Here is a 57,938-nt window from a genome sequence, read left to right as displayed (position 1 = left end):
AGCCCTCAATATCCAAGTGTCAGACTCTGACATAGGTTGGGTCGTTAGTAAAGGCGACAGCTCACTTTTTTCAGGATTTAAAGTCCGCAATGGCTAGCATGCCAACATGCCCAACACAGTGAGCCTGGATGGGCGACAGCCTGACAGACATTCGGATCGCCTGAGTACGCACCCGTGTCTCTCGCTCCTCGTCACAGAGTGAGAGACGCCAAGATAATGCGGCCACCCACCCACCCACCCCCTGCCCCAATCCAAGATCCGTGCCCCTCGTGCCTCTGTTTGGCATGTGCTGCTATTGTAGTGGACTACTGGCTCTGTCGCCGGCCATAGGATCGTGCCCTTGGGTCTGGGGCGGATCTGACAGCTCACATCTCACACGGAGTTGCGAAAGCTCTCCGTAATGGCTCCGGCATTTCCCATCTAGGAGTGTATGTCTGGGTTTGTTGGGCAGTTGGCGTATTGCTTGGTCGTCCCGAGGCCCCGGCAATATAGCAAAGCTGAATTTCTGTGTGCTTTGTGTCACCACCATCTTGACCCGAGCGTGATATGATTTCCTTAGGCCGCCACAAGCCGTCGAGACGTGGCTGGGTGCCGGTCGTGATACCTACCGTACGGAACCTGCCCGGCGCAGGCCATATTATGATATCGTGGAGGCGGGCCGGCGATCACGATGAGCTCTGCAGCCAGTGCGTGTCTACTGAGCCCCAGGAGGCTCGGGGGGGGGGGCGTTATGATGTGCCTCGTCCCCGGACCTCTTGGTCGCTTAACATGCCTAGGAATGTATCTACATGTCTAGCTTACATGTAGAATCCGGGGCCCCAGGATTCTGTCGAGCCCACAATTATCACGGCCAAGGAGCAGGCCAGACCAGACCAAACCTGACTGACTGGCCCGTGGCTCGGGCGCAGGGAATCCCACCGATTTGATAGTCGCATCTTGCTTCTTCTACCCTGGGCCCAGGCACCTGGGGCAATGGTGACTGCAACTGCAACTGCAACCACATCCACGCCCCACCCCAACTCCCTACCAACTCCCGCCTGAGGGCAGGTTTACCCATGCCCCAAGTCTGGTCGAGAAGAAGGGCAAGCCGGGCCATTCCCAAAGCAGAACGACCTGCATACGCCCACCAGGTGGTCCGACACGGCGTCAAATCAGTCAGTCCGCCCTCCCTCCTTTTCGAGGCCCCGGCCCCGGATGTATGCACGACTGTGACGGGAGGCCGGCCACGATGAGATGAACAAGGTGGAGCTGGAGCTGGAGCTGGGTGTACCACAGTAGAGCTCGCGAGCTTTCAAAAAAGGCGACCGACAAATCGAGATTGGCCTGCACGCCCGTGGAGATGCAGCCCGCGGCGGAGTGGGCCAGTCGTCATGGTGATGTTAAAGGCTCGCAGCATTTTCATCCCGCGGGCGAAGCGCAGTGCATTTCGAGCCTTGGGTGCAGACACGTGAGATGCCCCATCGGCACGCGACGATCGTGAAGATTCAAGATTCAAATGTGGTTGTCGATGCGCGTCATCTCTGTGAGCGGCGACATAGGACGCCGATCCCCTTGACTCTTGGGTTCTGAAACGCATGCGAGTGCTCCAGCAGACTACCTGTGTGTCACCAGCAGACCAGCAGCCACCCCAGATGTGATAACCGCCGTGGATACTTTAAGTATCTCTCCGCTTTACATGGTTATGCCTCCTGGGAAAAAGGAGCTTTACGTCCGCGCTTGTCCGCACAAATGTCCGCGTACCCATTCCTGGGGACGGTGACAACACCAGAATAAGACGGTTCATATTTAGTGTCTTCCTTTGCCATCGTACACAGTACATTGCGGTCCCTGTCGACTGCAGGCCGCGCCAGCCGCCCGACCTGTCTGAACAATATGCAAGTTGCTAGGCTACATGTAGGATTTGGATGTACTGTATATGTCCCATGAAGTCACCGGCACCTCGCAGCTCTCTCTCCCTCCCTCTCTCGCCCGTGGTGGACCACGAGCTACCCTTCTATATTGGGAGCCGGGGTCCACTGCTGATCGCACGCCAACCCTTTTACGACATTAGAGTTTGAACCGTCCCTCGATGGGGCTTGTTGTCGAGCCTCTCAAGGGCTTACTGTATAGCACACAAGTGGCAATGAGCAAAGTCGTCCGACTCCCTCCCTCGCGTCGACCACATGCCACCGAAGGGTCGTGGGTTTATTACGAAAGCGATGATGCTTCATGGGATGCACATGTGCCCTCGCACTGCCTATTTGCTCCCCTCACACACACACACACACACACACATATTCTACCACAGTCCATCACACATGAGCATATTTACGACACAAGGGGGCGTGCGTGATGGCCAGCCAGCCCAGGTTGCTGGGGGAAGGCACGTAGGTAGACAAAACGACAACTTTGAAGCCAGCTACACATGCACGCAAACCGTACACACCCCTGTGGACCAACAGTATGCTCTATGATCTATGGTCATGCAGGGCCCGAGATCAACCAAGGAGGGCCGGCGTGCATATGTCTGCAAGAAAGGTGTTCGCAGAGGCGGCCACCACACGTCGCGACTCGAAACGGAGCCTACCCATCTGCATATCTCCATCCTCTGTCTCATCTGAATGTCCTCTCGGCCGGGGTAGATCAAGACATCTCGCCCCTCCCTCCTGACGCGGCCAGCTCGTGATTGATAAGGCAGAGCCACCCTTCTCCCCTCCAAAGGGCACCCGGCTAGCCCGCCACCCGGGACACGCGGGGAGGATGGCTTCCTGGTCCTGCCTCCTCAAGCTGCGCTTGCCCAGGGTACTTGGTAGAATGCGCTGGGCGGCTCGTCGCGTCCCTACACCATCACTGCTTTTTGGCACCCGTCGAACCCTGAAGTTCCAACAGGCGCGAGCAGTAGCAGCTGGTAGAATCCCAGCGTCAGTCACATCCACATGACCGCCGTCGTGATTTGTGGCTGTCAGATCAAAAGGGAACGAACCTATGATCAACGTTGCCTGTTTCGAACGTGAACACACGCAAGGGTCCTCCTAACAACATTGTAGTCCTCCACCCACATCTCCCGTCTCCCCAGAGCACCAGCCGCCGTCGTAATGGTGCTTGCTTCGCCCATACCCCCTCCCATCCTCCTTTCGCCCATCCCCTGCTCAAACGTCCAAGACACGCTTGCCTCCTGCCCCCTCCAAGCCACCCATCCCCCTCACCATCACCAACCCCAAATATCGCCTCCCGGGGCTTGGGGAACCGGCCGAGTGACTTTTGGTCCACGGCGCACCTCAGTTCCTGTGTAGTTCGCGCGTCCTCGCCCCTCCTAGGTGGTTTGACGAGTGTGGGCGGCCGACGTCTCGATGACGCCAGAGATGCCTACCAACGGTATTTTGGCCGTGTAACAGGAGGGTGGTCGCCGCGCAGTGACTGGGTCGCAAGACCGAGGACAGCCGAGCGGCCCGGAGGAGTTAACGGGCGAGGGTGTTGCTGCGGGACACTGCGAGAGTCCGCCTGTCCCATCGCCCCAAGGCTCCTCCTAGTGGGTGAGCATGCTGCCTTGTGGTTTCTGGACGCTCTGCATGGTCTAGGATGCACCCACCAGAAGGGGTGCCTCAGTCTGAACGTTTGGCAATGTACGGTCTGTTCGGTCTGTTGCTTGTGCCGGCCCCAGACAGATAGATCGCTCCCCAGAGGCCGCGCAAGTTGTCCATAGCCTGTCTCTGTGGCTGCTCAATGGCCAGATAGAGAATGATTCCGAGTGCATTTACCTCGCATTGTGGCTTGGCTCGCGAGGGAGGTGGGCCGCTCCAGGCATACATGTGTGGACAGCAATGTCGGGCTCGAGGACCCATTATACTCATTATTATCATGATGAACACCCATCGCGGTAGCTCAAGCACCCACGCGCCTGTAATCCCAATATATGTACATATCTGTATGCTCGTAAACCAAGACAGCGTGCTACCACCCAGGAAACACACAGGATATTGAACCCTTGCCTTGACCGTAAATAAAAATGGCATGCTAAGTCCCTAACACCAAACGCCCATTCTGCTTGATGATGAGACTGACAATTGCCGCTGGTGGCATGTAGCGCATCAGCCCGCAAAGCTATCCTCGATGCCCCAGCGTCCACTCTCATCGACAGCGCACTTCGCCTTGCCCTTCTCGCTTTCGCCACCGTCATCACTGACATACGAAGTGGGGTCTTCTTCCTTCTCGAGCTCGTACTGAGATAAGTCGAACGGCAAACCGTCGGGCTGAAGCAGCATTCCTCTCAGCGCCATGTTCTTCCAGACCACATCTCTTATATGCCTTATCTTCTTATTCGCTGGCAGTCCGTCCAGCTTCTGCAGATGTTTACACGACTGCACACATTTCCGTTCGTATACTCGCCGCTGGATCCGTGTCTCCATATCCAGGCGACGGCAATACCTTGCATCCCGCTCAGGGTCCGCATCAGGAAGCTTGAAGATGTCGGCTGTTTGCGTTTCTCCATCCTGGAGAACTACGCGCATGGGAGGATAAAAGCCCTGTGTGATCACATTGTCACGTAAGTCGACCTCTGTCAGCCAGGGGAACTGGCCCAAGACGCCGAGCAGGGGTTTCACGTTGGCCAGCCGATTGCCTGCAAGCAACAGCCGTTTGAGTCGTGGGATGCTCGAGAGACCACTGACATCAGACAGCCCGTTGAAGCAAAGATTGGCCACACGTAGGTTGGGCATTAGTTGTCCTAGGTTATCAGGTAGACGTTGCAGGCCGCAGTTCGCCAGGTCCAGGAGCTGAAGGTTGAGGAAGTCGCGTGGCGGGTCAAAGAGCCCCAGGTGGTTCCCCGAAAGGAACAGCTTCCGAACCTCGTACGCAGTCTCCAAGAAGGCCAAGTCGAAAGGCTTTGAACCGCCCTGCTCCCTAAGCGATAGACTGTCCAGATGCGGCACTCGAGACAGGCCAGCGACTGTTGTAAGCTTGTTGCGATCCGCATACAGCAGGTGAAGGCGGGGCATCGAGGTGACATCAACCTTTCTCAGCTTGTTGTCGCTGATGATCAAGTGTTTCAGCACGAGTGGCTCGGCGGAGCTGAACTTGACCAGCTGATTCCCTTTCAGGTTGAGATAGGTCAAGGAGGAAAGCTCGTGCAGGTTCTCGATTTCCCGTATCCTGTTGCTCTCCAGATCAAGGCTGGTCAGCCTTTGCAGATTCGTACCGTCGAAATTGAGCTTCTCAATGGAATTTCCCCTGGCTCGCAAGGTCAACAGTGAGTCGTGGAACCTGACCCCGTCCAGATTTGCCAACCCGCAATTGTCTGCGACCAAGCCACGCAGATGGACCAAACCGTTGAACGCTGAGAGACTCTTGATGTCGTTGTTCGAGACGTTAATGTACTGCAAGTTTCCCAGTCGATCCCAAGCAGTCAGCTCACTAAGCAGGTTGTGGGTGATGGTCAGCTCGCGAGTGGTTGATGGGATGCCATCCAAAGCCCTGATCGTATTGTGCGAGGCATCGATTTTGACAAGGCTTCCACAAAACCGGTCTAGCGTGTGCAAACTTCCCAGGTCCTTCTCACGGAGTGCGATCTCTTTCAAGTCCTCCCAATACGGCTCAAATGGTTCAACCTCCGCAAGTTTGCTGACCAGATGACGGACTGTCTGGGACATGCGCTTCCGCGTGGTGTCGCCCGTGACAAGATTCTGGTCCTCGACAAGGTAGCTCACCTCAAAGGCATACGAGCGGTCCTGGTGTGCAGTGAAGTCGGATATGGGACTCAGTGACAGATTGCCGATTTGATGGCTGAGTGTTTCCGCATTGTCTGGTCGAAGTCTTGATTTGGGCCGACCAGGTGTTTTGAACATTATGCTCACACTTGCCTGGCGACTTTGAGGAGGCTTCTCTTCCGTAATGCTCCGGCCCCCGCCCTTGCTCAGTTGTGTTCTATCCGCGAAGCTCTTCTCATCACTCTCCTCCTCGATGACCGATACCGGTCGAGGTACAAATGACGCTCCTTTGACCGACATGTGGCGTGATGGTGCACTTGACGAATTTCGTGGTCGTGGCCCGCTGTGACTGTTGAGAGAGTGATGGGGAGTAGCACGGCGGCTGTGCCTCCCTTTTGACTGGAGTATGTCTGCCACAGATTGTTCGAACATACTGGTGTTGTTTTCTTCGGGGCCGCTTCCGGAAACCACATCTTGTATGATGGATGCAATTGGGGAAGAAAAGCTGATGGTCATTCGTCGCCGAGGTGACGACTCTTCCAGCCGGTCTTCGTGAATTGTGATCTCGTGCTCGACATCCTCATTTTCGGCTTCAGCAAACTTGCTTATAAGTCTACTGGTCGATCGCATGGATCCGTTCTTGCTTGGCTTCTCCGCAAAATCTCTAACAAGAATGGACTTGAGAGACTGGCCTCGCACTGACTGTTCTGGACTCCCCGTGAACTTATCTGGACCAAAGAACTGCTTGCCAGATTCACTTTGCCGAGTCTGTTTATCTTTCAGGTTTTGCAGCTCTCTCGTCGCATCCACAGTCAAATCGGGAATATCGGCAAACGGGTCGTCCTCACTGTTCTCGGAGGCGAGAGTGTTGCTTCTCTTCGTGCGGGTCGCATGTACCTTGTTGCTTTTCACCCAAACGTTTCGCTGTCTATCTAAAATCATGTTGCCGACCTGGTCAGGAATGAGATGTGACACACTTTGTGGTGCGATGGTCCTCCTAGTATCTGAGCCCCGGGAGGAACCAGTTCGTACTGACTGTCCCGTAGAAATGCCGGATTCGGAGCCTGAACTGTGAGAGGGGAGTCGGTCTCGAAATTGCTGTGCCTGTTCAGCTGAAGTAGTATGTTCATAGCGATGAGGATTCTCAGAAATGCGTATGTTGGGTGGGTCGCTGACAATTTCATTATGCCGCAAGACGCTGTGCTCAGATGCCTCCGACATGGAGCTATGTGAGCGGTACTCCAGAGCTTGTACTGCCTGAATATCTTCCTTAGAGACACCGAGTGACCGTAGAGATGAGGCGATGATATCACCCATGTCGCTATGCTCCTCGTACTTCTTCAAATGGTTCACTAGGTCAGGATTTTGTTGTCGATTGATGGCCCTCGGAATGGGCTTTCCGTCACGGCTTGGCGGTCGAGAAAATGGTTCTCGAGTGGACTCTTGAAACGAAGAATCTGGCCAAGCTGGCTCCCGGATGTCCTGCCTAGTGTTCTCCGACTCGGACTCTTCGACGCTTGTGAGGCCACTACGCGTACCATTCTCTCCTCTGATAGCTGCCATGATGCGGTGGGCCTCGTTGATGAAGTCTTCTGTTCTGATGGACGGCTTCCTGCCTCCACCGGCAGGGAATTTGGGTTGATGCTGGGCCTTCTGCATTCCTTTCCGAACACGTCTCGCACCGTCACTGTCGGGAACGTGTAACTGATCGTAAGGGTGCTGTTCTTTTTGGACTGACGACCTCTGGCTTGGACTTGGGGTCGGAGTTCGAACGCGGAGGACCTTGCGAGAAGCTAGAACTTCGGCATTAGCTTTCTGCTGCATTTCGCCAGGGCGAGCGTCCTTACGCTTCCTCCCAATGACCACTTGCATATGTTGGTGCGTGGTCTGTGTTGATTCTAGCATATGCTCGTCTCCAGCCCCGAATGAGATGTCAGACTCGTGCAAAGTTCTTCTGCGCTTGGGTGTCGGGTCTTTGGTAGGTGATGTTCGCGGTCTCTTGTACTCATGGTCGTGGATCTGGTGTTTTGGGGTTGCTGCCAGCAGAGCAGATGCAGCTCGCGAGGCGGCCCCCGAGAGTGTTCTGAAGTTTGCCGAGGAGATGTTTTCCGGTTGCTGCCGTCGTTTTGCAATGGAGATATTGGCGGTTCCTGAAGGCGAGGAGTCCGCTGTGCCATCGAATGTCACCGACCGATGCACAAGAAACTCATCGTCAGAATCATTTGAAAGACGGGAGAAGTCCTCGTCAAATTCAAAGCCATCAAGCTCTCCTGCCCCAAACTGGCTGACAGACCTAGTCTGCCTTTTACGCTGGCCCGAATTCGGTTCTGGATCTTCCTCACTCGATTGCGGTCTGATGTCCGCATCCGTAGTATTCTTCGACGTAGTTCCCAGAGAGGGTTGTTTACCAAGGACTGGAGGCTTTTCTGATGTGGGCGACATGTTTGGGTCTTCGAACTGACTGATTCGCCTCACCAAGATTTGGTTTGTGAAGGTATCGTACGGCCCAAAAAGTTTCAGGGGACTGGCACCATTGGCCTGCGCACGAAGTTGCTTCTTTTCCGGGCTCGGAAACGGCGGAGCGGGCACAATCGGCGTCCCAGATGACATATCCTGCAAGTCTGGCTTGTTGCCGCGTAGGCTCGGAAATTGTTTAGGAGTGCTTGCTTGGAGAGATTCCTCCGGGAGCATATCTGACGTGTTACCCAATGCTGGTGTCAAGACGCGATGCTGAAAGGAGCCTTCAGCCGACTGACCACCCCTACGGATGTTGACATAGCTGCCAAGTCGCTGAACACCATCTGTGGCTGCTGTTCCTTGGGACCTGCCTCCTGCGGTGGATGAGTGACCGTGCTCAGAGCCGCTTGTGCGGGCCCGGTCCTTCTGGAGCCTCTCAAGACGCTCATACAGGACTGAAGGTGATAGATCCAGCGCAGAAAAGTCATTCTTGCCATCTTCGGCCCCCCGCCTACCGATGAAGATGGGACTGAAGTCCTCATGGCGTGCCGCACTTTGACTGCTGGTTTTCCGCGACTCGGCACCGGCAGTGGCTGGGGCCAGGAATTGTGCTGAGGACCGGCTGCTATCTGCTTGTGCGTTTATATGTGGCACGTGTCGTCGAACCGACATGTCGCTGAGCTCGCTCGCGTCGGATTCCGCCTCGTCGGCTAGCTTATACCTGACCGAGCGGCCCTTGGACTGGGTTGCTCCAATGGGCTCGGGCAATTCCTGTTCCGAGTATCGATCAGAGAAGACCTCGTAGTTGGAATAGTTCCCTGCGATTTCTGGTGGACTAGAAGGTAATGTTGTGTTGTTCCTCTGCAAGTTACTGCGGTCTTCATCTGCAAGGCCAGAAGCCGACTTTACGGGGACCGGGGGCTTGAACATGCCCTCGAGTCCGGTCCCAGCGGAAGTGAACAGGTCAAGTTTCTCACCATATGCACATTCGCCGTAAATCAGTCTTCGCTTCCATTCTGGAGTGTCGTATTTCCTCTTGTCGGGCGATGAGCTGAGTGACTGGCGGTGAACGGTGTTGTGGACAACAGATCCTGCTGGAGAGCAAGATATGCCAGATATGGACCTGCTCGCCGTGCGGCCTCGAGGGAGATGAGACCTGACCTCGTGAGAGAGTTTCGATGGAGTCCGCTTGGACAGCTGTGCGGGAACGTTAATGTCGCTGGGGCTCCGCTCGTTGAGCGCAGCGCTGCTGTTCCGATTAGGTGTAGCCGACAACCTTCTACTAGCGCTATGGCCACTGGATGGGCGTGGAATCTTGGTTCCGCTGGCCCTGATACTCGATTTCGTTGTGCCGTTCCTGGTTGGGGGCTTGGAGTTGGCGGGAGAGTCTGGCTCCGAGGGCCAGTCCTCGGATAGAGAGTCAAGCCAGGCATGCGACGACATGGTTTCGGCTGGCTCCCACAGCTGGGCTGATTGTCGCGTCAAGATCAGCTCGCACCCATGAAGTCCGTATGGCCGTCGCGATCAATCAGAGAGGCACGGTCAGATAGTGGCGGAGAGATGCAGCCAACGTTGGTCGCTGCCTCGCGATGTGTGCGATTGAAGATGTGCACAGGGTGACAGGGTGGTGACGCGCTGAGAATGGGCCAGCCTCGGACTGCGGATACCTTGCTGGGTATCTGTTCTGCGATCAAGCGGGTCATGCAGTCGCTTGCAGGGTGTGTTGGCACTGTATACAGTACGGTGGTGGTGGAGTCGCCTGCGATTGACAGAAACAACAAATTGGCGATGCGGCCCTGGCAATTGATACTGTAAAGGAAGTTGATGGTCAGATGGCTGCAGGCTGCGCAGTCCTGTTCTTTGTATGTTGGAGGAATAATTTCGACCCGTCCGTCAGGGAGATCCCGCGTTGTGGTTTAGAGAGGGTGGAGCTCTGACTGCCCAAGCAAGTTTGTATCTCATTGCCCGAAGCAAAGCATTTTGGGTTGCAAGCCGCACTTCTGCAAAACACAAACCTCGCTGGAGACGTGATTGGGTTGCGGGCCGGTTGTTGTCACGGCAACCCGCTCTTTGGCGCCCTGCCCCTCTGTGTGAGGGCGTGGCCTCGAAACGGGCCGTGTTGTCACCGGCCATGCGGCCGTACCTTCAGTTCCTCAGACTACTATAGGTCAGCCATGCCCAGCTTCTTTCGTTGCAGATCTGCGATTAGATCATATGCAGGCCTGGCGTCTTTCCTCGTTGGACAAAGGACTTCGCTTGTTCGAGGATACCTGGGCAGGTACCTAGGTACTTTTGGAGGTGGCAGGGTTCTGGAGTGCTCGCATGGCCAAGTTGTGGTCAGTGCACCAGTAGCGCGTGTTTTTCGCGTAAAGTGGCTTAGGGAAAGCGCGTGTTGCTCTTTGCAACCGCGCCTGTCTCCATTTGAGCTCCGCCGGGCCTGAGCTTTCCGCCTCTGCCTGATTTGTGCTGTTCTCCCTCTTGTCCGCCATTCTCGCCACCATGAGAGCTCTCCCCTCCTCTCCCTACTATTGACAAACAGGACAGCACCGATGCCGTCGCGGATTGTGCCCCACTGTAGCCGGACATTTGGGGAATACCGTCGTCAACATGCCGCCGGTGCCCTTTCATCAGCTCAGCGATGAGCCCCTTTACTGTGAAGCTGTGCACGACAAGGACGAAGATGGCTTCTACTCAGGCTCCGAAGACGACCACTACGAGGGCCCCCTGCATCGACGCCTGCATATCGAGAAGAAGGCTATCGACTTCTTGTCTGGAAATGTGCCGATCTTGATATCTGCAGCCCTTCGCGGCCCCTTCGACAGGAAGCACTGGAACAACCCATGGAGGTCAACGCGAGCCGATCCATGCAAGGATCAGCCCACACATCCGAGACAGACTGCTGTCTCCGAAGAGGACCTCCCTGATACCCAGGGCACGAGTCTATATCCCTTGCCAAGCCCTGAGACCACGAATCCACCATCGGCAAAGAAGAACCCGTACATGGACGAACAAGACTACAGTCGTGTCAAGAATTGGAGAGCAGCAGTTAAGAGCACATCTGCCTCAAAGGATCCATTCTGGCAGTCACATGAGGACGACAAGGATGAAAAGTTTACTGCGAGGAAGAGGTCTGCAGATTCGACTTGGTTGCACAAACGAGATCGGAAGAAGCCAAGGTCTGCCAACAATCGAACTTCTAGTCCGGATGACTTTCCAAGTCGTGGCGTATCCCGACCCAAAGGTCTCCAGACTCGTCAGCGACATGCCTCTCAGATGGTCGCTCAATTCCTGCGGAATTCATCTCCGCCGGACGACGAGCTTGCAGCAGATGACCATACAAGGCCATCTAGTTCAAATACTCCACCAATGGCAAAGAAGCCCATGGCAATGACGCCCCATGGGGCGAAATGGCTCTTTTATGCCTATGATAACTCTGACGACGAGTTGTCTCTGCCGGCCACTACGCCTACTTCCACAGCTAGATACACTTCTGCCATGGTCTCGGCATCCCGGATGAGGAATCGGTCGCCCACTCGGCGGATCAAGGCCACCATGAGCAAATCTCGACCGATGAAAAAGCGCAGCACTTCGTCAAGTGCGCGAGCGAAGCCCAGGAAGCTACAGGCAGCTCAGTCATCGCCCAGTCGAGGTTCGGATCATGATGGGAGCGGAGCAGGTTCTCATGTTGCAGCATTCGATAGCATGGATGTAAGCCCCCGAAACTGGGCCACCAAGCAGTCAGAGTCACCACTGGATCAGCCTCTTCCAAATACGTCGACCGTGGAATCGATGTTCTTACCCCAAAACTTGGCCGCTCAATCTTCGGCCCAACAGGACAGCAGCTTTCTTTTTCACAAGAGAGCCAGAATACCCACAGGTGCAAATGAGCATGGGATATCAATCAGCGTTTCCAAGGGGAAGGCTGCGCTGAATCAATCTGCACTACAGCTCAATTCAACCAAGATGGATGAGCAACAAGATCAGTCCGCCCCTGGTGACGACCAGGCTGCGCCCATTGGTTTCGGTCCAACAATTGTGACGGGAAAGAACTCTCAAGTGAATCAAATTTTCTCAACCGAGCTCTCGAGAATGTGCAGAGATCCAGCTTTGTCACCAGCCGTGGACCAAGGCAGCGCGTCAAGTCAAAACCAGCCAGATCAGCAGAACCAACCTACGGACGAGCACAAGGTGAATGATGAGGCAAAGATGGCGGTTGAATCCATCGCGAAGGTTGAGCCTGATGCTGGAACTGATTCGGCAAAAGTGGTGCAGCTCGCAATTGCGAGTGAGCCCTGGGGACTTGAACAACCTCGGTCCTTTCCGCAGGGGGATGGCTGTTCCCAGTCGGACTCGGAATGGTCGACCTATCTCGACACTGAAGACCGGATTCCAGTCTCTGCCTCGGAACAAGATACCATGAAGAAGTCGGATAGTATGTTGATTGTAGAATATGGCGTGGACGGCTCATCCGATCCGGAATGGTCAACTTCTGTCAACACACAAGACATAACAGCTGTCATTGCGAACCTGGAAGCAGCCGTCGGCCCCGAAGAAGCGGCACATCAGCAGATAGGTTCTGACAGGTCAGCACTTACCAATGCAAAGTGTCTGCCACCTGTCACTCTCGACGCAGCTGGCACGCCCTACCAAAAGGTCAAAAGCACGCCCGTCGGCATGTGCTCTACAGGCCTCGTTGGTCACACCAACGAACCTCCCGAAGATTCAGCTACAAGAAGTTTTCCCGAAGATCAAATGCACACCCAAGCTAGTGTGGGATCCATCATTGATGCATATGCTGAGTTCGGCGTCCTGTCGCACAGTTCCGAGCCGACGACTACGGAGAATCCTGCTGAGCAGCTGGAAACAGAAGCAGAGGTGTCCGCCTTCCCCTGCCCCCTGTCAAATCAAATCACCACCGTCTCGGCGGATGGATTTGAAGTGCATAATGAGATTTTAGCCAGCGAAGAACCGCAACAGCTTCAAGCAGCACTCGAGAAGTCGGACGACGCAAAGTGCTCGTTGGGTTTGATTTGCGGTCCGACCAAGTCTGATGAAAATCCCATTTTTGAGGATACACGTTATGTTGAGAACCTCTCAGTCCCTATCCTGCAGACCTTGAGCGCAGCAAAAGAACCTGCAAGCAGAAGCGATGGCTCTAGCTCTCTGGACGAGCCGACCATCGCCCCTGAAGAACTGCAAATTCAAGATCCATGGGGACAGGTAGCAACAAGCCCTTTGCGGGTGGCACCCCCGGCTCCAAGCAACGAGACAAGACCAGGTTTTCATTCTGATGGCCTGGGCGAGGCAGCAGCAGATATTCAAAGCCCATGGAATGACAAGGCTGACTTAGCCTCGCCATTGTTTGTCCCACTAACGACCTTAACCAACACCGCCGGAAGCACACCCGATTTGAGCATACTCGCGGGTAAAGCACTGGCAATATCTCAGCAACCACAGAGTCCTTGGGAGCCGAAGACACCTGCAGCACCAAATCCTCCAGCTCAGGACTTTGGCATGTCCATCAGAGCGTTTTCGGATTTTATGTCGCCTTCGCCGGTGAAAAAGCGAGCGGCATTCAACACAAAATTCTCCGGGCCTTCGAGTGTAAAGCCCGGCATACTCTTCAAAACACCTGGGCAGCCCAAAGCAGATCGCCGAGTGCACTTCGCGCCGCTTCCTGGCGAACAAGAGATGTGCTTCACTGATTTTGAACTGGATGAAAGTATCGCTATCTATGATGAACAGGAAGTCTCCTATTTCGACCCATCAGGCAACAAGACTGGCACGATGCGGATGCCGAAGCTGACGACGAGGGCGACTTCTCCACCTCCTATGGAGATGATTTCCGTGGAAGCTGGGGGACTCCCTGATTACGACCAGAAATTCGCGAAACACTTCGAGGCGATGTCAAAGCGCAAGAACCCAAGCCGGAGATCTTTGAGGCTGCTTCCTTTGGAGTCTCAACCAACAGTGACTGCCAGCCCGGAAGTTGGTGCTATGGCAGAGGCTTTTATTCAAGCCTCACAGACCAGGAAGAGAGGCTTGGAGCTTGCTGCTGAGAAGGGAAACAAGGCCGAATGCAGACCTGAATTTGTGGGAAAGAACCCTGTCCCCGCGGCGATGGTCATGCTCGAGGACCAGGAGAATGTGGAGCCGGTGGACGACGTGAGCTTGGTGCTTGATAACCTGGACAAGTTCCTCGACAACACATGGGGCATTGATATGGGCACTGGAGAGAACCCTGCAGACGACGCCTGCAGCAAGCAGGAGAAGGAGACTGCTCTGAATCAGGGCGCAGCACGGAAGGTCGAAGACCCGATGTTTGATTTGGAGGCAAATGTCTGGGCCGATTGAGCCCAAATATTCAGGCTGGATTGCTCTGATTGTGTGTTCTACAGGGCCCATAGGTCAGTGAACTGGCGTCTGTATTGACCGATATGAGTGAGCGTTGATGGTCTCGTGGGATCATACAGATTTTGAGCGTGCACTCTTGTTTGCTATTAGCTGGAACGGAAGGGCGGATGCCCATAGAGCACGGCAAGGTTATTGGAGTTTTTTTGGTATGGTCGCTCACATGGCAGCGCACGGAGTTGATTTTACAGAGATATCCCATCGCGCGTGCTTATCAAAGTAGTGTACCTCGTCGCCTGTCACGGCAGATGTACGAAGAAATAGAACAGAAAGGCTTCTGGCCGCCAGGGGTTCCTCAGGCTTCCTTCCCTACATGCGACCACGACCGTGTTTCTTCCGTTCCGTTGGGGCAAATTCTGTGCCAACTGGCAGGTAGACGGTATACCCGACCACGATAATTCATCATCAAAGAGGGGCAAACAACCTCTACACACGCCCAACTTGCTCCATCTTGGCCGAGCCCGCTCCCCTCAACCCAGGCTGGACGGATATTCTCTCGGGCATGGCCTCGGAGAATAGCCACAAGCTGGGAAGCGCATTGGCTGGAACACATATCACTGTGATTCATCCTGCATCTAGTTTTCATTTGTTCTCGCAGAGCAAATTACCCAAAGCATACAGAAGCCACTGGCCGCCAGCACATGGTTTTGCTCAGGTCTCACCGCCGTGGTCTCATTCCTCAACTGGGATGGGTTTTTGGCGCCGTCCATTCAGAAGGCCACCGACGCACAGGGGCGTTTGTATGCTACAGCAGAATTTTTATTATGAGTTGTCTACACCAGTCAAACTTTCGGTTGAGTTGTGAGTAGAGGAAGAACATGCTGCGAGCAGTGAGGCTGCAGATGGTCTTAGAGAGACAAACTGGACTGCAAGAGGTATAATTTTAACTTTGAACGCCAGCAACGCAAGAGGAAGCAAGAAGATATCAATGGCAAATCTACGAGATGTTTTACCAGGCCTTGGAAGCCGGGGGGCCTCATGCATTCCTAGATCATACATGCACACGGTGAAGGCTCTGAATCGGTAGAATTCAAATTGCACCCAGGACGAGGCAATGCAGTCATCAAACTGCTGTCCTCGTCCGGGTAAGTAACTATCTGAATAGTGCCCCCAAGGGCAAACCGGCAGAGCCATCTTAAGCCGGCAACCCGACCACGAGCTGCTGTAAAAACCAGTACGAGCCAAGATACGAACTTTGGCACCCTGAGATCAGGCTCGGTAAAACAGGGGCTTTGCGAGACATGATGAAGGAGCACTGGCTGAGAACTGCATGGCGAGCCATAGGAGCTTTTCCTCCCACCACTACGTATCAATCCCGGATCAACGTGGCCTGACTCCGGCCGCTGCACACATTCTTCCATCCGTGCGGTAAAAGACTGCCAGAACTAGGATGAGACATGACGTGGGAGGTTCCGGGTCACCACCTCCGACGGCGTTCACAAATAATAGACTAAGATGAACAGGGTGGACCGAGACTGTCCATATGGTTGAAAAGTGGGCTTTCCCATGATGTAGTTCGAACAGCTGCGGGTGGCCTGGACAAAGGACCGATATCAAACTTACGCTGTGACAGAAGTATGACACCTACAAGACACTTTCGAGCCATGGAGCGGATCGAAGCCGTGAGGCACAAGAGCTGGCTGAACTATTCCTGTGATGCAGAACAAGAACAATCTGGAAGCCGGGGCGGATTCCGCGACGGCCCTGCCCTTGCATACACCCAACACTTTTCACCATTCGCTTGGACTCCAAGAGTCTCGACTGGACCAAGAAGGGAAGAGTTCCCCGGGCAGGATACGCTTTTCCTGGTCGTGTTTGTCTCGACAAATAAGGAAAAGGGCGGTGACGACGAAAGAGGCACAGGGGCCCGGGGACTCTCCCGTCCACCGAAGAGCATCGGTGCGTGGTAGGCCAAAACAAGGCAGAGAAGGTGGACCTGGGCGGGCATTCATTCTCCTGGCAGTCTGACCAGACTGATCGGATCCCGGAGGTTGGGGCCTGGGGTTGAGACTGAAGCAGGAAGGAAGCTTCGGGCAGTGGCATTGACTCGAGTTGATTGATGACACTATGCGGAGGAATAGGAAGCGATACAGAGAGCACGTTGTTGGATGATTGGTGAGAGAGCTGTCTCGGACTCTTGAAAGCATGGACACTCTTGATTGGGCCGTTCGCCCTTGGCGAAAGTCAACGTTCAGCCTCCGTTGAAGACGGCACAGTCGGTCTTTGTAAAATAGCAAATGGATTATGCACGGCCAGGAGTTGCGGGAAAAAGCAGCACGCAACAGAAGACACAAGCGGTACAGCGCAAGTGACACATCAAAAAGGCAAGGATGATTGGGTTAGTTTGTGTGAGCGATATTTGCTGTCCCAAGCGGCTGTGGGTGTAGATGATAAGAGGCCGCGCCGGCCCGTTGGAACGGTGCAAGGAGGTTCTGGCCGCAAGGGAAAGGTGACATGCAGATTGGCGAATAGAGGGGCAAGACCGGCCCCCCTTCTGCGGACGAGGTAGATACTTAAGTATGTAGCCGGGATAGTATCTGGGGTACCAGGGCCGGGCCACCCTCACCGGTCTGGCAGTCTGGCTAGGGCGACGAGGGTGACGGCCTTGACGGGGGTGCTGGTAGAAGGACAGATATGTAGACTACTGTCAGCCGGGGCATACCACAGTAAATTCATGAGAATGGCATTGGAAAGACAGTGTGCTGGGCCGCCGGTGCGACTCGAGCCTGTCAAAGGCGGTAATGGCAGAACGTGACATGGGAACGAGGGTGATGACGATGATGGGCCTTGGTGTCCGTCGTCGTTCGCGTAACAGCGCCTGAGCCAGCCAATGCGGTGAGACAAAAACCTTGCGAGACGGCCCAGGATCGGGCAAGGACAGACGACCGTCCAACGCAGTGACATTGGCTGTGGCCCACAAACAAGCCAGTCTGCCAGTCCAGATGACACCACCATATACACGTGTACTGGACTGTGGAAGGAGCAGAGGAAGATGGTGGAAAGTTACCTACTGAGAGCATGTGCAAGTGCAAGTGCAAGTGCAAGTACATGCCGGTCGGCCGAGGGCAAGGGGAGTCGAGAGGGCCCCATCACCCCGGCCCAGTGCCGCCCAGGATCATGACAACAATAAGGCTGACTTTACCCAGGTATGGAACCGGGAAACCCACCAGTGACGCCCACGTGGTACGTACAGTAAGTCTACAGTACCATTCATTGACTTGGCCCCGTCGTCCACTTGCTGCTTGCCCCATCCAGGACGAGCCGTTCCCTCGAGCAGGTGAGCAGATGCGCTGGTCTTACTGGCAGGCTGGGCGCAACTCACTCGGGCACACACTGACGGGCCAACTGTCGTGCAGGGGGTTCGGCACATATGGGTGGTTGTTTTTCTGGGTTTGACATGGTCGTGTCCTTTGATACTTACTAGTCCCCCGAGGAATGTTCCTGGGCTGTCTAGCGTCAGGCACGTATACCACCACCTGCTCCATACTTACCTAGGTACCTACTTAGTAGGTACTCCGTACTTGGCCATCGGTGCCCGACTGTCGGAGTGGCCTGCGAGCTGCGCACATGTACCTCTGTATCTGTGGGCCTATTACGGCACAGCCCAGCCCAGCCCAGCCAGCCAGCCACAGGGGCCAACGTCTCTTGCGTGAACCAGTGCCTCCCACCCCTGGCGCTGCCTGCTAGGGGCGACCAGGCCTTATCTCCCGTGGGCGGATTAGCGAAACACTTCCTTCGCCCCCCCTCCATTTCTTTCCCACACACCTACTCTCCAACCCGACTCTCCCAAAGGACGTCAATCCTGCCACAAATCACGCCTCCCGTCCAATTGCTTGCCCGCAGCCACACACAGGGCCCCAGAGCCGACGAAGCGGGAGCACATGGTTCGTGCCGTCACCCAGTGTCACGACAGTAGCATCAGGGACAAGAGGCACGAGCTGCGCAGGGTTTGCCGTTCTCCCAACTCCGTCGCCTTCATCTCCTCCCTGGCCCTAGCCCTGGCCGGCCTCACCACCACCACCACCTCCTCCTCCTCCTCCCGCGCAACCGTCGCCTATCAACCCTCCCACACCCACACCTCTCCCCGTCCACAGCCAATGTCCACCACATGTCGCCGTCAACTACCTTTGGAGCTGTACCGGTGAGCCCCCACAGCGGTGAACCTGCACCTGCACCCGCACCCGCACCCGTACATCTGCCCGTGCCCGTGCCCGTGCCCGTGCCTGAGCCTGAGCCTGAGCCTGAGTCTGCACCGGTACAGCCACTCCCACTCCCACAACAAGAAGATCAGGAACAAATACAAGGACAAGGGCAGGGACAAGACCAGGGACAAGACCAGCTGCGCGGCCGTCGCCCTGCCGGCACACCCACCTCCGTCCCCGCCGCTTCCCAACCCCCTGGCACCTCGAGTTCTCTGGCAGCTGGGGAGGATGGCCGAGCAGGAACAGCAACATCCCAGAATACCCGTGTACCTAGTTTCGAGAACAATGCTGTTGCACCAGACCTGATAGATAAAAGGCCAAGGGGACCTCCATCTGTCCCTTCCGCCGCCGCTTCTTCTGCTGCCTCTGCCTCCACTGTTCCCAAACGGCCTCAGGGGCCCTCTCTGCTGACACAGCAACTCGCAGAAGCTCGTGGTATATCTCTTGCTGTCGCTAGCCAGTCCCTCGATGCTCCTTGTCCCAGCCCTCGTTTGCAAAACCACACGTACGACCCTGCCAACGTTAGTCGCCCCAAAGAAGACCGCCCTTCGGACGGGCTCCCATCCACACACTCCCATCACCAAGATCACCCTCAGGACACTTCCTATGATAGCGATGGAGGCTCCGTGACTCCCAGAGCCTCACCAAGGGCCGTCGCCGCTGCCATGGCTCGCACTGGTACCGTCGAAACCCTTACTCTTACTCCCCGGACCAGCGAATCCGTCCTGTCCCACGCACTGGACTCGTTGGAACCAAGAAGTGTGGACTCGAGGCCCAAGGACCACTGGGACCTCCTCAGATCCAGTGAGAGAGGCACATCCTTGGAGAGGACAGACAGGGAGAAGAGACTGAAGGACGTGGCCTTCTCTCCTCGCACCTACTCTGAGACCTCCACTGCACCATATTTCGCCTCAGCGCTGGACCGCGATTCGGAGACGTCGAACGGGAGGCTGGACCAGGCTGTCACACCAAGCCAACGCTCCCCGGCCAGGCCTCGCAAACCCGACCATCGAGTATCGATGGGACCTGAGAAGGCGTGGTCAATTGGTTCTGACGATCTCAAGAACGGCCAGGATGGCCAGGTTGAAAAGTCTATTGCAGAGGTGCTGGCAGGAGTAGAGCCGAATGCTAGAAGCCGGAAAGCAAGCCACAGCTTGCGCTTCTTCAAGGAAGGCTTGCCGGAGGAAACCATGAAGAGGCGAGAATCTCGACACGGTCCCAGCCCCAAGGAGAGACTGCTGCCGTCCGCGGACGATGCCGATCCTGAGAGGCACCGGCTGGCTATCCGGGGTGATGATCACTTTAAGAGCCTGCAGCCCACCCCTGGCCCTGCAGAAGATGCCCCAGGACGTCTATCGCGCACCAGAACTTTCCCACTATCGATAAGTGCACAGAAGTATAGCGAAGAACCCCAGGATTACTTCCACGTGCGTCGCGAGCACAAGACGGTCGCTGACCCACGCACACCTCTGGATGAAGCGAATGTGTACGAGGAAGACTCGCCCAAAGTCTCTGGCGGACTTCGGATGGATCGTGAAGTGCGAACAGGGCCAAGTGACACAGCTGACGCTGTAGAGGACGGTGAAATTTCTGGAGAGGAGAAAATATCGTCCGCCGTTTTCCTGCCGCACAAAGGCCCCCATGCTGCCCCCGATAGTCCATGTGATGTTGAGGAAGATATCGATGCGACTAGTGACCCCGGCGTGACACACCAGCGGAACGCTGATGGCTCAGCTTGGCTGGTCAAGGCCGACGAGCCTGAGGTCGACGAGCCGAAATCGCCCCAAGGTCCGATCGAAGAAAAGACACGAGATGCTCCTCCCATCAGACCCCATGATCCCGGACTACGCTCTCCTGGTTTGAAGCCTCCCGAGAAAGCTGCGCCTGTGGCGTCTCCTTCCCCAGAGATTGATCGTGCGGTACAAGAACAGTCTGTGCCTGCTCAGTTGGGTCCTCAAGACTATGAAGACCACGTCCATGATCATCAATTAGGTGCCCAACAACCACTTGATGCCATAGAGCTTGTTCCTTACTCGCATCAGGTGGGTGGGCACACGACCCTGTGGAAGTTTTCGAAGAGAGCGGTCTGCAAGCAGCTCAATAACCGCGAAAACGAGTTTTACGAGGATATTGAAAGATACCACAGGGACCTACTTCCTTTCCTGCCTAGGTACGCATCAATCTCTGTGCATTCACTTGGGTTGGAGAAGAAAGCGGTCAGGCGAGTGACTAACATCAAATGCAGGTACATCGGCGTGCTCAATGTAACATACTCAAAGCAGCCTAGGCGGAAATCCACTATCAAGAGGGATGAGCCTGCGGCTTCTGAACGTAGGAAAGCCGAGCAGATGGACCAGAGTACGGGCGTGAGGAGTAATGGCCTCTCGCCTCATGAGTCTGCCGAGAAGCCGAACCAGGCCAGTCAACAGACGAGCACGCATACCAGAGTAATCAGCCAATCTCTCCAATCAAGCTCGATCCCAATCCCAACGGTCACATTCATGGACAACCAACATATTCTGCCCCGGAGCCTTCTTCACCCGGCAGCAAACGCGGCGATCTATTCCGAGCGTGCGCGGAGCTCGTCAATCTCTGTTCCGGCGTCGCACTATACCTCCAATGATTCGACGCCTGCGGGAATACTGGAAAGACCGTCTCTGGAAGACCGGCATGCTAATAGCTGGGGAACCACCGTGGTCAACAAAAAGCTGCGTCACGAGGTATTCAACGATGCCTTCCGGAATCAACCAATCAACATCCATAGGCACAAGAAAGCTCACCAGCGAATACTGCCCAAGAAGACTCTGGACCGCCTCCTTCGGCCCCAGAGCTCAGATTCTAGCCTTATGAGGGGCAACAGTACGCAGTTACACATTCCTGTGGTGCGCAACCAGGAGCCCATTCAGCAAGTATCCTCACGTTTGCACCAGAAATCACAAAGCGACCTGGGCCCTTCTAGCGAGCCTTGCTCAGATGGCAATGAGGAGTCCAAAGATGTCACTGGGACCAGTGCTCCTGAGCCAGACATACTGAACGAGGCTATGGTCCCGCAACGTAAGAAACGCCGGCATTCCGGGAGTGCTCTGCGAAGGAGACCTAAGGACGTGTCAGACTCGAGAGGGGATCTGCATTATTGGGAGGAGCCTGATGATGCAGGTTATAAGGGCGACAACGAAGAAGTTGGTGGCCCAGCTCCCAGGCCCGACGCACCTACAGCAATGCCCGCCCAGGATCCCAATGGGGCAGATGAGACCCAAGGCAAGGCATCATCCACGACTTCGTCGGCTTGCGAATCTACAGTTGTCTCTTTGGCGACAAGCCCCACGAGCGATTTCAAGAGGGTGCCAAGGCCAATGAACCCCAAAGAGGCTCAAACTCAGCGCGGGTCACGAGTCTCGTACTTCCTACTATTGGAGGATCTGACTGCTAGCATGAAGCGTCCTTGCATCATGGACCTGAAGATGGGCACACGCCAGTATGGTGTTGAGGCCACCCCCAAGAAGCAGAAATCTCAACAACGCAAATGTGCCGAGACAACATCGCGGGAGCTCGGTGTGCGGGTCTGCGGCCTTCAGGTGTGGGATGTGCAGACCGAAAAATATGTCTTTCAAGACAAATACTACGGTCGAAACCTCAAGGCCGGGGACGAATTCCAAGAAGCACTCACCCGCTTCCTTTACGATGGCAAGGATCTTCACAGCATCCTCCGGCATATCCCCAACATTCTGCAGAAGCTAAGCCAGCTCGACGTGATTGTGCGTCGGCTGCGGGGCTACCGATTTTATGCCGCCAGTCTGCTCATGACCTATGATGGTGACCAATCGGGCAAAGACAACTACGACACCGCGGTGGAAGACTCAACAACGGACTTTGCTACTGACACAGAAGACGTCGGTAGAGTCCGCAAACGGAAAGACAAGGGCGAGATCGATTTCAAGATTGCCGATTTTGCCAACAGCCTCACTGCTAGTGACATGGACCAGGACAAGCCTTGCCCACCTCGACATCCCCAGGATCCAGACCGCGGCTTTCTCAAGGGCCTGCGGAGCCTGCGCAGGTACTTCCTCAAAATTCAACAAGATACTCGCACCGAACTGGGGCTGCCGTCAGCGCAGCGCAACCTGCTCTACGATCCACAAATGGACGTGTCGGAAGACGAGTTCGTCAGCGAGTAAACAACGTGCGCTACTCCAACCTGTGCGCGGGTAGCTGTTGTTTTCGATGGATACTCTCGGCTATCACCCCAACCCTGCTCTCTCCGGATCCACAATCACAACCCTGTTTGCATTGTGCTTGGGAAACCTGCCTATTGTTTTCTCTTCCTTTCTTGTTCTCTCTCCTTTGTGCACCTGATCAGGTCACCAGTGCGTTTGGCGTCTTCAGAGAGTGTTTCGTTTTTTTTTTTTTTAAAAAAGGTTTGCCGTTACTCAGTCCAGGTACATTGAGACTTGGCTTTCTGCGGAGTTGAATGGGCCCAAAAATACATCAAAATGATACCAATGATACCAAAAAGTCAAACAATACCAGCTCAGCTGCAAGGCGGAAAGGGCCGGATTATTCGGAAGCAAGGATGGAATCCCGAGGGAACCAAGCCTGGCGTGGGCTCTGGTTGTACTGACTACTGTGTATGAGATGGAATTGGTCGGGCAGGGCTTGATTGCGGACTGATGGATGGATTTGCTGGGTCGAGGCCATGGGCCAAAATTCTTAGACTGGACGGCGAACGGTTCATTGTATCGGCAACGCATATTAGAAGCTCTAGAAGGATGGTCATCAGAATAATCGGCTCTACAATGATGCATACTATACAGTTGGACTGTCCCGGCTGCGGCCAGTGTTCTTCCTGGCCGATATCTACCCTGTCTCTCTCTCTCCCTCTCAAGCCAATGCCCGTGTGTCACAGCTTCGCCTTGTTCCCATTTGCCTTGACCCAGCTCTCCACCCGCGCCTTCCCCTCGGCCTTCCTCTGATCCTCAGCCTTGAACCAGGCGTCGTCCTTGGCCTCCTCCCGCTCATGATTGTCCAGCAGGTCCAGGCATTCGCGGTACATCTCCATCTTGAGCAAGCCGTACACGCCCGTCTTGCCCCTCTCGGTGAGCTTCCTCTCCGCGACCAGCTTGAGCACCTCGTCCCAGCCGCCGGCGGCGTCGACGATGCCCCTGGCGGCGGCCTCCCTGCCGCCGAAGCGGCGGGCCTCCAGCACCATCTCGCGGTACGTCCTGGCGTCGGGGAGCTTGACGCGGAAGATGGAGGACATCGGGGGCTTGAGCGGGGCGCCGAACTCGAGCTCGTTGAGGCAGCAGAACCCCCTGTCGGGGTTCATGACGCGGTAGTCGTGGTGCATGGCGAGCATGAGGCCGCCGGCGAAGGCGTGGCCGTTCATGAGGGCGACGGTGGGCATGGGGTAGGTCAGGAAGCGGCGGAACAGGGCCCACAGGCACCCGGCCCAGAAGGGCGTGCCGCGGGCGACGGCGTGGGCCAGGTCCAGCCCGTTGGAGAAGAACTTGGGCAGCGACGAGGTCGTCACCACGCAGCCGGGCGCCAGGGAGAACTCGACAATGTCCAGGGCCTGCAGGAGGGCCTGGCACACTGCCGTCGTGAGGCGGTTGTCCGGCGGCGAGGTCAGCGTCAGGACATACACCCTCTCTGCCGGCTCGGTGATGGTGACGGACCCGCCCTGGTGCCCATCACATGCCGGGACCGGGATGCTGTAGAGCGGCTTGGGGGAGCTCGGCGCGGCCATCGTGGGCTTGGTCGTGGACTGCCCTTCTGATGGTAAAGGAAGAAGAATAAAGGGGGGGGACTGAGGACTTGTTGGGACGATACGATCAAGTTAAACCCAACGTCGTTTCCTCTGCGTGGGTGGGTATCAGAAGAGAGAGAGAGCGGTCGACGTTGGACCCCTTTGTAAGTAAGCCCCGATTTTACCTCGGCACCTGCGTTTACCTAGGTGGCCCTCCCCGGCCGTCAAGTGGGCCCGGCTGTCCACTGACGTCCGGCTCCGACGCCTAGAGGCTCGGCGACGCTGGCCGTGTGTGGGTTTCTCTGGGATCCACGGTACGGCTGCTAGATATACATGATATTAGCGGTGGATCCGGGGTTGAACCCCTGGTCTCTCTGCCTCATCGCAGCACAATTCTGAGCGACTTGATTAGTGCGGGAGGCCGGGGAGGTCCGGGAGACCCGGCCAGTTCAGTCGAGTAGTGCAGAGAGCATGTTGCATCAGCCAGGTCCATAGCTAAACGTGCATCCCGAATTGCAGCAACGGGTTTAGGCCGTTCTGTCAAACCACGAGAATCTCATACTTGACACCCTCGGAGCGCCAGGCAAAGCACCGTCTGTACTGCTACAGGTGTCTAACTTCGCTACCAAAAGTAGCCCAACGCCATACAATCAAAACCCTCGCCTTGGCCATGCCGAATCTTTGAACCAGCCAAAAATGGGAGAACCGGGGGAAAACCAGAGACGGAAAAAAAAGGAAAAAAAAAGAGAAACAGTTCACCAATCATTGTGTAGTAATTCTCGTAACCTGTCCTCATGCTAATTGACCTTCATGCCGTCATACTGCCATCTCATACTGCCGAGTAACCCCCCCTAGAGCCTGTGCCTTGCACGGTGTTGAGGACCCTCCTCGCCCAGTCCTTGAGAAGGTACGGGATATCGCGAATAGCGTCACTGTGCGGTAGCAGATCCCAGCCACGGGCGCCATAGCGGTTGTAGTTGAGCCAAGATCCAAACACCAGGTAGGAAGCAGTACCGAGGAACACGCTGACACAAGCGTTAGTTAGTAAACCAGAGAAGAGAGGCTGGGGTGGCCGTCGACAAGACAATAACTTACAGGATGACAAGCCACGTGAAGAACCCCCAGTGGTTGTTGCTGGGGTACTCATCTGCCGGCAGGCCCTCGCAAGCGTATTTGGTATACCAAGTAAGCCTCAGCACGTCGATCTTCTTCTTGTCATCGGCGAGGGGTCCGTAGCTGTCGAAGATGAGGGCCGCGTCCGGCTTGAGCAGTTGGTGTTCTGATTCCGGGTCGTTCTCCCCGTCACCGTCGGCCCTCTTTCGTTTCTCGGCGGCCGGGCTTCCCTCCTCCCCGGTCTCTTCCTGACCAGGCTCGTACTTGTCGTCCTTGGGGTCCCACTCGCCCTCCTTGCCCGTCTTGTCCTTGTCACATACCATCTCAACGACGGCCTGCTGTGCGCGCTTCTGTCCGCTGACGGATGACTGTCCACCGTGCAAGACGATCCGAACACCTTCCTTCTTGGCATCGGACTGTGAGTCGGATGTCTTGAGCCGCGTGAACAGGGGCTCCAGGTTGCCGCCCCCGTGGTTGAGCAGATCCCCTGCGATGGGGATGGTGGCGGTCACTTCGTCTTTGTCGCCTTTGATGCCGCGCACGATACCGCAGACTGTCCACGAACCGGTTCAGCATGGGACGGCCCCTAGAAAAACGACGAGGGGTTCTGGAGAGGTCTGCTGTGGTGACGGGAACTCACCCCTTGCTCCGTTCGCACAGCTCTCTTCGGCCGGGCCGGTCTTCTTTAGTGGTGCACACAGGTCTAGGGTGTACGTGGTGTTCCGATACTGGAAGGGCTGGTCAACCAGCTCCTGCGTTGTCACTACGGAGTGGGGGCCCCCGAGATCTTTGAAGTTGAACTTTTGGCCTTCGACTAGGATTTTATCGCAATGTAGCATCGCCGCCGCGGGTGCCGCTAGTAGTAGGAGGTATAGCAGGCCAGCGGCGGACTGTGCCGCCGGGGTTGTCGTCGATGTGCAACGCATGGCGATGGCAGGTATGTGTGCAGCGTGGCGGAAGGGCTGAGGGGTTCGCCGAGGTGGTGGATGGGCTCGACGCGGACGCGGACGCAAGGACGGACGGACGGGTGTAAATACACGCAAGAGATGGACTGTGGGGGCGTGGACCCGATCTTGAACGGACTGGTCACTTTTCAACAAGCGAGGGATGCGAAGAAAGCTTGTGCCGCGGGCTTAACGGGAGGACCCAGGGTCGGATTTGTCATAGAAATAGAGGTTGTAGCTTGAAAGTTGCTATTGCGTATCATCTCGGCCGGTTATGTCATGAGCAACTGATGCGGATGCGACCTTGCCATCCCGGACGTCACGTGCCGTTCAACCCGCATCGAACGCGAGACGACGGCCTCGCGACGCAGCCCGCATGGCGGACAAATAGATCTGGGAGCCCAGCAGTTGCGCAGCAAAATCCACCTTGGAAAACATGAACAATACCATTTGCATTTGCATTTCATCTATGCGAACATCTCAACGCCGCTCGCTGACGGGTGCTACCAGGTGAGGGGGAGTGATAAGCACGCCGCGGATAACAAAGCACTCGACCTCTACTCATGTAGAGAGAGTCGACTAGATCCCCGCTCCCAGATTTGAGCGCCTTGAAGTAAAGCGCCACAGACGCTTGAGCAAAGTGAAAAGCAACTAACTAAATCTCGACAAGTCGCTCAGGGCCACCCGGGGTATAAAAGACCTTGCTCAGAGTCCAAATAGTAGCCTGGCTTCGACGACATCGTGTATCATCCATTCCCCTGCCGCCCTTTCCTTGAAACGCCGAGATTCGCCCTTGCTTCCGTGGACTGAAATCAGTAATTGCAATTATAATTGTTGTGATCTGGGATAAAGCCGCCCTGGTCCCCATGGTCCCCAGGGTAAGTCCGCCGGACGGTAGGCATGAACTACATGCCTTGAGGCATCATCCCCTGCTGCTGCATGGCCGCCTGCTGCTGCTGCTGCATGGCCAACACCTGCTGCTGCTGCTGCTGCTGATGTTGCTGCTGCTGCCTCAGCTGCATGACCTTGTTCTTAGCCGATTGCATGCATTGCATCCTAAATTTCTGCAATAACTCTGGCGGGCAGGTCTCTTGTGTAAGGTTTTGCGACTGCAACCATTGCCCGACATTATCCTGGTACAGTTTGGTGGTGAACATCTGAACCTGCTGCTGCATATGTACAGCCAAGCGCTGCTGCAACTGAGCCTGTGGTCCGCCTGCCCCCATCATGTGGTTCTGCTGCATCTGCTGGGGGTGGCCATGCTGTTGCTGTTGCTGTTGCTGTTGCTGTTGCATCTGTTGCATCTGCTGTTGTAGCTGCATCTGCTGCATCTGCTGCATTGATTGCGGGAACATCTGGCCTCCCATGTTAACCATGTTCTGCCCTGGACGCATCTGTGCTCCACCCGGCATGCCCATGTTGGCCTGCATCATCCGCTGCTGGCCCATCTGCATCCCAGGCTGCTGCTGGCCATTCATCTTCTGACGCATCATGTTCTGTTGCTGCTGGATGAACCGAGCCTGCATCAACTGCTGAGCACTTTGTGGGCCTCCGGGGTTCATCATGCCGCCCTGCATCATGGCTGCGTTCATGTTCTGCTGCTGCTGGTACTGCCGTTGTTGCTGCGCCAGCAACTGAGCTTGTGCCATCGGGTTCGCATTCTGTGCCATGTTGGCCATTCCTGGACTGTTCATCATTATCGACTGGTTGAGATGGGGAGCCATCATGCCTGGGGGCGGACTGGTCTGGGACATGCGAGGGGTGTGAGCCATCGCCTGAGCACGACTTATCGGGGTCGCGTGGGCCATGTTCGGGGTCGCGGTGTGCATGCGTGGTGTACCAGAGGGATGACTTTGCTGGCTCCCTCTAGCAGACATGCTGACTGCCATGGGTGTGGACATTGGTGGCTGGTTCTGAACGACTGATGGCGGCCTCGCGGGGCTGCCTCCCATGTTGGACCCAGACGCCTGCATGGCAACGCCACCGACCATAGGTGACGACATATTCTGAGGGGTGTTTTGCTGAACAACCGGCGAAGATACCTGAGGCTGCGAGACTTGACCGTGGAAGCGCGCCGGCATGCCATTCGGCGCAGAAACCGAGACCCCATTGGGGACCTGTCCGTTCTGAGCGGGGTGCCCATGAGCGGTCTGATGCATTCCTCCGCCGCCTTGGTTTTGCTGGGCCTGGGCCTGTGCCTGTGCCTGTTGGGCTTGCGCCTGTTGGGCTTGAGCTTGTGCCTGTGCCTGGGCCTGTGCCTGGGCGTGAGCGGCCTGGGCCTGGGCCCTCTCCCGTGCTTGCTGGGCCTGCTGGGCCTGCGCTGCCTGCTGCATTTTCCTACGCATATTCTCTTGTTGCTCCTTTTGAGCGGCCTGCTCCTGGCGAAGTCTCTCCTGCTCTGCTGCTTGCTGCTGTTGCTGCTGCTGCTGCTGCTGGGCTTGTGCCTGGACCTTCTGCTCTGCAAGCCTGCGCTCGTTTTCTTCTCTCTTGAGTTTCTCTTGCTTTGCCCTTTCAGCGTGCTCCTTCTTGATGTCCTCGATCTTCTTAAAGCGGTCAAAGGTAAGATTGAAGGGCGCGACCTGCTGCTGCCCATCACCTCCGGGAACTGAGCTACTGCCTTGGGTGATCCTTTCGTCCAATGCAAGCAGAAATCTCTCATTCTCGGCTGCCTGAGCCTCATCAGCGGCCATTTCGGCGACCGTCCGCTTTCTTGTCTTGGTTTTCGGCAGCGGCTGGAAGCGGTGGGCGTGAAGCTTCGTCTGCTGGTCAATCTTCTGGACCAGGCTCTCTACGTTCTTGCTCGGCTCCAGATCCAAGGGTGGCATAGTGGCGAGTAACATTGCCGCTTCAGCCGCGTGAATATTGCTACTGTCTAGCTCCATGCGCTCACGCTTGACCTTCTTGGCTGGTGGCGGCATGCTCGAACCCGTCGGGGTGGGCGGAACGAGCGCTGAAGGAGTCGGAGGGGGCATGCCACTATTGTTTGCGTCTTGACGACCATCGGTAGAGCCGCGAGGGTTGCATGCCCTTATCGCAAGGTCTGCTTGCCGGCTCTGTTGCGTGGGGAAGAGGACGAGGGTGGATATTTTCCGTTTCGGAGGCGCCTTGCTCTTCTGGCTCTGCGGCGAGTTGGACAATTGCCTCGATCCTTGGTCCGTCGATGCAGCCGATTTTCCCTTTGAATCAACCTCTGGGCTTTTGGCCTGGCCGTTGATGGCACTCAAAGGATCCCTCTGAGATGGCCTATTTGGCGATGGCGTGATGTATGGGTTGTTCTTGTGAACCGAGGTCGGCACGTCGGGTTTCTTGACAGAAGCATTCTTTGCGGCGTCCTCCTTCTCAGCTGCGACACTCCTATGGTCATGAACCTCCACGATCAGACAACCCTCGTAGAAAGGTACTCCGGCCTCTGTCAGGTCGGCGAGCATATCGTGGGGGATGGTTCGGCTTTTTATGTGGTCGAGAAAGGCTTTCATTGGCGAGGTATAAAGGAAATAGTCATCCTGGGCGTCGAATTTGAAGTGATTGGGGTGGAGGTGGACGATGAGCGACGGGGGGTTGCCATAGTACTTTTTCAGAATATACAGCCGGGAAGGAGCTGGGGCATGGTCAGTCTAGGATACGCATTACGAATGGTAGGCGAGACTCACGCTGCTGCACATCTACCGGCATCATGGCTGGGTCCGCCGCACCGGTCGAGGCCGGCTGGGTGGCGCCATTTGTGCCTGGGCGTGCGGCGCCATTAGGCTGGGCGGTGATCTCTGGACGTACGCGATTTGGCGGCCGCGCGACGGTGACGGTGCCACCGTTTGCCGTGGCAGAGTTTGGGGTTTGTTTGGCGCTGTTGGGGGGCTTCTTCGCGGACATGGACGGGGAGGGGGAGGAAGAAGGCGGCGCGCCATTTGTCTGGATGCCGGCGGGGATCTGGCGCTTCGTCTTGGGGTGCGGAGGAATGACGGGTGGGGGTATGGGAGTCGTGCTGGGAGCCATGGCGACCGCTGCGCTTCTTGGACGAACTGCGCAATGCGCTACGGGTGAGGCCCCGCGGCCAGGTGGTGGTGGTGGTGCTTTGGTGGGCGGTACGCGGTGCTCGGGCGCCTGGCCTGGCCTGGCCTGGTTCCCAGGTTATTGTAAGGCGGTATGAGGGGCGCGGTTCGATCGCATTTGGCCAGATGAGACTGCGCGCTGCTGGAATTGTTTGGAGGTGTAGGCGGGCGCCGGGGATGGGGCGGTCTCGGGGTGAGGTGAGATGCAGTCGCTGACGGTTGGGCTGTGGGCTGTTGGACAGACGCGCACTCAAAGAATGGAGGTCGTGGGTCTCGGCGTCCCGTGCAAGCGGTCGGGGACAATGGGCGAGGCCGGCAGAACCCCTCCCAATGACCAGTTTCGACAGAGATGGAGGCGGCTATGTGGATGATGGATGGGTTTTCGGATGGCTTCGAGATGGTATTGATGCTGTCGGCCGAGAGAGACGGTAATGTGATGCAGTGTAATGCGATGATGGGCGCGCGTGGGGAGAAGAGAGGTCGGTCGTCGGAGCCTGGACGTCGGCTGGGTGGGTCCAATTGGCGCTTCCATTGCTGGAGTAGCCCCACTCCTCGTCCTCCCGGCTCGAGCCCCAAAGATGGTGACACCTGACAGGACAAGTCCCTGGTTCTAAGAGAACAACGACTCAGTCCATGGCTCGTCTGACCAACTTGAACCACTGGCACAACTCCGCCATGGAATCGAGCTGGTGTTAAAACTATCAACATATATATATATTGCAGAGCGAGGCAGGCGTCTTTCCCCCAACTTGTCTCTTCTGGTCCGCCCCACACCCCAGTCTGCGAGTAGAAATGATGTTTTGTTGCACGTCTGTTTAGAATTACATTGAATCTCATCACGACACCTCGAGACTGGAGAAATTCCGATGGACTTGAAGAAGCTCGTCGTACCTTTGCAAGGGGAGGAAGGCTGTCCATAAGGCAAGTGAAGCAGAGGCGGGATCCGTGTTACAGGGATCCTTCCACCAAGTGTAGCGTTCCACCCGCGTCCCCTGGTCACCGAACTTGAGCCTCAATGGCAAGCCTGCACGATCAACACACACACACACACACACACACACGTATCTGTATGTGTGTGTGTATATATATATATATATATATATACATGCTTGGCTAGCGCTTTGCATACATCCGGTTCTTATTTCTACCTACACATTATTACACCGAGAGCAGTACGAGCTGTATATACTGTGCCTATCCGCTACAATCCATGTCGGCAATATCATCCCCCAAAATATTGTGCACCAGCCCTCAGGCCAGCCCTTGTGGCTGGTCCAGCTTCCGCAGCTGCGGCTTGGGGTGGAATCTGTTTCATTTGTCATCCTCACCCTTCCTGTCAGTTCATAAAGGTCATTGCTCGTTGCCCTGGACGCGACGCGACCAGTCATCATTTACTCTCATCCCGTCCACGACGATCACTCCCCGGCCACGCCCCACTCGGTCCTCCTTCTGCCACCACTTTTGTGCCTGCTCAGATTTCTCTGCTTCAGACTCGCTGTCTGCCAAGCCTCCATGGCCACTTTCGGCACCAACGACAAGGATAATGTCGTATCTGAGCCAGGTTTGGAGCTTTTGCACGTGAAGCCCGTTGTCCCCGGCAAGAGATTCCTGTAAATAGACAACTTCTGGTTTGAGGTGGTGCAATATGTGCACATAACCTGCTGGCGTGGTGAATGGGAGCACACTGGTCTCCTTCTCTACCAGGCTGATGGCCTGCGAGTAGATGGCGTTGAAGGCCGGGTTGCTGGACGAGGACAGGCTGTAGAGGGCGGCTGCGTCAGCTGGGCTGGAACACACAAAATGGTCCCCTTGAGGCACGGTACTCACATTGGACTCTTGACCTCGTCCCCGGGCGTCAAAACCTGCTCGGGGCCCACCACAGAGAAGGACGAACTGAGTGAGGCTGGTGCCCGGGTGCCCGTGCTCTCCGTAGCAGTGTCCTTCAGCCCTGGCGCGTATATCAAGATGAGAAGCTTAACCCTTGAAAAGTCGTTGTGCTTCGGGATATGTGACAGGATCGACTAAGGTCTTCTGTTAGCATCCGAGGCGCGTGAGTGACGGCGGAACCGCGGTGGGAGGCATACTGCATGTTCATGGTACCCGTCGTCGTCCAGGTCTAGTGGCGTATCAGCAGAAACGACAATGGCTACTGTCTTTCTCTTCTTGTTGCTATGGTCGCGTGCTTGCACGACAGTGCCTTTCTCGGTTTTCGCATCCGCTTCCTCAGACCACGTCTCGTGGTCGGCGAAGGCTGCCTTGTCCTCCTCTCGGATGGCAGCGAGGGCACTCCCCATAGCCGTGCCCGCCGCTGCGACACCTGCGGCAACCGTCTTTCCCGCACGATCGAGTATGTTTTGGGGGCTGGGAGTGCGTCGCAACGCACCAGACATGCGTGCCCCCCAGCCCGGTGCATTGGCATCTGCCTGCGTGACGCCGTAACCGACCTCCTCGGGCCTCAGGTCGCTCCTGAACGAGGGCGGGGCCCGGGCGCTCGCATTGTCGCCGGTAGCGCCATAGGGCGGGTTGTCGCCGTAATCAGCATGCTCATAGTCCAGGTGCTGGGTGATGGCATCCTCGTCCTCCTCGTCATTACTGCGCTGGCTCCAGATCCAGGCCGCAACTCCAACAGTGGCAACGGTCACAGTTACTGCCAGCGGGACCCAGTGGCTCCAAACACCGTTTCGGCGGCGCGACGGGCCGCGGTTATCATAAGGTGAAGACATTACAAAGAGCCGCTCATCGCATCAGCACGTCAGTCGGGGGGCCGCGTTGTGCGACGCTGGGTGCAGTCTTCACAGTAGGTCGGACTGTGGAGCTGGATGGAGGCCGGAACATGTGTCGCATGCGCAGGTTGGTTGCATACATATATGCTGTCGACGCGAAAAGATGTGGCGGGACTGTTATTTGGGCCCTGGGATGAGCACACCTCACTTGGCGTTGGAGGTGGCTGGCGGCATCGGGCCCAGCCCTGCAGCATACTTGAGTTAGTTAGTACCTAGGTAACCAACCTGCCAACCTGCCAACCTGCCAACCCATCGCGCGCCCAACTCGCACCCCAACCCTGGTCCTGCCATGGGGTCACTTACCTAAGCAATCGTGGCCCCCCTGTCCTGTGGCCCCCCTGTCCCGCCTATGGCGCTGCCGCCAAAGATTGAACTTCACCAGTGAGAGTGAGTCAGCCAGCGAGCAGCGTCTGTGAGTCTGAAAGCAGTCAGTTGGCCTGCACACACAACACGGACCGTCCTGCCCAACGATCAAGACGCGCGAAGCTGCAAGCACACACTCAGCAGCACATACCAGACCACCTCATATCCCATTTTCTCTCAAATTGTCTCAAGGTCACGCAGCCCCGCGGCCCCACAATGCCGCACGCCGTGTCGTCGGCCTCACCTGGCCTGCAGGCTCTTATTCTCTGCGGGCCCGGGTCGTCGCTGCCCACGTACACAGCGAACCCTGACGAACACCCCAAGGCTCTTTTGCCCATCGCAAACAGGCCTATGGTCTGGTATCCCCTCGAGTTTTGCTACAGAGCAGGAATCACAGGTAAGTGCTTGTGAGGCAACCCGGGGGCGGGCCTATGTTGATTGGCTTGCCAGACATCACACTCATCTGCCCTCCCTCGGCTGAGAAGGCCATCTCCTCGACTCTGAGCCTGAATCCTGCCTTGACCAGTCTTCCTTTGCCACGGCCCTCTTTGCTGGCACCAAAGGACCTGGACCACAACTCAGGCACAGCAGAGATCCTGCGGCTCCCTGAGGTGAGGGCCACCATCACCGGGGACTTTGTAGTCCTTCCGTGCGACCTGGTCTGCGAGCTGGGCGGCGATCAACTTCTCCAGGCGTGGATGGTGAACTGCGAGACTTTGAGGGATCTGGTCGGGAACAAGTCTGGTCTGATATCCGAGGACCATGGCCCGCATAGTGGCGGCATGGGAGTCTGGTATCAGACCAAGACGGAGACACCTGTCAAAGGAGAAGAAACCGACTTCATTGCCACGACGCCACTGGCAGCTTCGGCACCGTCCTCCAGAGAGACACTGACATCAAACATGTCGAATCTGGTCTACTCGATGCCTACTGATTCACTGAACGACTTGATGGAGGAAAGAAACGGCTACCCTCTGCGCCATGGGCTCCTTCGAAGACATCCCCGGGTTCAAGTGCGAACAACATACCGAGATGCGCATATCTACATTTTCCCCCGGTGGGTGCTGGACCTTGTTCGCGACAACGACCGCCTTGACAGCATCGGAGAAGATGTGATTGGCTGGTGGGCCAAGGCAGGTTGGCAGTCGGGGCTCGCGCAGAAGCTAGGATTCGACAAAATCTTCGCCCCAAAGGACACGAAAAAGGCAGACACAGACTCACTGCACGAAGACAGCATTTCGTCCGAACTCACCGGTCCTCATGGTGTCTCTGGTGGAAGGGCAGACGGCGCTACAAAATCACCCACGGAACAAGCCTCCCCCACCTACACCGACAACGCCGTGCCTCCGATCCTTGCCTACTTGCACTCGTCCAAGCCAACGGCGCCAATTGTCCGAAGGGTCGATACTGCTCAGCTTTTGCTTAATGTTTCGCTCCAACTCGCAAAGCTTCCGTCTGTGGAAGAGGCCGAGGCTCGCGGCGAGACGCCGTCACCTTTTGCACATCCCAAGAAAGTCATGTACCCGGAGGGCGTCAAAGGTCGAACAACAATCACGCGTCCGGACAGCCTCGTCGGGGAAAATGTGATGGTGGACGAAAAAGTCGCCATCAAGGAGTCAGTTGTCGGCGCCAACTGTCAGATCAAGGAAGGGGCCAAGCTCTCCCAGTGCTTGCTGATGGACGGAGTCGTGATCGGCAAAGGATGCAAGCTTACCCGATGCATTTTGGGTAAGCGAAGCGAAATCGGAGACAACTGCACGTTAACGGACTGCGAGGTGCAGGAGAACCTACTTATCGAGCCCAGGACGGAAGATAAGAACTCAAAGCTGATGAGCAGCTCCGGCCTGGAGGCTACAGAAGAGGAGATACAGGAGGTGTATCAAGAGTTTGAGGCCGACGATGCGGCTCCGGGTGGTGACGTAGCTGCGGTTTAAGGGGACAGTCTCAGCCTAAGAAATGGACGGAGCGGTTGAGATTGACGACAGGTCCAACCTTGGATGTAACGGTCCAACAGCCAGCTATCGGGAGGCCGCTGATCTATCTCAACGTGCGCCCGGGAACTGCATCTCGATTCTCAAAGCGTCATGCTGCTGGATCCATTTGCCGCATGCATTGCACGGCAACGCTTCGAATTACTCGGCAGGCGGCTCGGGATGTCAATGGGGGCCTCGCATCGCTGGGCCGACAATATGGTCACCGGCATCGACAGGGCTATGCGGGGTCCCGCGCAGGAAGGCTGCCTGTCATATATGACAGGTCATTGAAGTCGGAGACAGGTCTTGAAATTGACCTGAAGGATCCCCTATCGAGGTAGATCGAAGCAGAGCTTATACGAAAGTGAGGTCGCAAAAAGCTGCAGTATTTCGATATCGCGTGAGATGCAGCCACTATTTGGGCGGCCTGCCAGACACTTGTCGTGTAACGTCTTGCATCGGAGATCTAGTGCACCAGCCCGCCCGCGGCCAGCCTTGACTTGACGTTATCATCCTGGTCAGCTGCCAAACAGGCACAGCATGTGTGTTCCATGGGCATCCAACGCCACATTCAACGGGGTGTCATCGGTTGGCGGAGAGTGCCGACCAAGCAGCCCGACATCTCCTGCAGCTTCCCGTTCCACCGGCCTACCCTCCTCGGTGGCAAAGACTTCCCAGATGGGGCATCTGTCAGGCCGTATTTCGTAATTATGTAAGACCTGTTGTTGTATGTGGCTTGGATGACCTCTCAATTCGAGGGGCATCGGGTCTGGCCATGGCGGAGCCTGCCATTCACAGAGCATCTGGACAGCTAGAGCGATCGATCACACCGAAGCCTGTGGCCACGCCGATCCGTGAGGCTTTTCCGAGCACTTAGGCCGTGTCACATCAGACCATTCGCCTCGTGCCGACCAGCCCGACCCTCAACAGCGGCTATTACTCGCGCGTGGAAGAGAGTGTGGCTTGCAAGGTGCGTTCGCCACCTGGGGGGGGGGGGGCCAGATAGACTTGAGCTTCGCCAGATCGTCTTGGCACGATGGAGAATGCGTGGCACAGACGGATTCGATTTTTCTTTTCGCTTTGGAGAATTGTCAAATGTTGCGTACATTTTGCCTGTGTCTTTAGGCATCATACCACCTGGTGTCATGCCACTTGTGATCCTCCATCCTTCACATGGATTATTAGCGTCGATTCGAGATCTTCTTGTCCCTCCACACATGCATACACGTCCGGTTCGGTGTCCCTCATCGCGCCCCTATGGTCACTGGCCCTTCGGACCGAGCCAGTGTCCGCTGCGACCTCTACTCTCATGTAGATTGGCAGCAGATTCAATATATTTGCCCCGGGCCAGAATATGGAAAAGTGATACGAGGTGTCCTGGAACATGGTCAGTCTATCGTCTTACATCGGAGACTTGCATGTGACTTACAATAATCATGTGGGTTGTCAATGCCATGCTTAGGGCACGGAGCCAGATGTAATATCTCTTGAAGGAGCATACCGCCCACCTGTCCCGCTCGACTCATATCAGACTGGCCGCAGTCCTGCCCAGCTAGATATTTAGGGCAGTGCACTACGACTTGCTCCACACATGCCCCTTTGCAAGCGTAGCATTGCTTCTTCAGGGTACACATGGTACTGAAGCTGGTCGGATCCCCGTATTTTGTCGTTGCTTCGATTCTATGATAGCTGATCCTGCGATCGAATAGAACCGGTTGAGAACCGAGAATGAACACTTGGGGGACAGGCCAGGGAATGCATCGCACATTCCCAACGTATTGCTCCATCCTTTATATTGTATCACTGACGGGGGCCCTGGTGACAACACCCTCGGGGCTACTAAGCATGACTCCCTCGGAGAAGTAATCTATAGCGGTGGTGACATACCTCTCTGCGCGTCGCTGCTCATGGAGTCTTCAATGGCAGCATTTACGTCCTGCAGAGTAACGATTACGGTGTAGCCGTGCTCGCGGGGACATGTCGGCTTCGCCTTGCTCCAACTAGCTCGCCTGGGCCTGTTCTTAGCCGGCGATAGTTGTTGCCAGTTGGCAGGGGCTTCTTCCTTGCCAGGGGTTGCCATCAACTCCGGGTAGTAGCATATTTCAGTTTCCTTGGGGAAGGTGGGCCGACTTGCTGCATCTTTTATGTCACAAAGAACCAATCTTGGTAGTTGGTGTGATATGCGTTCCCAGCCCCACAGGGCTGGCTGGTCTTGAATTGACGAGTTGTATTCTGTTCGTGCGGCCATCGACTGGAAGCGAGAGGCGCGATGTACCATCGAGTATGCAGTTCGTCAGCCACACTATCCCATTCACAACCAAGTGGGCAATAGCGGCTGCTGGTACCTTGACTCCGAGGCGCAAATTCCTATGAAGAGTCACATCGTGGGACGGGGTGTTATCAGGTTGACGCGGGTGAAGATCGGGGCCGAGGTCGATCCTCCCCCGTCGTACTATGGCTTGGCCTTGGGGCCGCTTTGTTCAAGATTTGTGACGTCTTTCTCTTTTCTCTTAGAGAAAAGAAAATGTGGAGGGGAATCAAGCATTTGACCAAATTGGGTTTATGTTGAGGAGGACGGACTGCGAGCCTAGGTTCGCATGAGGTAGTAGTCATTGTGGCCCCCGACAGAGACGGATTGACATGGTTCACGATTCGGACGCCAACGCAGTCTCCAAAATGGCTTGCATTGGTATGGTCGGGCAGCAATCCAATGGCAACTGTGGCGATTCGCGAGAAACCCACAGGTACTGAGATCCCAAGGCTGTGTGTCCTTGCGGCGGACATCCACCCACCCTCAGGGATAGCATCTATTATGCTTTGCACGCAACCAAACGGGGCTTGATCCCCAGGGACACGCGGTGGGATCACGGCCGATAAAGGTGACATTATCACGGGAAGTGCCGTCTGATGATAGAGTTTGCCAGGGCCGACGTGGCTCTTCTCATCATCATGACGCGGAACCAGCGCGGTCCAGACTCTGCCTGCTGGCCCTTGGGATTTCGAGGCTCATGTTTGCTCTCGATATCCGATCCTGGGCCACGATGAGGAGTTGTTGAGTTTGTCGCTAGGCCATTTTGGTCCGACTGTGCATTCGACTCCTGATTCGCACGCAGATAGCGCGAGGCTTAGTGCCCGTAAGCAGAAAGAACCCTAAAGTACGACATCAAGTTCGAGTGCAGAACGTGGTAGTATAAGCCGGGTTGTGCTAGTCCTGTTTAGCCCAGAGGCAACGAATGATAACTCGAATACCAATAAAGTATTGACCAGCAATCACTGTCGTATTAAGAGGTCCTGTGTAACAACCCAAGCTCGACGCTGGGGGGGGGGGGGACTCGGTGAGCCGGAGTCATGCCGAGGGCGCGCTGGAGACTTGTAAACTGGAGACTGCGCATTTATTTGTGCGCCCGGCCGAATCAGGAAACCAGGGCACAGCTGCCAAACGACTCCCCGGATGACTTGCCGGAAACGGGTATTTGCTAAGAGAGCCCATCGATGTGATATGCACGAAGTCTGGCCACCCACTCTCCACGCAAGGTCGAATGCGTGTGGTCCAAAGGCCCAGCAGACATATGCGGAACACAAGCCGGTATGCAATGTGATCGCGGAAGGCAGAACAGGCTAAAATGTGGCATGATGATCATCTGCAAGATGCATCAAAAAGAGAAAGATGCCCCCAATAAACGCTGGACCGAGCCAGGGGCTTGTGACAACGCAGGCTGGCAGGCTGGCAAGCTGGCAGGCGATGGCTGATACCAAGAAAGCCTCATGAGATCCATTTCCGCCGTCTCTGAGACAACATGTGGGATTGCTGGCCCAACAATGGCATGCTGAGGGGGTGCCCGTGAAGGGCAGCGAGCCAATGTTCGAGGCAGTGGGCCTTCTGTGGCTTCGCTTTATCTCGACGGCGTGGAGGACGGAGGGCAGCTTGAGCCGTCTCTGGCTCACGAGAAACCTGATTTTGGCGGGCCGCAACGGACAAAAGGCGGGGTGTAGGCCTGCTGGGTGTATAGGCGGCAAGACATGGTTCAGGAAGAGCGCAATGGGCACATAGCTCGCACATAGCTCGCACCCGTACGTGCAAGCCCAACGAGGGCAGGGTCTGCCGCCACAGCAGCCGCTGACTCTCACTGAAGAGTCCCTCAGTCCATCTCTCACTTCTTGCCGAGTACCGCACAGCCGCACTGAAAGGCAGCACGGATGGCCGCGGGCCAACGAGAGACCACTTTTCTTTCCGTTTTTGTCTGGGCAAGTCGGCGAGGCCCTTATTACTGTCGCAAAGACCGCAGAGCTTTGTGCAGACACCCATCTAGCATTATAAAGGGATCGACCAAGACCTGCCCAGGTGGCAGAGATTGTGCTGTGCGTGTCTCAAAAAATATCCCACAAATCCAATGGTAGAGACTCGACCCTACAGGGAGGATCTGACAACAAAGGTGTATGCTCATGACTCTTCTTCATGGCCGGGCCTGGGCTACACTGATGGGAGAGCAGCGAGGGCCGTCGACTCCAAGTGAACCAGCTCGGATTGGATTGGATTGGCGGATACGACGGTTGAGATAAGACTTGTACGGATGGATCATGGATGGCAGATGCGACTTGACAGGTTGACAGGTGACAGGTGACAGGAGGTGGAAGGTGACAGGCAGGGGTCGCTCGAGCCAACGGGCAGGGAAGTGTACAGTAGTGCTCGGTACTTGACTGTAGTCTACAAAGGTGCGCTGATCTTTTTGGACGAAGTCTCGTCTCTCCCGCCCGGCACGGAGATTTGTGATCTTCACAAGGGGGCCTCGAATGGGCTGAACGGTTGTGTCTGTGCCCGCTCCATCCAACACAACCCAATCTATCCATCTACAATCTAATCTCTTGACCACAACTCGGCCAGACGCCACCATGATTCTGCTATGCGACCACCACGACAAGAGACAGACAGCATCTGGCCCACCTCAGCACGCCATGCCGGCCGGGACGAGAATGACCTCCTGGCTTTGGTCCCGCTCGTGGGCTCGTCACACGGTGCATGTTCCGGAGTTTGTCATCCCGGAAAGCCGTCCCATGGCCCCCATCGACGAAGCCACATCGTGGTAGGCCGTCGCTGTCCGCTGCATCCGTCCTGCCCCTCGACAGACACGGACAGATGCGGAACCCAGGATCAATACAGTTGATCCGACTCGCTTGGCAGCGAGGCTTGTTTGGACTTGTGGGCGCATGTATTCGACAAAGAACAATGGACAAGTGACCAATCTACAAGAGGCGCGCCTCTCTGGCACTAAGCATGGCCCAAGCAGAGTCAAGCAGCAGGCAGGCAGGTCAGGAAGATCATCCTGCAAGGTCCCAGATGCAGGGAGACAAGGTTCCCCAGGAACGGCAGGCTCAAGTGCAGCTGGCCGGCGTCCTGCCCTCTCGCGGACTGTCTGTCGAGCAGCACATAACGGCGACTAGCATATACACCACTGCCACTGCCACTACCACCACCACTGTCCGGACGCCTCAAACGGTCGGTGGCTCGAGGCTCAAGGCCGATCCCATCATCTCGCTCGCTCTTTGTCCATCTTGACGGGGGTTGTGCCGTCCGGTCGTCGGCGTGCGGCTCTGCGAACAAAGAGCCAGCCACTCAGCTACAGCGCCTTCACGGCGTCGCAAACAGGACATGGAGACTCGGTTGACAGCCCTCGTTCGAGGCCCTGGGACAAGTAGTCGACATCGAGGACGACGAGCTGATCACCTGGGCCTCAACGAGTTCGTCCAAGAGCGGCTGCGGCACGGCAGCTCCAATTACGTCTGAGCATGCTTGCTTTTCCGTGGTACCCCCAGCTCGACGTCTCTCAACCTGCATGGTACTTCACGCAGCCTCACTGGCGTCATGGGCGGCCTAGAGGCTTCAGAAATCTTCCAATGGCGAGCAGCCTCACCTCGCACTGTCTGCCTGCCCCAACCGTGGCCAGATGCCGAGATCGTCCCTGGAGACTGCGGAAGGCATTTGGCGATGGGGCCCGGCCTGTCAAGCTTGGCTACCCACCGCTGTGTCTCAAACTTGATGGCCGTGAGGCCCGCTCTGGAAGGCGCCATTACCGTATAGGCCAATTTCATTCCAGTTTCCCACCATCACGACACTCGCTGTGGGGCAGATCTACCGGTTCATGCACCTTGTTTCTTCTCCAGGCGCGACTCTACTTCTCCATGTCGGCCGGGGGTATCTGTGTCCCACGCTGTGAGCTGTACTTTGGTTGACAGGCAGGGTACTGTGGGGTGGTCTGGCCGCTCAGAGGTACTGATCGAGCTGCAAAGGACCACCGATCTATCGATAGACCCTGCCCACGGCCTGCCCATCTGCTCCCCAAGGGTGCTACAAGTCCCGACTAAAACAGATGCTTCATGCAAGCAATAGGCTGGTGTAGGGATGTGTAGTGTATGTTTCGCTCAAACGTCTGGACGAGGCCCCAACCTCGATTCTCTTTTGGGGCTGGCCCACGTCTGCCGCGTCTTTTTTGGGTGTGCCACCCCTACGTATTGAGCATCCACCAGTGGCTAGGGCTTTTCATTCCAATGAGCCGCGCAACTCTCTGCGTATTCTTATATCGGACCCGACGACCTCCCTGCTCGAAAAGCCACCGTTCAGTGAAGCTCGACAACCCCTTGGGCCTCGTGTGCCCTTCGACATATCAGACTATATCATTCTGGCACTCCTCCATCACATCCCTTCTCGACTCCCTCGGCCCGTGATCCAGCTTACTCACCTCCACTCTTCCGACTTTTGGAATGACATCCAGGGGACAGCCCAATAAGCAAGTTCTCGGCCCAGACAGCTATACCTCCAGTAACAGCCAGAACATTCACCTATTCGATCAGAACATGGACGCAGACGACAGCTTCACCTTCGGCTTCAACAGCCAGTCCATTCCATACTCTTCATCCTGCCCTTCATCATCTGGGAGTTTCTCCTCGGCCTCTTCGCTATACGATGCTCTCACGCCCCCGCCCAGAAACTCAACTCCACAGCACCCCATGGACTTTGATATCGCCTTTGGCGGTGAATCCATGATGTTCGACGAATTCACACCCTCGCCGCCATCGTCATCTGGCTGCTTTCCTTTGGACATGAAATCTACAGTGGCTCCCAATATGCTTTGTCATGGTATGCCAATGACACCCTCTAGGAGCAACAGCTCGGCGGGGGCATTCCAGAGCAATGTGGACTTCACTCCAACACAAAGCATGGACGCGTACAATTTCATGGACCCTCTCATGATCCCGACTCCATCCCCACTGTTTAGTAGCCATATGCCGAACTGCGACATGACAGCAATCTGGCAGCACCATGCGGATGGGAGCCCCATAACCTTTGAGCGGACTTCCTCGCCGGCGGTGGCCATGACGACCCCAACACCTGGCCCCTTGGGGAGCTCTCACGGAAACATCAGGCGGAGAATCGTCATGGACGGACCCCAGCAAAAGTCAGCATTATTACAACAGAGCCTCCCTAAAACAAATTCTGGCAAGGGTCGCACTTCCAAGGCCAAGCAGGTGTCAGGGAAGCTTCCTCCACTCCAAGAAGGCTTCAAGGTCTCCAAGGCCCCGGCGAATAGGCATCGATGTGAATACCCCGAGTGTAACGGCAAGAGCTATTCCAGGCAGGAACATTTGAAGAGGCATTATAACGAGTGAGTCGTGACGGCAATCACCGGCATGAGCTGAGAAACCAAAGACTGACGAAAATTCCAGAGCACACTCGGATAATCCAGAAACATGGCGCTGTGAATTCTGCGAGACTCCCAAAACTTTCGGTAGATGCGACAATTTCAGAGACCACCTCAAGCGGCACATAGAAAAGTCTGCCGGCAGCAGGACGAGGCACGAGATAGGCGCTGCTATCTTGCTTGCAGAAATGCAAAGCAAGATGAAGAACAAGAAGAAGACTACCACCAGATCAACGACACCAGGCACGGACGATGGTATGAAACCAGTGGACAGCTTTCTATCAAAGTCTGCGCGAGGCCTGGTCAAAGCCGAATCCTCCTAGCGAGGGCCCACCAAGCTCATTCCGCATCAAGTGGGACGGAAAGGCCTCGAAATCCAAGGCACGGCAAGACGACTGGTTCTCACACGCATTACGCTCATACGTTGGATTTGCCCACTTCGAATCTGCATCCTCGTACCGCCATACACGCACTCATAATACTCCAGGATGTTTTGTAGTTGGCACGAACTGTTCCGACGGCGCATAATTCGCGGCGTCGCCATCCACCCGGCGCATATCTGTCTTTTTTGGAGGTGTTCAGGAGCTGGCGCTCAACATGTTCACAGCAATTATGTACTGAATATATTCTATCACTTTAGGAGCCTGCTGTGAGTCGCTGTTACTAAAAAGCGTTTGGGGGGGGGGAGGGTGGACCTGGGACAAGTCCCCAAATGGGATAGGCGTTGAAAATGGCCGTTGTGCAAAAGGCCTTGGGAAGGACTGGGAAGGCGGTGGCGATTGTACATGTCCTAAACTCTGTCAGATACCACTGTCCTTGCGCATCTCTTGCTCAAGATCGAATCGCAAAAGTCCATTTCTCTTGCCCTGTACCCTTTCTTCGCCTTGGTCTCTCTCGCAATACAGTCTGACAGTCAAGCTAGGCTGCGGACTACGTCTCAGTGTCAAAGTTCTGTCCGCCCTCCTCCCCAGCCAGCATTCCTCAGCCTAGCTGGGGCCGCGGACACCCCAAGGACGACTCTCTCGTCTCCACTGCCGTTTCTCCTCTCCGAAGGGTGTCCAGCCATCAGGCCGGACTGACACTTGTTCGGATCGCTCCCGAGTGAGACATGGTAGGCACTGTGCGACTGGTGTGAAGGCCGGGTATGCACCGGAGATCTGAACTGACAGACTGACAAGAGGCTACCCGAGACTGGCAGCTGGCAGCTGGCAGGGACACTTGGTTCTTGGTGCCGTTATCAAAGCTCACCATCGGCCGATGTGCTGTCGCAGGCCTCCTCCCCCCCCACCCGAGACAATACTGTGCCTGTCTTCCGTCACCAGATGCCGCGACGCGTGCTCTTCTCATCTGACGCGAACTGAGACCTCGTGAACGCGGTCCCCCGGGCGAGACAGCGGCAGACTGTGCTGAGTGAGACCCCCCGGCCCAACCTTGTGCGACCGCTCCATTCCACTTGGGCACGAACAAAGTCGAAGCCCCCAGGCCCCCAAGCGCCCCCAGCCCTGCCGGCATTAACAGGAGCCCATTAGGCCAGATCGGTGCATCTCTCCCTCCATCTTGCCTCCTGTCTGCTCCCCCGCCCCACCCGGTCTGCCGGTCTGCCGGTCGATGTTCTCCCGTCCTTCCGCACTGACTGGCCTGGGGCGATAGTCCCAAAACCCCACGCGTCCCAGATGAGGCTCCTGGCGGGAGGACGCGGTGCGCGTCCTCGCTCTGGAATGAATGTCTTTGCCGTTTCGGCTGGTCTGGTTGGGAAATGGGATTTCCTGGTCGGGTACGTCAGGATGAGCCGGGCAGCATCTCAGTCAGGCTGGCTGGCAGATGGCCCAGATTTACGTGGGAGAGGAATTGGTACTGCAGCATCTGCAGCCTGCAGCCACTACATGCCGGTGGGGTGCGACAGACTGGCTGGTGCCTTGCAGGAGAGGCAGAGAGGGTCGTTGACGTGCAGCTATACCAGATATCCTCCGGCCTGGCAGCCTGGCTGGAGTGCCAGCCACATCCCCTGGCCCAGAACCACCGGAATTTCCACCAAGTCAAACAATTGTCTCGATGGGGGCCTGGGGGGCCTGGGGGGCCGGGGCCACCCTCCGGATAGCCAAACGAAGACGCCTGGGTAAGGTCATTTCGAGCTACATGACGCTTCTGCAGGCACTTGTACGATTCTGCAACCACCTGCATGCTGGTGCGAACCGGTGCACATCGATGGGCCCATGTCTGCATTGATCCGAGCCAGATGTCTCATTACGTGCAGGAGGCTACCCTCAGACATCCGACCAGGCCGGCCGGTTGAGGCCAAGAAGAAAAGAGGGAAAAAGCAACCACCAGGTGTCAGGACCCCAGCTTGCCCAGGGCCCCGGCCTGAGATGCCTCTTCTGCTGAGGAGAACTGCGAGACTGATCAACCATCTATGCCATCCCTGGTTCTACACATCACCCTGATCACGTCGACGCTTTTGGCAAGGTGGAAAAGGCTTGATTTTTTGGACAGCCAGGCGCACGTCAGCGCCTCTGGTCACTTCCGCGGTCTCGCCACCCCTTCCATGCCGATGCGAGACATTATATGATTACGACATCACTCTGTTTGAGCGTTTTGGCCACGGCCCGTCTTTTGAGAGGGCCTTCCTGACTGCGGCCCGGTGATGGCTCGTGACAGCATCCTGTGTGCCTACTGCATGCTAAATAAGCCACGGGGAGCTTTGAACGGAGGCCTGGGTTGGTGACACAGAGATGGCCAACTCACTGTTCGAGAATTAAGCGAAAACAAAGGTGTGGATAAGCTGCGCCGACGGATCCAGATGGAAATGGCATTGCGCAGGCAGACAGAAATAACCAATTTCTTGAGGCAGGGTCTGTTTGTTTGTGGCGCTGGCCTGCTGTTCGCAGAAGTACGGCCGGAAGAAAAAGCCCTCTCCTAACAAGTACCGCGGACCAAGGAACTTGCTGGCCCCCAAGCAAAATCAAATGACCCAGCTGAATCTGGAGCCCAAAAGCACAGCATCGTTTGGCCTGGGATGTCCGCTGCACACCACCGTCCAGCATGCCGGCATCTTCCTACGCGGCCGCCACAGCCTCCACATCGCTTCCGGATCGACCTGTGCCAACGCACACCAAGAGAGCGGATTCGCCAGGTGTAACCATCCGTGCAGTTGAGCTCGCTTCTCAAAACCTACTACACCATGCCGGAATCCTCGGACGGGGCCTCCTCGGCGCTTTTTCAAACAGATGGAAGACGTGATGGCTGCTGCGGCCCCAAAGCTCCCCAGAGGCCCACGCCTGCCACGCCGATTCTGGCGTCTTGGGGCGGCCAGGGCTTTATGCACTTTCTCAAGTGTCGGGATACCCTTTTACGGAAGTCTGAGGGAAAGGCCAGGGACAAGTGTCGCCTTTCGACTTTTCCGGGACTCCTTGGTAGGCCCAACCGCGTGCTCAAACTGTGACATGTTGTTGCGCGAGGCCAGTAAACTGCACCCTCACACCATTGTTTGAGGTAAACACAATGACATAACCGGCGTAAGCCACTGCATCTTGATCTCTGCTAAATATTCAGCTGTACTGTGTAGTTCTAATTCTTTACTCGAGCTTGACGTGTATGGAGAAGAAAGGGCGATGATGTGTGCTGGTAACAACAAGGATATTGCTTGGCTCAGTATAAGCACAAATCTCTGCCATGCCCACCTCGCGGTTGGCCTTGAGGACGTGTACTTCATACAATCCCGCACTGACAGTCATGTTCTTCAGTCCTCCTCCGCCAGGCCAGTCAAGCCACCGGCAAGGCCGTGCATCCTCCGCCCGAGGAGATCATCGGAGCTGGCCAGCCTGTTGAGCGAGTCCTTCTTAGCCCGGGCGTTGGCTCTCCTCTTCCCCTTCCTGTCAGAATCCTCACCATCTGCCTCGCCATCTTTGGCCTTTTGAGCCTCGACAACCGCCGCACCGTCCTTGCCATTAGTCTTGACACCATTCGACGCCGGCTTGCCCCTCGCCCTGGTCATTCCGATCTCCAGCAGCCCCTCGTCGCCACTCGACTCAGCCCGCATGTGGTGCCTCCCCGAGCCCTCGGCCGCCTTCTTGGCCGTGCGCCTCCGGCTCTCGCGCTCGCGCTTTTCACTCGACGCAAAAGCCTCCTCGATCCACCCGGCGGAGCGATCAATGAGCTTCCACGCCGGAGGGTAGATGGTAGGGAATTGCAGGAACCCGTGCGACGTGCCTGGTATCAGGTTCACCTCTGCGACATCTTTGTCGTTGAATCCCGCAGCCAGGGCGTCTGACTCCATGTAATCCAACCTCTGCCCTCCCGATGCATGCATGGCGGCTTTGACGCGGCGCAGGCGGCCGGCAAAAATGACAGTATCATCCACCAGTGGGTCGCGCTCACCTGTCAAGAAGTATGTCTTTGGGAAGCGGGCGAGGAGCATGTCTGGGGCAAGTATGGGCGATAGTAAGTAGTCTTGACTGAAATCCGGCCGATTGTGCGGGCCGATATACAAAATGATCATGGCCCGCATCATTTCAGGGGCCAGGACGCGGTCATTGAAGTAGGATAGCATGGAAGACATGGCCAGCCTGGTCTGGAGGGGCTCTGAATGATACGAGGTACTGCCGGCCCGTTTGCTGACGGCCGACGATTCTGGTTGTGATGATCGATTTCCTTTGCTCGTTTTGCTCCATTTCGTCGGGGTCGCATGGGCATATTCGGGCTGCGGCGTGCGAGTTCCTTCCGAGTTCGCCAGCTGCTTCGACTCCTTGGTCCCGTCGTCTGGTGGGTGGACCACATATTTCGGTGAATCGTGCTCGTCATCAGAGTGGTGCGGGGTTCCGACGAGATTGTTGTATTGCATACTCTTGCGGCGAGCGATGGCCTTATTAGTTGACCGCATTCTCCGGTCTTGAATCAAGGCCATTTGCTCGTCTGACATCCAGTTCCCAATATTCATGTCAAGTCCCGGATAGAACAAGACCAGGCCATCGGGGATCGGCAGGCCGGCTTGACCCTGAAAGTGGCTTGATGGGAAGAGCCCACCTTCTATGATCATCAAAGTCATGGCGGTCGCGAGATTGCCACCTGCACTGTCACCTGTGACAACGACCTTGGGCGTCTCTTTGCCAGACATGCCGATGCAGCGCCCGCGGGTCTTCATGAGGGTGGCATAGACGTCGTAGCACTCATTCAAGGCGTAGGGGAAAGGGTATTCCGGCGCCTTCCGATAATCTATGCTGAGCACAGGAAGCCCTGTCTTGGACGCCCACGAGAGCAGTTTGTCGTCGTTACAGCGGGGATCCATGGCGACGAAGCCGCCTCCTGGCAGGTCCAGCACGACCCTATTCTGGTGCTCCAGTTCTGATAGTGGACCGTCAAAATACAGCCAGGCTGCCACAGGCTCCTTGTAGTCGCTGGTGGACGGCCTCGGGATGCGAATAGCGCGCGGGGGCCAGCGAGAATATCGCGGGCGCATGAGCTTCTGGAAGAAGTCTATGTATGGGCTGATGCCCTTGTTCCAGCTGATCCTCAGGTGCTCAACGGTCAGGTTCGACCGAACCTTGCGCACCTTCTCGTCGGCCTTTTCGGCGGCGAATAGGTAGAATATCGAGAAGACGACGCTCGACAAGTCCCTCAGCCACTTGGATTTGATCTTCATGGCGGTCCAAAACCCGGCATCAAGAGCGGTCAAGATCCAAGTGGCTCGGAAGTAGGCCGGGTCGTACATGTTTGATAGCGGCTCGGGGCTAGCCAGACCGACCAGAGTGCTGAAATTGCGGCCGGCGTAGAGGAATGTCATGGTTACGACGACAAGTTGCCATGCTGTCAGTTTCCTGGAACAGAGCTTCGAGTAGAGTCGCACAAGCGGAGGGCCGTGCTTATGGCCTCTACTATAGTGTCAGACGAGGCCTCACAGACATGGTGGATGAGTTGGAAGGCTGGCATACTTGAAGAGGTATGCTGACCAGAAGGCCAGCACAGCCAAGACCTGAAGTCTTCGCGACTTGGCAGACGGCCGTCCCAGGACATGATCCAACATGATGCTTGGTGATCAGGCGCTGCGCCCGGATCATACGAATTTGGATGTCTCCAGGCCAAGTGTGCCTTGAACCCGGCCCCGGGCCTTTCGAATAACGGGAGAGAATATCGCCAAGCGGGATGCAGTTTGCAATGTTTCGGGGTCCCGCTGCTTATGAGTGACAGGTACGGTTAAGCAACATTCATATAGGCCGCAAGCCAGCGCACACAGCCATGCCTGGCACCAGATGAGAAACGGAGGTACAATTGCGCTTGTTAACGTGGCCAGAGACGGAGACAAAAGTGTCTGGGTCAAGACACGGCACGTGGCGGTATTGGGTGTGCTTGAGAGGTTCGTCTATAGTAACAAAGAATATGATGATAACAGGCAAGGGAAGGTAAAAGAGAGAGAAAAGACAAGCCAGATCACAATAATAAAGATGTCGGGGTCAGGTGAGGATGATGATGTTTCGGCCCGGAGCCCTGGATGTCAGACGGACACGGAGGCTTGGGGTCACTAGGATTGGGCCTGGCAGTTTTGCATGTGACTGTCGCGTGAAGGGAGCGAGACCCATACTGGAGCCGGCCCCCCCGTGGCCCCGTGGGGAGTGCCCAATTGGTAGTAGTGTAGGCCGACCGACTGACTGACGACAGCGTTCCTTCACACAGCCTCCAGTGACAGCACGCCAGCATGCTGGCTGTGATTGGAACGCATCGCCTGGTGGGAACCTGTCTGTGTCCAAAGAAAGCCATTGGACCCGGTGTTGTTATCCCATACACGGCGTAGTGTCAGCACTCAGCAGCCACGTAAGTAAGTGGTGGCCCAGCCAGGTGGTTGATAAGTGACAGAAACACCTGGTCGCCCCCACACTCTCCTACCTTTTCTTCTAGAAATGGGCATGAGCGAGGTCGAGGACTTGTGGGATCGTCGGATTGTCGTGGTCTCTTCGAGGCTGGCATGTGACGGTGCCGCCCCGAGTCAGTCACCTTGTACCCATGCCACGATACTTGGGTACTTAAGTACTTATCTACCTAGGTACCTAGGTGCTTAGATAGTGTGGCCGTTGCCATGACCCAGGCCGACAGTCTGATTCCAACCGAAGCAGCCGAGATTCTGGAAACCGGCATGGCTACTTGATTGAAAATAGGATATTCCACCCACCAACCGACCTGGCACTAGAATGGTCACAGAACAGAACAAGAGGCCGTCTCCACCCCCACCGACCTCGGTAGCAACATTGGGACAGGCCCGCCCACTCGGGCTGGGAACGGATCCGGGGCACGCTGGGTGCGGCCCTCCAGCATGGGTCTTTGCAGGGACAGCTCCCCGCCTGGGGTGACCCTGAAGTGCCCGACAACTCCAAGAAAATTTCACCAGGGACCACCGCTATCGGGGCTCGCCCGGCTGCAGATAACCTCTCGTCTATGACTGATGCGCCCTCAACAACAAGACTCATACTGCTCCGCTCGCGAGCGACTTTACATGTGCGCCAGCCTGGCATTGACTCACAAGTCTCTTCTCTATAATAGCCACATTCGAAATCGCTCGCTATCTCAACACTCACCTTCCCTCCTGCATACACCACCGATCTAAGGGCATCTCCCACAATGGCTTTTCGCGCTCGAATCTCCAGGGCAGCGGCTGGCCTGGCCGCTCGCCCTTGTCGCCCATCCTCCTGTTCCATGCCAGCCAGGCTGCGCTCCTATTCGCAGGCTACCGCTGTCCCAACCAGCAATCTGGGCTCACATGTCCAGCAGAACATAGCCGTGAGCCTCTGCCATGTCGTGGAGCTTCGGCTGGCTCTCCGCTAACAACCTTGTCCCCTTCGCAGAGAGATGCCAGCCTACCGAACCCAGATCCCGCGGCCGACTCGCCCAGCGCCGCCATGGTGGACGGCCATGCCCCCTACATGGTCGCTACCTACGCCCGGCCCCCACCAGTCTTCGTCCAGGGCGAGGGCTCCTACCTGTGGGATGTTGAGAACCGGCGCTACCTCGACTTCACATCCGGCATCGCCGTCAATGCCCTGGGCCACTGCGACCCCGAGTTCGCCAGGATAATTGCTGACCAGGCCAAGACCCTCGTCCACGCCTCTAATCTCTACTACAACCCCTGGACTGGCGCCCTCTCCAAGCTCCTGGTCGAGAAGACCCTTGAGTCGGGGTCCATGCGCGACGCTGCTTCCGTCTTCGTCTGCAACTCGGGCTCGGAGGCCAACGAGGCCGGCATCAAGTTTGCCCGCAAGGTCGGCAAGATTCTCGACCCCTCTGGCGCCAAGCACGAGTTCGTCTCTTTCAACAACTCCTTCCACGGGCGGACCATGGGCAGTCTGTCGGCAACACCCAACCCCAAGTACCAGCAACCCTTCTCTCCCATGGTCCCAGGTTTCAAGTACGGAGACTACAACGACATCTCTGCCATCAACGATCTCGTGACGGAGAAGACATGCGGTGTCATAATTGAGCCCATCCAGGGCGAGGGCGGTGTTCAGGTGGCAAGCGACGAGTTCCTGGTTGCCCTGGCCAGGCGGTGCAGGGAGGTTGGCGCTGTCCTGCACTACGACGAGATCCAGTGTGGTCTGTCGCGGACTGGCACATTCTGGGCACATGGCAGGCTGCCCAAGGAGGCCCACCCAGACATTCTGACCACGGCCAAAGCACTAGGGAACGGCTTCCCCATTGGCGCCGTACTCGTGAGCAAGGATGTGGCTGACAAGATCAAGGTGGGCGACCACGGTACCACCTTCGGCGGCAACCCTCTTGCGTGTCGCCTGGCACATTACATTGTCAACAGGCTCGCAGATCCAGCGCTGCAACAAGATGTAGTAGCCAAAGGAGCCGTCTTCGCAAGCGGTTTCAAACAGCTGCGGGACAAGTTCCCAGATCTCATCACCGAGATCAGGGGCCGTGGCTTGATACTCGGGTTGCAGCTCACCGAGGACCCGACCCCCATCGTAAAGGCCGCCCGCGAGAGGGGACTCCTCGTGATTACAGCAGGCACCAACACGCTCCGATTTGTGCCTCCATTGACCATCTCTGAGGCAGAGATCCAGGAGGGACTCCAGATCCTGGAACAAGCGATCGCCGCTACTCGGTCTTGAATGGCTTGGGACACGAGATACGCTGAATATATATCTCTATCTGGCAGTGAGTTATGTCGTTGAACCTGTATATATTTGCTTCAGCAGAGAGGAGTTTGGGCTTCAAAAGTCGACCGCGTTTCGGCACACCTTATTGTACTGTTCTTTGCTCCGATGCCACTGCCGGAAGTATCTTGATACCCAATTCATTCTCACGAGCAGGACGGCATACATAAGATAGCCCTCATCTTGTAGGCAGGACCCGGCAGACCGCAGAATTACAAGAAAGGTTGGTTTCACTTGATGATTCTTTTCCTCGACTGTCTTGTTTGGATGCCTCTTTTTCTGGCATCTGATGTGGTGTGGTCCTGGATGCAATCCAATGGCTGCAGCCAATCAGTGTAATTCAGCCTACCCGAGATCAAGTGATCACTAAGCCTCGCAGCCAAGGCAAAGATGACGGTCACGTCAAGTTTGCAATCCTTCTCGAGCCACATGCACGACCACATCTAATGAGTTTCTTCTGAACATTGCATTGCAAAGTTCATTTCTACTTCCTCCCATCACTCTCATACCGGGTCGAGCAAACAAAGCAGATATTGAGTGGCACAGAGGGCCTGCTCATCTACCATCCTGTCAAAGCTCCCACTATCCTCAATCTCGTCCGACCTTGCCCCCCCCCCCCCCAACGCTCACCCACATGTCGGACACATTTCGTCACCGTTTTTTCTGAACAACTCGGAATAACTTTGGTGGTCATAGTTCCTTCAAATGAGCAGTTATCAACCTCGACACTGATTCTCAGCCCCTTGATGGATACCCTCCTCGGTAGCATGTCTTGAAGCCCAAGCTACTGGTATTTCTTTCGGCACAAAACTGCTTGCCACCACCTGGCTGTCTACTATCTGAGCGGCTGCTCTTCGTCAAGCCGAGAGCTATAGCAGCATCGTTAATCATGGAGCAACTGCCCTCATATCAGGATGCTACCGGGAAGAAAGAATGGCTCGAGCTGGTAGCACCTTACATTGATGCCTCCGATTACCAAAGCCTGTGCTGCGTTTCCAGACAATTTCGTAGGGTTTTTGCCCCACGAGCTTGGAAGGATCCTCTTTCCGTTGTACGCACATTGAATCGGGATACAGCCTATGGTGAGTTATTTACCCAGTCATTACTGCCCCTTGCACTGCCCCTCGCACTGCTACCAGAACAGAATGGTTGACGCATCTCATGAAGACTACCGTTGGTACTCGAGGTTTCTTGGCCGTGTACGACAAGTAGACACCTCAGTAGCGTCCATGGTAGCCATTATGGACTTCCGCGGCTTCGCCCCCACTCCTGGACTGGAAGAATACCAAGATGCATACAATAGGAGCTTTCAGGAGCTTGCGATTCGGCTCCCCAACCTGCGCTGCTTGTTGCTCGATGGCCACCCACAACTCAGCCTGTCTATGCTATCTAGGCATGCCTTGCGATCGAGTACCGTCGATTCCCTAGACAAGATCCACCTAGTCAGCATCGCAAATTGTGGAACGTCGCTTCCAGCAAAGTTCTTTGGCGACCAATGGCTTAGTGGCTTGGTCTATCTAGACATGTCAAACACCCCTGGGACTCTCGGAAACCAATGGGCGCTTACATCCCATGACCTGCCGCACCTCCGCATCCTGAAGCTCGGGAGAAAGAATCTGACTGATTGGACTGCTGGCGCCATCGTACGCGAATTCGGCACGCGGTTGTGGAGTCTTGACGTTTCCGGGAACGGCCTCACGGACAACTTTCTCAGAATGCTGTTGGAACACAGTCTCCCTACCTATGCAAACACTGAGCTACGGATCAACAACCATTTCGCTGTTGAAGGGCAATTAAGACCGGTGTTTGAAACTGGCCATCCCCGCGCCAACCGTGGACTGTATTTTGTCGACGAGTCTGATCAGAGCGCGACATTTTCGTCTGCTGAGCGATACCTTGCGGACCCCCCAATCTACGACTCTTTGAATGGCGATTCTATCAGCGAACAAGGTCAAGTCAGATTGCGTGGCCGATCTAGGGGGCAGGAACGCATCAGAGGTGACTCGGCGGAGGACGCGGTCAGAGTTCTAGCAGGTGCTGAAGGGGAAGAATTACCTGATGCACTACACCCCCAACACCAAAGGCTTCATTGGCCGTCTCCCCAGGCAGGTACCACGCATTTGCATCTCAACGAGCTCAGGCTCAGCGCATCTGCCGTCAAGTCTTTTCTTAGCGAGTCTTCTGGTCACATTGAACACTTCGAATGCGACCGAACATCGCTGTCGTCTCACTACGCCTCTTTCTGGCAGAGCAAAGCGCCGTTCCTCTCCAAAGCCGCCACCTTGTATGCTCTCCCAGGGGCTGCGTACCTCTTCCGCCCCGTCATATCGTCGAATTTGCGCGTGCTCAAGATTCACCATTCCTTGATCACCAACACCCCTACTCTCGATTCTCGAAGCACCGGCGAGTTGACCAACCTGTGGTTGGCCGAGACATACATGCGCAAAAGGCTCGATCTCGCCTATCCGCAGACGTACGTCCCAGACATGAACCCGCGTCTTTATTCACTCACCATCTCTGTGATCCCGCGCTACTCGACCGGTGTCGTCGCCCAACGACTGATCAACTTCCTGCGTCTTGTCGCTATCCAGGAGCAAGAGATCGAAAGCACAAGAGCTGCAGTGCCATTCCGAGGACCGCCGGTGTTGCGTGGTCTCCGCCACGTCCGACTAGAGTTTGAGCCAGACGCCAAGGACGACCTCGGCTCTCTCGATGACGAGACTGATGAAAAGGACTCGGCAAAGTTTATTGAAGAGGGCACAGGAGCGTTCTCCTTCTTCGAGGGCGCATGGGATCCATCATCCTCGTCTGTCACGTCCAGAGTGACGGAACATTCGACTACTGAGACCGCAAACGTGAGTGACGTCGATACCCATCGCAATGCCCTCTCCACCACCGCGGAACGAATCAGCGACTATCCTTTCAATAAGGCGATAGACGAGCAGGTCAACTTCAGCCTCCTCGCAGGCGGCGATGGCGATCAGCCCCCCAAGCTGGTCTCAGTCTGGGTGGGATCAGGGATCATCAGCCCGAACAAACCGCCCGCCATCAACGAGTACATGAAGAACACCTGCGACACGGCCAACCGCACGGACGTCTGCCCCGCGACGCCCTGCCACGTCGCCGCCGGCGTACCGCCGGGATCGTTCATATTCGAGCGCGCGTGGGACGCGATAACGCTGCCGGGGGCCACCACCAAAGTCAGGCTGCCCACCAAGGCGGAGCTGCGGGCCATGGAGGACGTGGTCGCGCGGGTCAAGGCCTTCCGGCTGGAGTCGCGGCGAGTGTACGCCGCGCTGGAGCCCGGGCGCCGCAACGCCGTTGGGCAGCACGAGTACTGGCGGGGCCGGCTGGAGCTTGTGCTACCGCGACCGCGGGTGCACTCGTCGGATTATTGGAGGTAGATTGATCGTGGCCTGTCAGTTATCGGAGCGAAGAATACGTATGGTACAACAATCTTCGCGTTTGTAGATACGAACTGCCATCCAAGAGCTACAGCGCGAGTGAATATTGCTCTCGGGTATCTTCCTCGAGGCTAGCATTTAACCAACAGAGGCAATCAGATGGTTTTCGGCCGCCCTGTAAAGCCCTGCTCGGCCACGGTGAAATACAGTGGGTTTGACGCCGTTGGGATCAATAGCCGAGGCCTGAATTAAGCACGAAGGGCCAACGGTCCACCACGCGACCGCGATAGGGGTAATATCAGAGCTTAGGCGTACGCGCAAATCGCCCTATGACTCGGGAGTCCCACCCATGCGGAAATCATTCACTTGCATGACACTCTGGTCTCATGTTGGTAGAAGCTATTTCCGAGATGGCGCAGATATATTTCCCATCCCCGTCACACCTCAAGGTCCACGAAGAAAACAAAGAGTGCTGTGGATTAATCGATCCCCGGAGACCCTGTAGTTGATCTTGAGGGAGAAAATTCCCTTAAGAAGATGGAAAAGGGAAGGGTCTCTTTTCCTTCATCTTTCCTTATGAGAAGGAATTTTCCTCCCGTTTTTCCCTCGTCTTTTTTTATAAAAAAAAAAGAATAAAGGAAGCAAGGAAAACAATGTCGAGGGCCACCTAGCAACCACAGTGGGAAAGACGCGAGGGCCGGCATGGGATTTATCGATTCATCATACCGTCACAGTGTGTTCTTGTTTCATTGTGCGTTGCCCGCAGGGAATTTCGTGCGGCACTACTCTTGACTTTTGACTCCGTCAAGGATCTTCAGATTCGGATCTTTTCGATGTAGGGTTGTCTGGTGTTGGACCAAATGTGCATAGCACCGTACAGTCTTGTTTGGTGGGCTATTCTGTCATGATGACCAGACATTTTTGCCGCAGTGTGAGCATGGCTCGCACGGAGTCATCTCAGATGCAAAGGCGGAAGCGATTTGGCCATATGCAGACAATCTGCTACGCGATCGATACGAATCGTGTCGTGGAGTTGAGGAGTTGTTCACGCACCACGCGAAAGCATTGCACATGGCGATCACAGGCCACAGAGACGAGTAAAGCCCTATCGAATCACGGCTGCAAGAGCACGGTCAGAGCAAAGAGAACCAGAGAGTAGACGCACAGTATGCAGTGAGGCCGATGATGCACGCACAACCACATCGGGGACGGCCGAGAGGGTTTACGAGTGCTATTTATCGCCCAGCAAGACAGGGCAGCCGATCGAGGCCACTGACGTGCGTGTGCGACGCAACACGACCCAGCTCACGAGAATGATGGGTGGAAAACAGCAGATGCGGCGGGCCGGGAAGTTGGTTCCCGGTTGCAATTGCAATGGGATGGGATTTTAAAGAGGCGGTCGTGGGTCCACGCTGTCTAGCTGTCAGGCTGTGTGTGCACGTGTGGCTTGCGCGCGCCGAGATACCCTGTGCAGCACTGTGCAGCAGGTGTCGCATTTATTCCAGCTGCCGCTGGCGGCGGCGCAAATGATGTGCTGGCCACGCGGTTGTCTCTGCTGGTATCCGTCCCGCAGGCGTCTGCGGCACGGCTTGTAAATGCCACTAGCTAAGGACGGAAGAAGTTCGAGGAGTTGAGCGTGGACTGCGTGACGGCCTGTGCGAGGTTTGGCGGAAACCAAGTGCCGACGTGCCCAGTGCCCAGTGCCACAGTGACCATTTTTGAGTGCGCAGCGGAGGATTTCCTGAAGCGAGAAGCTTGGCATGCAGATTAACTTCTGGGGAACCGTTCGTCCCATGCGGCAGTCGAGCTGGCAGGCTGGCAGGCTGGCAGGCTGGCAGGCTGGCAGGCTGGGCCGGGCCCCTCTGGCCTCTGGCAGTCTGGATAACCTTTGTCCAAGTGTTGCTGTCTCAGGTGCGTCCGAACGCTGGCAGGTGGGCGGGCAAACCAAAACCTGTCAGGAGGCGGCTGTCAGGAGGCGGCTTGG

At 56.2% G+C, this 57,938-nt stretch overlaps 12 protein-coding genes across 12 annotated transcripts; 6 read left to right on the top strand and 6 right to left on the bottom strand.

Moving 5' to 3' along the window:
- Positions 1-3,835: 3,835 nt before the first annotated feature.
- On the bottom strand, positions 3,836-10,084 carry KVR01_010094 (uncharacterized protein). Its single transcript, XM_044788124.1, has 2 exons — positions 7,529-10,084; positions 3,836-7,474 (listed from the first exon to the last, which is right to left on the bottom strand). The coding sequence occupies exons 1-2, from the start codon at positions 9,579-9,581 to the stop codon at positions 4,068-4,070; spliced, it is 5,460 nt and encodes a 1,819-aa protein (XP_044641342.1). The 5' UTR covers positions 9,582-10,084; the 3' UTR covers positions 3,836-4,067.
- Positions 10,085-10,559: 475 nt separating this feature from the next.
- Positions 10,560-14,839, top strand: KVR01_009803 (uncharacterized protein). The gene has a single exon (XM_044782581.1). It carries the CDS (start codon positions 10,746-10,748, stop codon positions 14,490-14,492), a length of 3,747 nt encoding a protein of 1,248 aa, XP_044641051.1. The 5' UTR covers positions 10,560-10,745; the 3' UTR covers positions 14,493-14,839.
- A 3,818-nt stretch (positions 14,840-18,657) lies between these two features.
- On the top strand, positions 18,658-22,926 carry KVR01_009809 (inositol polyphosphate kinase KCS1; the record flags this gene model as incomplete). Its single annotated transcript, XM_044787178.1, has 2 exons — positions 18,658-20,921; positions 20,997-22,926. 2 exons carry the CDS (start codon positions 18,658-18,660, stop codon positions 22,924-22,926), a joined length of 4,194 nt encoding a protein of 1,397 aa, XP_044641057.1.
- A 722-nt stretch (positions 22,927-23,648) lies between these two features.
- Positions 23,649-24,494, bottom strand: KVR01_009912 (uncharacterized protein; the record flags this gene model as incomplete). The annotated part of the gene is made up of 1 exon (XM_044783648.1): positions 23,649-24,494. One exon carries the CDS (start codon positions 24,492-24,494, stop codon positions 23,649-23,651), a length of 846 nt encoding a protein of 281 aa, XP_044641160.1.
- An 829-nt stretch (positions 24,495-25,323) lies between these two features.
- On the bottom strand, positions 25,324-26,533 carry KVR01_009704 (uncharacterized protein; the record flags this gene model as incomplete). Its single annotated transcript, XM_044792766.1, has 3 exons — positions 25,324-25,519; positions 25,590-26,160; positions 26,248-26,533. 3 exons carry the CDS (start codon positions 26,531-26,533, stop codon positions 25,324-25,326), a joined length of 1,053 nt encoding a protein of 350 aa, XP_044640952.1.
- Positions 26,534-26,984: 451 nt separating this feature from the next.
- Positions 26,985-31,076, bottom strand: KVR01_010078 (uncharacterized protein). The gene is made up of 2 exons (XM_044785915.1): positions 30,202-31,076; positions 26,985-30,149 (listed from the first exon to the last, which is right to left on the bottom strand). The coding sequence occupies exons 1-2, from the start codon at positions 30,539-30,541 to the stop codon at positions 27,457-27,459; spliced, it is 3,033 nt and encodes a 1,010-aa protein (XP_044641326.1). The 5' UTR covers positions 30,542-31,076; the 3' UTR covers positions 26,985-27,456.
- A 641-nt stretch (positions 31,077-31,717) lies between these two features.
- On the bottom strand, positions 31,718-33,917 carry KVR01_010072 (uncharacterized protein). The gene is made up of 5 exons (XM_044795066.1): positions 33,895-33,917; positions 33,684-33,798; positions 32,682-33,565; positions 32,425-32,618; positions 31,718-32,356 (listed from the first exon to the last, which is right to left on the bottom strand). The coding sequence occupies exons 3-5, from the start codon at positions 33,318-33,320 to the stop codon at positions 31,948-31,950; spliced, it is 1,242 nt and encodes a 413-aa protein (XP_044641320.1). The 5' UTR covers positions 33,321-33,565; positions 33,684-33,798; positions 33,895-33,917; the 3' UTR covers positions 31,718-31,947.
- On the top strand, positions 33,895-36,505 carry KVR01_009757 (translation initiation factor eIF2B subunit gamma). The gene is made up of 2 exons (XM_044792441.1): positions 33,895-34,140; positions 34,194-36,505. Exons 1-2 carry the CDS (start codon positions 33,960-33,962, stop codon positions 35,675-35,677), a joined length of 1,665 nt encoding a protein of 554 aa, XP_044641005.1. The 5' UTR covers positions 33,895-33,959; the 3' UTR covers positions 35,678-36,505.
- A 2,486-nt stretch (positions 36,506-38,991) lies between these two features.
- On the top strand, positions 38,992-45,452 carry KVR01_010079 (uncharacterized protein). The gene is made up of 2 exons (XM_044787304.1): positions 38,992-43,374; positions 43,436-45,452. Exons 1-2 carry the CDS (start codon positions 42,473-42,475, stop codon positions 43,731-43,733), a joined length of 1,200 nt encoding a protein of 399 aa, XP_044641327.1. The 5' UTR covers positions 38,992-42,472; the 3' UTR covers positions 43,734-45,452.
- A 1,397-nt stretch (positions 45,453-46,849) lies between these two features.
- Positions 46,850-50,094, bottom strand: KVR01_010077 (uncharacterized protein). Its single transcript, XM_044782322.1, has 2 exons — positions 49,335-50,094; positions 46,850-49,274 (listed from the first exon to the last, which is right to left on the bottom strand). The coding sequence occupies exons 1-2, from the start codon at positions 49,424-49,426 to the stop codon at positions 47,147-47,149; spliced, it is 2,220 nt and encodes a 739-aa protein (XP_044641325.1). The 5' UTR covers positions 49,427-50,094; the 3' UTR covers positions 46,850-47,146.
- A 208-nt stretch (positions 50,095-50,302) lies between these two features.
- Positions 50,303-52,783, top strand: KVR01_010118 (acetylornithine transaminase). The gene is made up of 2 exons (XM_044785055.1): positions 50,303-51,171; positions 51,237-52,783. The coding sequence occupies exons 1-2, from the start codon at positions 51,013-51,015 to the stop codon at positions 52,503-52,505; spliced, it is 1,428 nt and encodes a 475-aa protein (XP_044641366.1). The 5' UTR covers positions 50,303-51,012; the 3' UTR covers positions 52,506-52,783.
- A 342-nt stretch (positions 52,784-53,125) lies between these two features.
- On the top strand, positions 53,126-56,304 carry KVR01_009966 (uncharacterized protein). Its single transcript, XM_044794981.1, has 2 exons — positions 53,126-53,632; positions 53,718-56,304. Exons 1-2 carry the CDS (start codon positions 53,440-53,442, stop codon positions 55,952-55,954), a joined length of 2,430 nt encoding a protein of 809 aa, XP_044641214.1. The 5' UTR covers positions 53,126-53,439; the 3' UTR covers positions 55,955-56,304.
- The last annotated feature ends 1,634 nt before the right edge of the window (positions 56,305-57,938 follow it).

This window comes from Diaporthe batatas (genome assembly GCF_019321695.1).
Source record: "Diaporthe batatas strain CRI 302-4 chromosome Unknown Contig00012, whole genome shotgun sequence".
NCBI lineage: Eukaryota > Fungi > Ascomycota > Sordariomycetes > Diaporthales > Diaporthaceae > Diaporthe > Diaporthe batatas.
The sequence above is the reverse complement of the archived record's forward strand: the minus strand, read 5'-3'. Positions and strand labels throughout refer to the sequence as shown.

Bases quoted from the DNA above. Each gene is read 5' to 3' on its own strand.
- KVR01_010094 (XM_044788124.1), bottom strand. From the start codon at position 9,581: ATGTCGTCGCATGCCTGGCTTGACTCTCTATCCGAGGACTGGCCCTCG. The intron at 7,475-7,528 runs GTAAGGACGCTC...CCGAAGTTCTAG, and splicing joins AGTGGTCATTGGGAGGAAGC to CTTCTCGCAAGGTCCTCCGC.
- KVR01_009803 (XM_044782581.1), top strand. From the start codon at position 10,746: ATGCCGCCGGTGCCCTTTCATCAGCTCAGCGATGAGCCCCTTTACTGT.
- KVR01_010078 (XM_044785915.1), bottom strand. From the start codon at position 30,541: ATGGCTCCCAGCACGACTCCCATACCCCCACCCGTCATTCCTCCGCAC. The intron at 30,150-30,201 runs GTGAGTCTCGCC...ACCATGCCCCAG, and splicing joins GCCGGTAGATGTGCAGCAGC to CTCCTTCCCGGCTGTATATT.
- KVR01_010072 (XM_044795066.1), bottom strand. From the start codon at position 33,320: ATGTCTTCACCTTATGATAACCGCGGCCCGTCGCGCCGCCGAAACGGT. The intron at 32,619-32,681 runs GTATGCCTCCCA...AGAAGACCTTAG, and splicing joins ACGGGTACCATGAACATGCA to TCGATCCTGTCACATATCCC. The intron at 32,357-32,424 runs GTGAGTACCGTG...CGCCCTCTACAG, and splicing joins GACGAGGTCAAGAGTCCAAT to CCTGTCCTCGTCCAGCAACC.
- KVR01_009757 (XM_044792441.1), top strand. From the start codon at position 33,960: ATGCCGCACGCCGTGTCGTCGGCCTCACCTGGCCTGCAGGCTCTTATT. The intron at 34,141-34,193 runs GTAAGTGCTTGT...TTGGCTTGCCAG, and splicing joins CTACAGAGCAGGAATCACAG to ACATCACACTCATCTGCCCT.
- KVR01_010079 (XM_044787304.1), top strand. From the start codon at position 42,473: ATGACATCCAGGGGACAGCCCAATAAGCAAGTTCTCGGCCCAGACAGC. The intron at 43,375-43,435 runs GTGAGTCGTGAC...CGAAAATTCCAG, and splicing joins TTGAAGAGGCATTATAACGA to AGCACACTCGGATAATCCAG.
- KVR01_010077 (XM_044782322.1), bottom strand. From the start codon at position 49,426: ATGTTGGATCATGTCCTGGGACGGCCGTCTGCCAAGTCGCGAAGACTT. The intron at 49,275-49,334 runs GTATGCCAGCCT...ACACTATAGTAG, and splicing joins TGGTCAGCATACCTCTTCAA to AGGCCATAAGCACGGCCCTC.
- KVR01_010118 (XM_044785055.1), top strand. From the start codon at position 51,013: ATGGCTTTTCGCGCTCGAATCTCCAGGGCAGCGGCTGGCCTGGCCGCT. The intron at 51,172-51,236 runs GTGAGCCTCTGC...TCCCCTTCGCAG, and splicing joins ATGTCCAGCAGAACATAGCC to AGAGATGCCAGCCTACCGAA.
- KVR01_009966 (XM_044794981.1), top strand. From the start codon at position 53,440: ATGGAGCAACTGCCCTCATATCAGGATGCTACCGGGAAGAAAGAATGG. The intron at 53,633-53,717 runs GTGAGTTATTTA...CATCTCATGAAG, and splicing joins GAATCGGGATACAGCCTATG to ACTACCGTTGGTACTCGAGG.